This window comes from Talpa europaea, assembly GCF_964194135.1.
Source record: "Talpa europaea genome assembly, chromosome: 7".
Taxonomy (NCBI): Eukaryota; Metazoa; Chordata; class Mammalia; order Eulipotyphla; family Talpidae; genus Talpa; species Talpa europaea.
Genome location: NC_140074.1, coordinates 4498294 through 4552343, shown reverse-complemented (window position 1 = coordinate 4552343; position 54050 = coordinate 4498294). Strand labels below are relative to the sequence as shown.

The window sequence follows — 54050 nt, the reverse complement described above, 5'->3', positions numbered from 1 at the left end:
TGCGTTTACACACAGGCAGTTGCTGGCAGTTGGCACTGTAAGGTGTGGCCCAGGCAGCAGTGGGCTCTCAGCCAGAAGTCCGGATTGGTGGTAGTAAACTCAGGAGTACTTTCGTCTCAAAGTACCAGCTATTTAGCATCCAGCTCTCATTGAGACCCATCTCTGTGAATCTGGGTGAGGTGGACTCTGCTCTGTCCGCTAAATGATAACGTTTTGAGAAGCTACCTAATGCATATAGGCTTTTTAATGCTGTAAAATAAAGTAGCTGAAATTAAATGCCACTTAACTTTTTCAGAGATTAATTAATGGACAGCCTGGTCAAATTCAAAGCTTTTTGATGTATAAAACTTTATAAATGGAACTATCCCATCAGTAGGCAAAGTGTATCGAAAACCTGTCTGGATGGATAGTATGTAATTTCTGCACAGGTCTCTGTTTAGTAAATACATCACTGTATTACGGTCAGGAATCTTGCTCCAATAAAGGAACATAAAGTTTTTTTTGACTGGGGTCATTCTCCTTGTTTTGTAGAGAAATGTTACTTTGGGGGTTAGATAAGCTAGTTTTTTGTCTGGTTATGTGACTGGGGGAGGGAGCGGGGAGCTTTAAACAAACGCCCCATAGGTGCGTCTCCACAAAGGTACGTGCAGTCCTGGACAAGTCTGTCACTTGGGATACAGTACGGTGAAGAGCTTCAGTTCATTTATGTTAAAGTGACTTGATTCACAAAGAGTTTACCAAAACTTGAGGTGTGGGAAAGCTCAGCACTGGCAGGTTACAGGTCACAAGTTTTATAATGCTTATCTTGGGGCATGTCAGAGGGTAGGCGGCTCCTAAGGTAATCTTAGATCCCAACAAGAGTTACCCCTAGATCCCCTGTGCCTGTAAATTCAAATGGGAAATTACTCCCTGAGCAGCTAGAGGAGCTTCCTGCGGATTGCCAGGGGGGCAGTTCTTGAACTGGGCTGTGCTGGGAAGGGCAGATGAGTGAACCTTTAGTAAGGGCATTTTAAAAATGCAAATAGTGATGTTTTGGTAGTTTTTCTGGGGAAAGGGGACAACCTTTACCAAAGCTAACTCAGCTGATGACCCAGAGAAGAGTAGGTTTATGTGTGTCTTTACATTCAACTTCCAGAGCTTCATACTCTATTTTAGGCCACCCTTGCTGAGGTGGGCTCTCCCATGTTCTGATTTCACTAAGACAGATGGATTCACTGACCTGTGGCCAATGTTTCACCCCTGTCTGGCTGTAAAACACAAGCTGTCAGGCTCCTGAAACATGGGCTGGTTTGTACTCAGGGTAGTTGGTACTCAGGGTGAACTTTTGGGCTAGAGTTCCTGGATTGTTTCTGGATTGATTGGGCAATTTATCGCTTTTTTTAAAAAGGGTTTTATTTTTGCATAGAAGAACGGGTGTCGGCCACAGGTAGGGAGGGAAGTGAGGATTCACCAGAGACGAGTGGGGAGCAGAACAGCCGGATCTACTGAAATACGCTGCTGAGGGGAGCAGGAGGTGAGACAGGAAAAGGTCTGTGCCATGTGGGTCAGCTCCTTGGCCGGGATTGAAATTGGGCCATTGGTGCTGTTGTTGCAGTTGTAGCACTGAGACTTGACACCTAGGCCACCAGGGAGGCCAATCACGAACCTGTGCTGTAGTGGCTGCAGATAGCTTCGGAGGTTGCGTCTTAACCCCTTGCACCACCAGGGAGGCCATTACTGCTTTATAACAATTGCTTTCAGGGTTCCATTTATTTGGCCCCAGAAACATGACTTTTCTGCCTTTTTTGTTTTTGTTATGAATTCATTTTGGCCAATGATGAATGATAAGCTTTTGTAAAGAGAGACTTGTGCATGCTTTCCTGAAGACAGACCAATCCTTTAGAAGGCAATGAGCAATTATTCCTTTTTTTTTTTTATAAGGATTTATTTATTTATACAAGCACTGGGGTACAGGCCAGAGGCTCAGGAGGGTAAGAAAATCCACCAGAGACAGCAGGGAGCAGAACAGGCAGAAGGACCAAAATACACTGCTGAGGGGAGCAGCGGGGGAGACAGGAGAGGTCTGCCGTGCCATGTGGGAATCTCCCCAGGTCAGGCGGGAATCAAACTGGTGCTGCTGAGGCTGTGTGGACAGCCTCACAGCGCTGCACTCAACCCACTGTACCACTGGGGAGGCCCGATGTCCAACTACTACTTTTTTTTTTTTTTTTAAACATATGCTCGCTTAGACCTTCCTGGGTTTTATTTTTTTTTTAGATTTATTTGTTTGTTTATTTATTTATTTATACAAGCACTGGGTACAGTCAGAAGCGCAGGAGGGTGAGAGAATTCACCAGAGCCAAAGCGGGGAGCAGAGCAGGCAGAAGGACCGAAGGACACTGCTGAGGGGAGCAGCGGGTGGCAGGAGAGGTCTGGGCGCCAAGTGGGACCCTCCTCAGGTGGCCGGGGAGCAGCCGGGGATTGAACCAGCGCTGCAGAGGCTGCGGGCAGCTTCGCAACCCAGCGCTCAACCGCTGCGCCACCGGGGAGGCCCGCGATGTCCAACTATTTCAATGTTGAAACTGGACGTACCTTATTTTACAAAGTCCGTCTTCTACCCTTTTGCGTGTGTGTGTGTGTGTGTGTGTGTGTTTTTAAAGCTTTATGCATACAAGGGCTGGAGTACAGGCCACAGGTGTGGGGGGGTGAGAGAATTCACCAGAGACGGAGCGGGGAACAGAACAGGTGGATTGACCGAAGTACACTGCTGAGGGGAGCAGTGGGCGAGTCAGGCGAGGTCTGCTGTGCCATGTGGGTTGCTCCCTGGCTGGGGATTGAACTCATGCTGCAGAGTCTGGGGACAGCTTCATAGGTTGCGTCTTAACCCCTTGTGCCACCAGGGAGGCCCAACATGTGGCTTTTCCACATGCCTGAGTGGAAGTAATTAGAATAACAAGACTTGTAGCGGGGAAGGTATACGCCAACTTGATCAGGTGGTCTCTGTTTTCAGATACTATTGAGGAAAGCAAATTTAAATGTAGACCGGGCCTCCCCGGTGGTGCAGCGGTTGAGCGCTGGGTTGCGAAGCTGCCCGCAGCCTCTGCAGCGCCGGTTCGATCCCCGGCTGCTCCCTGGCCGCCGGGTGAGGGTCCCACATGGCGCGCAGACCTCTCCTGCTGCCCGCTGCTCCTTCTGCCTGCTCTGCTCCCCGCTCTGGCTCTGGTGAATTCTCTCACCCTCCCGCGCTTCTGACTGTACCCAGTGCTTGTATAAATAAATAAATAAATCTTTAAAAAAAAAAATTTAAATGTAGACCGACTGGCGTTTGTGCAACGTGGAGAAGGAAAAAGTACACATTTCCTTCCAGATTCCTACCGGTTGATGGTTGAAATAGTGGACTTGAACACTTTTTTTTTTTTTTTAAGATTTATTTATTTACACAAGCACTGGGTACAGTCAGAAGCACGGGAGGGCGAGAGAATTCACCAGAGCCAGAGCGGGGAGCAGAACAGGCAGACTGACGAAGTACACTGCTGAGGGGAGCAGCGGGCAGCAGGAGAGGTCTGCGCGCCATGTTCGACCCATGCCCTGTGGCTGGGAATGGAGCCGGCGCTGCAGAGGCTGCGGGCAGCTTCGCAACCCAGAGCTCAACCACTACGCCACCAGGGAGGCCCAACACTATTTTTTGTCCACTGATGTTGAAGAACTTGGACTAAAGTTTTCCTAAGCCTTGATCTCACGTGGTGCCTTCACATCAGACGTGGCCATTCATCAGTCCAGGATTTGGGTTCCCTGTAGGTTTGCCCAGCCTGGGGTTCAGCAGAAAAGATGGATTCATTCTTCTGCTTCTGAACTCTCCCTTCATGACGCTAAGGCAGTGACACTCTTCACTGCTCCCCTGAAAAACCATCATGAATTCTTCCACATATTTTGTTTTTTGGCTGTAGAAATGAATAAATAGTCCTCAAGTGGGAGATTAGACCCCTCAGAAAGAGGCAACTTGACTACTTTGATTCATTTTTTCCTCAAACCTTTGACCTACAGTTAGAAACTTTTTTGCTGTTAAATTATAGTTAAGGGCGTCCCTGGTGGCACAAGGGGTAAGCACAGCACGGGGAAGTTATCTTCAGCCTCTGCAGCATGAATTTCATCCACTGGCTGGCTAGGAAGCTACCCACATGGCGCAGCAGGCCTCTCCTGTATCCCACTGCTCCTTTCAGCAGTGTATTTCAGTAGATCTGCCTGTTCTATTCCACACTGTCTCTGGTGAATCCTCTTACCGCCCGCACCTCTGGCCTACACCCCAGTTCTTGTATGCATAAATAAATCTTGAAAAAAAAATTACGGTTAATGGGCTTCCGTGGTGGTGCAGGTGGTTGAGTGCTGCACTGTGAAGCTGTCCGCAGCCTCTGCAGCACGAGTTCCGTCCCCAGACGGACGGAGAGAATCCCACATGGCACAGCAGACCTCTCCTGTCTTGCCTGCTGCTCCCCTCGGCAGTATATTTTGTCAGTCTGCCTGGTCTGCTCCCCACTCTGTGTCTGGTGAATCCTCTCACCCTCCAGCACATCTGGCCTGTACCCTTGATTCTTATATATATAAATAAATCTTTAAAAAAAATTAAAACAGGGCCTCCCCTGGTGAATTCTCTCACCCTCCCGTGCTTCTGACTGTACCCAGTGCTTGTATAAATAAATTAATCTTAAAATAAAAAATAAAGTTTCAACCGAGCTGGTTCTCTTTAAAAAAATAAAATAAAATAAAAAAACCCACATAATTTTAAAAACTACGGTTAATGTTCAGCTTAGGACAGCTTGATAACCCCCATTGGAAAGATCCTACTGTGTGCCGGCTGCTTGTTTTTAACGTCCAGCCCTCTTTGGCCACTCTGTCACCACTCGCCTCTGATGATGAAGTCTAGGCTTATCCCCAGTGAACCAAGTTACCTCGGCAAAGACCTGTTTCTTGGTTGATTTGCTGTCACAGGACACCTCAGGACTATCCAAGGCTTGCCAGTGTGACTTTAGTCCTTGGTGAGGAACCGGTCAGAGCAGAGGGCTGTGGTTGTCCTCGGTACAGCACTGGGGGGTGCCAAGGCAGAAGTAGCCCCTCCGCCATAGCCGCTTCCAGCCCCTGGAGGAAGCACCTTCCAGGGGAGTCCTGGCTTAAAGTGCAGGATGCCAGGAAGGCTCCGGAGGCCGGGCCAGCATATCCCCCGGCACGGACGCGCCTCGTGCGGGCCGGGGGCTCTCGGTGCGTTCCTCCGGGTGTCAGTGAGCCTCCGGGTAGATGGGCTCCTCGGGGCGACGGTGGAACTCGGCTCTGGCGCGACTGGGGGCACCCGTGGGGTGACGTGATGGAAGCCTGGGGCGTCTGGTTTCCTCCCCCGTAACTTGGCATCACTTGGATGAGGCCTCGCGGTCCCCGCTGCGAACGCTCTTCCAGCCGCCGGACAGACGGGCGGGCACCCCGTGGGGCCGCGGGGTCGGGATTCGCTCGCGGCGCCCCGGCCACGCCCCCGGCGGGAGGCCCGCGGGCGGGAGCCGGGCGGCGGCGGGCTCCGAGGCCGCGGAGGCTGCCCCGGCCGCGCGACCGTCGCAGGCGGAGGCCCGCGGGCGGCAGGCGGCGCTGTCCCTCCCCGGGCGCCCTCGGGCGGGCGGCGGGCGGCGGAGACCCGGGGAAGCCCCTTCCTGTCCCGCCCCGGCGGGGCCGGGGCTGCGGCGCGGGGTCCGGCCTCCGCAGCGGGGCCCCCGCGGAGCCGCGCGTCCGGGGCGGCGCCGGGCCTCGCGCTCGGGGTCCCCGCGCCCCCCGCGCGGCCGGAGGCGGGGCTGCGCCCAGGCCCGGGAGCGCCGGCCGGCTCGGGAGGGGGCGCGCGTCCCGGGCTCCGGCGCCGCCGCCCGGGAAGTTTGGAGTTTGGAAGTCCGGGCGCGGGGCCGGGGCTTCCGGAGCCCGAGGCCGAGGGGAGGGGCCGGGCGGCCGCGGGCGCCATGGAGCAGGGGGCGCCGCGGCAGGTGGACGGCGCGCGGGGAGGCCGGGGCGCGGGCCGCGGGCGGCGGGGGGCGCCTCCCTCCCCGCCCCGGGCGCCGCCGGCCCCGGCCGCGTCCCCGGGCCCCCCCGGGGCCCCTTCCCAGGCCCGGCCCCGGGGCCCCGCGACGCGCCCCCGGGCAGACCCGAGCCGAGCGGTAAGTCGCGCTGCCCGCCTGGAAACGCCCCCGGAGAGCCCCAGAAACGGCGCGCCCCGGGCGGGCCAGCCGCGCGCGGCTCCAGCTGCAGTCGGGGCGCCGGGGAGGGTCCCAGTCGCCTGAGCTGGGCTCCCCCAGGTGGGGCGCTGGGCGGGCGGGAGCGGCCGGGAAGGCCGAGGGGCGCTTCGGGGAGGGCGGGGCCGGGCAAAAGTGCGCGCGGGAGAAGGGCCAGCCTCGCTCACCCGTGGGGGTCCTTCCCGAAGCTCGTCGTGCTGCTGCGAGAGGGAGGGCCTGGCCCCGCGCCCCGCGGGCGGGAGCCTCGGATACCCGGAGGGTTCCAGCCCCAAAGGCGGGGGGGGGGGGGGGGGGGTATAGGGGGGCGGGTTCCTGCCAGATCTGGCAGGGATGCCTCTGTGGGCGCGGGGGGCAAGGCTGCTGTGCCCCGTCACTGGGGAGGGCGAGGTGGCCCCCCAGCCTAGAGCAGTGGGTGTGGGGCTTTTGTGCACTACTTGGGGTCCCAGCAGCAGAGCAGAAAGGGAGAGGCCATGTGCTGGGCAGGTCTCCAGCCAGGAGAGGCCAGGGGGTGCTCAGGGTGAGGTGTCCCAGACCTGACACCTTCAGTGCCCCCACCTCACGGCTTAGGCACCCTGCAGGGCTGCCCCCCTTCCTGCGAGGGCCCTCCACCTCTTGCAGCAGTGACTTGTACACTTTTTCCAACTTCCTGTGAACCTCCGCCCTGGAGAGGCAGCTGGGTGACTCAGGACCCCGGTGGCCAGGCCCCCAGCTCCATGGGATCTTTGTTTGCTCAGGCCTTGGCTCTGGCCCTCTTGCCTAGGGCCGTCAGAGGATTTCCTGAGCCCCACCCCTGCCCTCTGACAAGCAGGCCAGCCAGCCCAGCCGAGGCCTGGGGGGTGGGGGTCCCTGAGGCTGGAGTGGCCACCCTTCCACTGGGCTCAGGAGATGGCGAGCAGAGAGGTAAGGCGAAGGCCCTGTAAGAGTTCCCGGCGCGGGGTGGGGGGCATCATGGGTTACCCTGAGCTGAGGTCAGCTTTGGCATCGTTTGGCTTGAAGTGTTCGCCTCTGGGAAGGCTTTCTCCTTTCCTTGCTCCAACCTGGAGTAGAGAAGCAAGAGCCTTCTGCTTTCTCCCAGGAGCCAGTGCGGAGTGACCCCACCCCCAGCGCTTCTCTGTGCCTTTGCTTTGTCCCCAGAGGCCCTGCTTCCTCCTGCTCCAGCTGCCCTGACTCTGGGACCTTGGAGATCCCTTCTCAGCCTGAGCTTCTGCCCCCGCTCTTAACCTGGATCCCAGACTTCAGGCGGCCAGGAGGAGCCTGGCTGGGCGGAGAGGCTGGGTCCAAGAGACAGTGGCCGCGCCTGTGTTGGGCAGGTTACCTAACCTCCTGCCTCAGTTTCCTCATATGTGAAATGGGGTTAATAACCCTATCCATCTCATGGGGTGGCTGCGAGGACTGACAGGTCAATGTATGCAGAGCTCCTGACTGGGCCCTGGCCCCCAGCCGCACTGCCCAAACGTGAGCAACTTCCCCAGGGCCTCTAAGGCCTGAGCCCTGGCCAGAGAACTAGCCTGGGGCCTCCGTCTGATTTGGGAACACCTGCCCTCTGGTCAGTTGTGGGTGCCGTCTATACTCCCTCCCCTCTGCCTGTGGTGAGCTGAGGCTGGTGACCCCAGAATGGGCAGAGTGACTCCTCTGCCGTTCACAGCCTGGGCCTGAGCAGCGGCCCCCAGAGGACGAGAAGGAGGCAATCCGTCGTGCCATCCAGAAGGAGCTGAAAATCAAGGAGGGTGTGGAGAACCTGCGGCGGGTGGCCACCGACCGCCGCCACCTGGGCCACGTGCAGCAGCTGCTGCGCTCCTCCAACCGCCGGCTGGAGCAGCTGCACGGCGAGCTGCGGGAGCTGCACGCCCGCGTCCTGCTGCCCAGCCCCGGGCCCGTGGCCAGGGGTGAGTGGGGGCTCTGCATCACCTGGGACAGCCCCCCGGCCCCAGCCTCAACTCTCCCCTCTGGTCGCCTCTGCCCAGGAGGGCATGGGATGAGCTAGACCATGGGAGGGCACTCTACTCAGGGTGAGGGGCTCACATCTCCACCCTCCGTGTCCACAGAACCTGTGGCTTCAGGAGCACCCCCGTCAGCAGAGCAGCCCAGGGCCCGGCAGCTGGAGGCTCTACAGAGGCAGCTGCAGGTGGAGCTTAAAGTGAAGCAGGGGGCTGAGAACATGACCCACACGTATGCCAGTGGCACCCCCAAGGTAAAGCCCCTGAGAACTAGCAGGGGGAGATGGGCTCTCAGCTTATTAGGGGAGGTGCTGCCCCAGCCCCTATCCTGATAGGGCACTGCACCCCAGCCCTTGACCCCAAGGGAGACACAGCTGTAAGCCTTCATCTGCCGGGCAAGGCACCGCCCAAATCACAGCTGCTTGGTGCTGAAGGGGTGGCTCTGACCCTTAGTCTAAGAACGGGGTCCAACATCCACCGAATGGCGGGGCCCGGTCCAGCTCTAGTTCCAACCCCCCCGCACAATGTGGGGTGCTCAACCCTGACCTAGTGAGGGGGCCTTGGCCTCGGCCTGATCTGATGGGGGAGGCTGGACCTCCGCCGGTGCTGGTGTGAGAGGGAAGGGGAGTCTCTAGTGTCTGCCCTTCCGAGGCGGGTATGGTTTCAGCCTGGGTCTGAGGGGGGGCCGGCCTGACCTGGTCTGATGGAGCGTGGGCCACTCCCCCATAGGAGAGGAAGCTCCTGGCAGCTGCCCAGCAGATGCTGCGGGACAGTCAGCTGAAGGTGGCCCTGCTGCGCATGAAGATCAGCAGCCTGGAGGCCAGTGGGTCCCCAGAGCCAGGTGAGGCCCTGGGAGGCAAGGCTGGGCCGCCTGAGCAGGACCTGGGTCTGGGGGCTGACTCCTTCCTCCTAGGTCCGGAGCTGCTGGTGGAAGAGCTGCGGCATCGACTCCACATCGAGGCTGCCGTGGCCGAGGGGGCCAAGAACGTGGTGAAGCTGCTGGGTGGCCGGCGGGCCCAGGACCGGAAGGCACTGGCCGAGGTCAGGCCCTGGCTCCCTCCCTGAAGTTCTCCTTGCTCCCACACCACCCTCTGCATGGACATGGACTAGCCATGTGGGTGGCAGGGAGGAAACGGGGCGCATTGTGTCTGGACCTCATTGTGGGGGTCTCCAGGTAGCCTGAGCTGCTGCCTACCTGGCCCATGTACCCTCTGCAGGCCCAGGCCCAGCTCCAGGAGTCCTCCCAGAAACTGGACCTCCTGCGGCTGGCCTTGGAGCAGCTGCTGGAGGGACTGCCCCCTGCCCATCCCCTGCGAGGCAGAGTGGCCCAGGAGCTTCGGACTGCGGTGTCTGGGAACCCCCAGCCTTCAGGGGCACTTGTGAAGCCCACTGCCCTGACAGGTAGCCGAGTTCTAGTCCTGGCTTCACCACCCACCGGCTTGTGACCTGGGGCAACTGACATCTCTGAACCTCAGTGTATCCATCTCTAAAATGGGGATGAAATTGGCAGTTAGTTCAGAGGGTTGCAGTGACAATTCAGTGGTCACTCGTGAAGTAAGCACAGCGTTGGCATCAATGGAGCTGCTGTTTAAATGAGTAACCATGGCAATGCTTACAGAATGAGTGTTGGGGAGCCCTGGGGGGTCTGGAGCTCTCTCCTTGCAGCAGCAGCTGAATTGCCATCAACAAATGATCTGGGAAGGCCTGAGCTCCCCTCCTGGGATACAACTAGAAAGTCTGGGACTGAGCAGGGCAGACAGCCCCTTGTGAACAAAACTGAGAAGGGGACATGCAGGGGCTGGGTGGACTTCCTCACCTGGCCTTGGGGAATCAAGGAGTTCTTCCTGGAAGAGCTGGTATCTGAGCTTGGCTTTGAGGACCTCTGGGAGTTGACCAGGTAGACAAATGGGGGAAGTCAGGAGTGACAAATTATTAAAATGCCCCAAGTCAGCAACTTGGGGCTACCCCATATTCCAGTTAAATATCCTAGTTCCTTAAGGAACATCCCAGTTGGTCTTCCTAAGATTTTCTTCCTACCCTGAGGGTTGTCATTGCTTATATGAGTGTAACTTCCAGGCCTGGACTTCCTAAATGGTGCTCATATGGCCAGCTTGTCCTCAGGAGCTGCTAGTGCTACAGCTTCCTCCATCCTTTGAAGGCCATAATTGGAGTGACTAAAAATGAATGCCCTTGATTGGCAAGACTTGCTTTGCCGCCATTGCAGGAGGGGAGCAGAGCTGGGGAGGGGAGGCCCAGGGAGGTGGTGAGACAGGATGGGCAGCCAGACTTCCTGCCCCAAGTTCTGGTTCCTGCCTTGTTGCTCCCTGTACCCCGAGCCTGGAGCAGCATGTAGTCATGTTCTGTGGCAACAGGCAGCCTGGCTGAGATCCATGTGTCCCTGTTGCCCCAAGTGCAAGGTGGAAGGCCAGTGGGTGTGTCCTGGGGGTGGCAGGTGGCTACCAAGGCCTAACATGGGTGGTGGCTGGGTTCAGCCACTGCCAGGAGCCAGGCAGGATTCCTGAGGGCCCAGGAGGACATGGGTAGCGGCAGTGGGAGGATGACACCTGACGCCATCCCCTTCCCCTCGTTCCCCCACAGGGACCCTGCAGGTCCACCTCCTAGGCTGTGAGCAGCTGCTGACAGCTGTGCCCGGACGGTCACCTGTGGCCGCGCTGGCCGGGAACCCCACCCAGGGCTGGCTTCGGGGCAGGGTCAAGCAGCAGCGGGGCCAAGGCGAGCTGGCCTGTGAGTAGGAGGTTGCTGGGGCCTTTAAGGGGGAGGGCCTCTACTCCTGGCCTGCCCTGAGTCCTGCTTTGTCCCTGCAGGTGAGGTGCTGGCCGTGCTGAAGGTGGATAATCGTGTCGTGGGCCAGACAGGTTGGGGACCGGTTGCCAAACAGTCCTGGGACCAGACTTTTATTGTCCCCTTGGAGAGGGTGAGGCTGGCCCTTGTGTGGTCCGGAGTGACCCAGGCCACCAGGTGGAAGGCTCCCCGGGCAGGGGCTGGTGCCATGGCCTGCCCCTCACCCTGCCTCCCTGATGCAGGCCCGAGAGCTGGAGATTGGGGTGCATTGGCGGGACTGGCGGCAGCTATGTGGTGTGGCCTTCCTGCGGCTGGAGGACTTCCTGGACAATGCCTGTCACCAGCTCTCCCTCAGCCTGGTGCCCCAGGGGCTGCTCTTTGCCCAGGTACCTGCTGACCCTGCCTTCTGACCTCTCAGGCTCTGGGCCCCATGGGGCTTGGAAGGGCCTTTGAAACTGTGTGACATCCTCCCAGCCCCACCCCCTCATGCAGAGGGGTAGAAACTGAGGCCCGGAGGGAAGAGGTCTCCGAGAATGAAGTATTCCCAGTCCCTCTGAGACTCAGACTGGTGACCCTGGACACACAGCTCTCCTCTGGGCCTGTTGCCTCCTGTGGTCCCAACGAGGACATTGAATCCATCTCTCTGGGCCTTTCTGGCTCTGGCATCCGTTGACACTGGGGGCTTCGGCTGGGATTCTGGAGACCTACGAGGGCCCGTGGCGATGGGTAGGAGGGATTGGTCTTCAAACCCTGCCCCCTGCCCCCACAGGTGACCTTCTGTGACCCAGTCATTGAGAGAAGGCCCCGGCTACAGAGGCAGAAACGCATTTTCTCTAAACGCAGAGGTGTGCAGGGGCGAGGGCTGCGGTGTAGGGAGCAGGCCTGGGGCCGTCTGGGGTCCCTGCACTGAGCCCTCTTTGACCCCAGGTCAGGACTTCCTGAGGGCTTCCCAGATGAACCTCAGCATGGCAGCCTGGGGGCGCTTGGTCATGAGCCTGCTACCTCCTTGCAGCTCTCCAAGCACCATCAGCCCCCCCAAAGGGTGCCCCCAGACGCCAGCCACACGCCGGGGGGCCACTGACTCTGCCTCTCCCAGGTAGGAGTGCCCTGGCTCCAGGCTGCATGCTGCTTGCCTGTGGAGACCGCCTCTGGGCAGTGCCCCCATCTCTGTTGCTCCCCCTCTGAGCTGTCTGTCTTCCATGGCTGTATGTCCATCCCCCCATCTGCCTGTATTCGGCCTTGTGTTTTTTCCTCACCACAGTAACCTCCAGCCCAAGAAGACCCCCTTAGGAGAAGGGGCGAGACCCCCACCCAAGCCCCCACGACTCTACCTGCCTCCAGAGCCAACCCCTGAGGAGATACCGGTGTGGGGGGAGCCTCCTGGGTTGGTCGGGGATGTGGTGGGGCCCTGAGGTGCCTGTGTGGGGGTGGCAGGGCTGTAGGGAAAGAGGGAGGGGATTCCTGCTGCGTCCTGAGCCCCCTGCCCTTGCAGCGCACCAAACGCCCCCACATGGAGCCAAGGACTCGCCTTGGGCCGTCTCCACCAGCCGCAGCCACCAGGTATCCAATCAACCTCACCCTGGTGTTTGTACATCTGTCACACACCACCCTGGGGCTCCAGTGGCACAGTCCCTGACTCGCGTAGGGCTTGGCTCCTGAGCCCCTGTTCCTGAGCTCCAGCCGTGATGCCGACACCAGGCTCTCCAGCCCCTTTCACCATCAGCAGGGTGGCAGGACTGGGCCTGGAGGGTCGGAGCGGCTCTTGGTAGAGGCCCAGCCCTTGTCCCGGGTGCTTGCTCACCCTCTCTCTCTTGCAGGAAAGCCCCTCGGCTCCAGGACTTCCGTTGCTTGGCTGTGCTGGGTCGAGGGCACTTTGGGAAGGTAGTGGCTAAGGAGGGGGTGCTGGAGGGAGTGGGCAGGCCCCGGCACCTTAGCTAGGAGGACACTGACCCACTCACCTGTGGGCTAGTGGGTGGGGGAAGTGAAGGCTCCCCTGTAATGCCCACCTACAGCCCAGCCTCTCTGGTCCCCAGGTCCTCCTGGTCCAGTTCAAGGGCACAGGGAAATACTATGCCATCAAAGCACTGAAGAAGCAAGAGGTGCTGAGCCGGGATGAGATAGAGAGGTGTGTGCTGGGTCCACTGGGGGGCTCTGGGCACCCGATGCTGCCTGGACTGTGGGCGATGGAGGGCACCTGAATACTCTTGGGGCTTTGAGGAGGTGCCCCCATGGGGCCAGCCAGTCCTGGGTTCTTTTTTTAGCCCCTGCAGTTAATTACGGTGTTCTGGGCAGGTTACTTCTCTGCACGTGTTTCCTCATGTGTAAAATGGGGATGAGAGGCCTCCCTGGTGGCGCAAGGGGTTAAGTCTCAGCACTATGAAGCTATCTGCAGCCACTGCAGCAGCACAAGTTCAATTCCCGGCCAGGGAGCTACCCATATGGCACAGCCCACCTCTCCTGTCTCCCTGCTGCTCCCCTCAGCAGTGTATTTCAGTCGATCCGCCTGTTCTGCTCCCCACTCTGTCTCTGGTGAATCCTCTCACTCCCCGCACCTCTGGCCTGCACCCCAGCACTTGTATGCATACATAAATACATCTTTTTTTTTTTTTTTAATAGAGGCATGCTTTATTTATTTGTTTGCTGGTTTGTTTGCTTGTTTTGTTTATACATGCACTGGGTACAGTCAGAAGTGCGGGAGGGAGGGTGAGAGAATTCACCAGAGCCAGAGCGGGGAGCAGAGCAGGCAGAAGGACCGAAGGACACTGCTGAGGGGAGCAGCGGGCGGCAGGAGAGGTCTGCGCGCCATGTGGGACCCTCCTCCGTTGGCCGGGGAGCAGCCGGGGATTGAACCGGCGCCGCAGAGGCCGCGCGCAGTTTCGCAACCCAGCGCTCAACCGCTGCGCCACCGGGGAGGCCCCATACATAAATACATCTTTTAAAAAATTGGGACAAGGGTCATGGTCAGGTTCACTGACCCTTGAGAACCCCGGACACATCAAAACCATGGCTCTCCCTGCCTGGCACTTGGCCTGCGGGACCAGTGAACCAGGAGTGCTTTCCTGGTTTCCTTGCTTTCCCCTGCAGCCTGTACTGTGAGAAGCGGATCCTGGAAGCTGTGGGCTGCACTGGGCACCCCTTCCTGCTGTCCCTCTTGGCCTGTTTCCAGACCTCCAGCCACGCCTGCTTTGTGACTGAGTTCGCGCCCGGCGGTGACCTCATGATGCATATCCATGAGGACGTCTTCCCAGAGCCTCAGGCCCGGTGGGTTCCCACCTGCCTGTCCTCCTCCTGCCCATCACAAAGGGTGTGGAGTCAGGGGGCCTTGATTCAGATCCTGGGTATCAGTGCTCACAGCATTTGCCCCCTTGGGCCTCAGTTTATGTAGCTGCAATTTGGGCTAATAATAGCCATTTCATAGACTTGACGCCTAGATGAGCAAAACATTTATAAATTGCCAGGCACAGGGACCTGTGAACATGAGCGGCCTGCAGCTGGAGTTGCTGTTTCCAGAGTATGGGCTCCGGAGTCTGGGTTCACGTATCAGCTTGGCCACTAGCGGTGTGACCCTGACACGGGGTCACTTCCTTGGAGTCTCAAATCCTCATTTGAAAAATAGGCACGATGAGTATCAGCAGCAGGCTGCTGAGAATGAGGTGGAGTACACTGGCCATCATCTAGAAAGGACTGGCAGTAACCTTGGATGACCTTGGGGCTGGAGGACTTTACCCCACCCAGACAGGGGTCTCGTCCCCGTCTCTGGTCCACATCTGACTCTGACTCTGGCCAGGATATCCAGGGTTCCCCAGGCCATGGCCATCCTTGTCTCCTGCCCTGTCCCTGCTGTCCTGGGCCTGAACCCCACCCCCATGCACCCCTCCAGGTTCTACCTGTCCTGTGTGGTCTTGGGGCTGCAGTTCTTACATGAAAAGAAGATCATTTACAGGTAACTTGCCTCGAGTTGCTGGGGGAGTGGGGCAGGGGCTGCTTGGGGCAGGGCCTGCTGTCTGCTGGGCCTAGGTCTTCCTCAGTCGCCTGGACCTTCCCTCCCCCCACTACCCCTTCCCTCTCCCGCCCAGGGACCTTAAACTGGATAATCTCCTGCTGGATGCCCAGGGCTTCCTGAAGATCGCAGACTTTGGGCTTTGTAAGGAAGGTGGGTCCTCCTTCCCCGGAGCTGGTGTCCGCCTTACTCAACCAGGCTAGGCCAGCTGGGAGGTGGCACCTCCTAGGGGATATTCCTGTCCCAGCCTTCACCCCAGGGGAACACAGCGGCTATTCCTTCCCTGCCTTAGAAGCTCTTATTCAAGAGCCCCAGTTTGCCCTTGACCAGAGGCCGGGCCTATGCTCGGGCTGCTTTCTGCGTGACCTTGACATGTGAGCCTGGCTGAGACTCAGCTTCCTCTCCAGTCAGATGGCATGAAATCCTTCCCAGCAGTGAGGGTACAGGCAGGTCTTGGCACGGGCTTCCGTCCAAGGGGTGAGAAGGATTGGCCGTTGATTCTTCCCACCGCAGAGGTTTTTGTGGACAAGACACTGAGCCAGCTTGGGTGGGGATGTTGGTTTGCAGGGATCGGCTTTGGGGACCGGACAAGCACCTTCTGCGGCACCCCGGAGTTTCTGGCCCCGGAGGTGCTGACCCAGGAGGCCTACACGAGGGCAGTGGACTGGTGGGGGCTGGGCGTGCTGCTCTATGAGATGCTGGTGGGCGAGGTGAGTGCTGGACTGGCGCTGTTGGGCTTCGAGGTGGGGTGGGTGGCCTGGGCCCCAGACTGAGGCCCCCCTCCCACAGTGCCCATTCCCAGGGGACACAGAGGAGGAGGTGTTTGACTGCATCGTCAACGCAGACGCACCGTACCCCCACTTTCTGTCGCTGCAAGGGCTCGAGCTGATCCAGAAGGTGCTTACTGCAGGGTCCAGGGCTGGGCTGGAGTTGCCGATAGCTCATGGGCCCCTGCCACCGCCCATGGGGTGCCGGGGAGGCGGACATGCCTGGGACCAAGCACCCTAAGGGAGCACCTGTCCTCCTGCCAGCTCCTCCAGAAGTGCCCGGAGAAGCGCTTGGGGGCGGGCGAGCGGGATGCCGAGGAGATCAAGACACAGCCCTTCTTCAGGGTGAGCGCCGGGGCACGGCGGCTGGAGCCGGCCTGGGGGAGGTGTGCAGTGACTGGGTGGGCTGGAGCCGGCCTGGGGGAGGTGTGCAGTGACTGGGTGGGCTGGAGCCGACCTGGGGGAGGTGTGCAGTGACTGGGGGGCTGGAGCTGGCCTGGGGGAGGTGTGTAGTGTCTGTGTGGGCTGGAGCCGGCCTGAGGGAGGTGTGCGGTGACCAGCTGGGCTCCCTTCTGTCGTCTCTGGCACCTCTGCTCTCGCCCCCAGGCCACCGACTGGCAGGCCCTGCTGGCCCGCGCCGTCCAGCCGCCCTTCGTGCCCACTGTCTGCGGCCCTACAGACCTGCGCTACTTCGAGGGCGAGTTCACCGGGCTGCCGCCCACCCTGACGCCGCCCGAGCCCCGCAGCCACCTCACGGCCCGCCAACAGGCCGCCTTCCGGGACTTCGACTTCGTGTCAGAGCGATTCCTGGAGCCCTGAGAACCCTCCCAGCCTCTGCCCCCTGCTCCCGGGACAGAGAGAGGCACCGTTTGCCTGCCCCAGCACCCTGCCCTGGAGGCCCAGGTCTTGCCTGGTATTTATGAGCCTGTGGAGGCAGCTGTGGGGCACTGGTCATGGACTTCTCTCAGCCCTTGGGCAGTCTCCCCCACATGCCCCAAAGAGACCCGGACCAGAAAGGGGGGCACAGCAAGGAGTGGTTTGGTTGTGTTTTTTAATACTTGACTTGCTTTGTGGGTTATTAAATTTATAAAACCGCACTGGAGGCAGCCTGGCTTGAGAGCGGGGGGCTGTCTCAGAAGCCCGGCTGGTTTATGTCCAAGACCCCTACACATCTTCCTCCTCCCCTTCTTTCTTTGGAGGGTGGTCCCACCCACTGAGGCAGGGGCCTCTCTCACTGCTCTGCTCCTAGGCCCAGTAGAGCGGGCCCGAAGTGGGGAGCTCCAGGCTGGGCGCACCCTCTGGTTTTCAGGCACAAGGTGGCAGCGCCACCTCCAGCGCCCCTAAGCTGCCTGGGTGCTGCCTTCCTCTTCCTCCTCGGCCCAGAGGGTCTCCCAGGACCCTGAAGGCCACCCGCAGAAGAAGTGGGCGAGGTTTCGGATCAGGCCACGGTCAAAGGGGTTGCCGGGGCGCTGGCGGAGGTAGGCAATGCGGTGTGAGGAGATGAACTCCCAGGTGGTGGTGTTGCTGGCCACCAGGTAGAGATGCGAGGCCAGGAGCAGGCCGGCCACCAACGAGAAGAGCAACAGCAGCAGGAAGGTGGCGAACAGGAGCCCGACAGACCGCAGCCACAGCCCCCAGGGCTGGAAGAACCGGAGGCCAGACCTACAGGACACGACAGGGGTGGGAACCCAGACAGGGCAGGGGCCGCAGGGAAGGGCATTGGGGAAAAGGGGTTAAAGCCCTGGCTCTGCTGCACCTGTGGGTGCAGGCTGCCCACCCTCCACCCCCACAGAGGGGTGAGACCCACCATGCCAGGTACAGCCCCCACAGGAGCACCACCAGCTGCAGCGCCAGGTAGGCCATGAAGAGCGGGTGGTTGCGCTCCCCCACGCAGTTCTCCATCCAGGGGCAGTGGTGGTCATAGCGGCGGACGCAGCGGCGGCATTCACGGCAGTGCCGGGCCCGCAGGGGCTGCTGTGGGCACAGAGCGGGTCGGGGCTCACACTGGTTCCCAGTGGATCCGACAGTGGGGGCGGGGAGGAGGGCACGCGGTCAAGGCCTGAATCTGGGAGGCCTTCCTGGAGCAGGGGTGAGGCCAAGGCACCAGGGCAGGAGGAACCCAGGAAGTGTCAACCTTGCCCCAACCCCTCCCATGGGGGTCCTGGCATCACCCACCAGCACCAGGCAGTGTCTGCAGCGCCGAAGAGGGATGGCCTGAGGAACCATGGCCGTCTGCTCCTCCTTGACCTCCTCCTGAAAATTGGAGAGCAGGGTCTAAGATGGGGTCCCCTAGAGAGGCAGATGGCACTGGTGTGCCTATTTTGGGGGCCCAGATTATCCTGGCTGTGGGTGTCTTGCGGTCCATGCCATCTCTTCATTGGAGGATCAAGTTCTAGGGCTGCAAGAGAATTCACTGGGCTGCCCCGGGAAATTCCTCAGCACAGAGCCTGGCATGACACCCTTATTGTGGCTTGGGTCCCCCACTGGTGAGAGGCAGTGCAGGCACCCAGGAGCCCTCTGGTTACCTGGGGCTGGGGCTGGATGTTCACATAGCCTGGGTCCATGAGCGACACGGCCAGGTAGAGCAGCAGGGAGCCCAGCACGAGCAGCAGGAAGGTGAGGGGCGGGAGCAGCTCCCCTTGTTCTTCCCACTGCCGCAGTGCTGTAGGGGCCGAGAAGAGGACAGTGAGGCCAGGGCCAGAGCCCAACGGGGGTGCGGGTGTGGGTGCAGCTACGATGGCTGAGCGAAGGCCTGGAGATGGAGTCTGATGAGTGGCCACTGTTCAGGGTGCAACAGTATCAGGAAAAGTAGTTCACCTGCGCTCTTATCCACAGGGTGATAGAGCCCAGAAGGTTACAGGGTCAGATCTGTTTCTGAAAGTCCCCCCACCCCGCCCCCCGCTGGACAGCTCTCTGCCAGCACCAGGAGCTCGGGCCACAGGTTCCAATGATGCAGTGGAATAATGAGGGGAGCCAGGGCTGGGGGGTCCAGCCCTCCACTGAGGTGACTAAGGCTTTTGGGGAGAGGAGAGTCTGAGGAGGGCGGGGTAGGGGGGGTGGGAAGCAGAGCTGTCTTAAAGGGTGAAGGCAGTGGAGGAAGCTTGAGGGCTGGGGAGGAAAATGAGATGGGCCGCCCAGGGGCAGAGGAGGAGCAGGGAGTTAGGGGCTTCGTGGGTGGTAGTGAGGGAGGGTGAGAGCCTGACTGAGGCAGCCCGTGGCAGGTGAGGAGGGTAAGGGCCGAGGGGCGCAGGGGCTGGGCAGGTGCAGGGTGCTAACAGGCAAGAAGCAAGGATGGGAAGGCAGGGGTCAGGTGGCTCCCCTACAGGGTGTTCTCCAGCCTGAGGGTGGGGAGCCTGGAGGTGGGCAGCTAGGAGCCCAGGTTGATCTAGTTGATCCCTGAAATCCTAAGGAGGGGAGACTGGGATCAGGGGAGATGGGGCTCCGCTGGTCGCTGGGTTTAGTGGGCATGGGATGGACGGAGTATTGGGGTGCAGGGAGATGTCATTAACTCGGGATCAGCTGGGTCTTAGGCGGAAAGCAGGTGGCTCTTGGAATGGCGGGTGGGAGGCGCCTGGGGGGCGGCAGGGATCCTTCGGCGCTCGGGATCCCTGGGGCTCCGCAGGGGACCAGTGAACCCCAAAGGTCCGGGAGCCCCGTGGGGTCGGGGGGCCCGGGGTCGCGCGGGGTGCGGCTCACCGGTATCGTGCAGGAAGAGCACCAGCGTGATCCCCCAGGTCAGCACGGTGTGCCCGGAGCGCACGAGGACCCCCGGGCTGAGGAGCGCCCAGGGCGCCATCGCCTCGGCCCCGGGCCCCACCCGGAAGCAGCGCCGGGGGGCGGGCCCTCCGAGGGAGCGGGGCCGCGGCCGCGCGGGGATTGGCGGGCCCGGCTGTGGGCGGGGCCAGCGTGGGCCAGCGAGGCTGCCTATTGGATGGCAGCGGCGGCCGAGTAGGCCCTCGAGCCAACAGGTGCCTGAAAAGGCTGAGGGCGGGGCCGACGCGCGCGCGGCCGGCACCTGCCCCCGCCCCCGCCGGGTCCCCACCCGCCAGGTAAGTTTGGAAAGCGGGCGCTGTCGTCACCCCGCCCTGCTGAGCTCCCGCGGCCCCCCAAGCCCGCGTCCCGAACCCCCAGCGTCGCGCATGCGTGCGGTTCCCGGGGCGTTTGGAAGGCCCAGGTGGATGTTGTTTGGGCCTGATTGCGAGTCTCGGGAGGTGGCAGGATTCGAGGCTGTGCGGACGGAGGGGCAGGCGCGCCCGAGGCGGCTCCGTGGTGCCTCCCCTCCCTCCTTGCCGTCCGTGCTCAGCTGTTGCGAAGGGGAGGCGTGGAGGTCTGGGTGCAGATGCTGGTTAAGGGGGCCCAGCTGGGGTGGGAGAAGGACCCGCATTACCGGTGTGAGCTTGGGCAGGCCACCCACGCACGCCGAGCTCTGGCTTCTGTCTGTGCAGTGGAGAGATGCTAACACTCCCCACCGTAAGGAGGGTAAGGAGGATTCAATGAAAGAAATAGAGTATCCAGCGCGGGGCTGCTGGTCTCCTGGCTCTAAGCAAACACCTACCCCTGCACACTGACTTCCCTGGCCAGGCTTCCTGCTATTTTCAGGCAAAACCTCATCTTTTTTCTTAAATTCACTTTTCTTTCTCCATGTGTCCAGGGCGTGAACCAGGCATGGGTACTGACCAAAAGTCGGGCTGGGGTTAAACATGGAGTTGCTTTGTGTCTGGCCAGACCGCATCTTCCTGAGTCCCAGGGCCTTCCCCACTCAGTCCTGCCTTCCACCTGTACCTCCCGCGGATACAACTTCTACCTTCCTCCTCCATCACATGGGCCCTCCCAACTCTGCAGTGGACTCTTCAGACTTCTGCTGTTTTTGTCAGCTCACCATCCTTTTTCTAGTGGGGAACTGACTGTGCCACCCCACAAGGTTCTGGAGGAACTGTCTCTCCCCTCAGAGCATGGTGAGAGGCAAGTTGTGGGCTTGTGACTCTAAAAGCACCGCCCCCCCACCTTGGTTTCCCATGTTGTACCCACTGATTGGTCGTTGGTGGGCGTGTGATTCAACAGGGCCAATCACAATCCATGAGATTTCTGCATATAGGCTCAGAGAGAAAGGGGCATTTTTTTGGATCTCAAGCCTCTAATTGCTATTGGCAGCTGTATACACTATGCAGAGAGAAAGGGTGGCAGGGCCAATTACAAAGAGACAGAGAAGCAGTATTGCAAGAGGGAGTGAGAAAGTTGTAACAACATTGTCTGGGCCCCTAGATCCAGCTATGCCTGAAGCTAATGTTAACTCTAAGCTCCCAGTTGCATTGGTCAGTGAATTTCCCCCCATGTTTGACTAACCTGGAATAACTAGTCTGTCACTTGGAACTCTGTCTTTACTGCAGTGTTTGCATGACTTTGTGTGCTGAATTGGGATCTCCAGTGCACTGGCCACCTAATAAATAATTCTGACGTTTCCATGAGTCGATCTCTGTGCTGGTGTCAAAGGTAAACAGTCGGACACTAAAGTGGTAAGGACAGATTTCAATCAGTAATATACTAATTCAGAAACTGGGAAGAGGATCCAGTGTGTGAACCAAATGCAACTTCAGTTTATACAGAGGTGACTGGGAGTTTCAAAGGGAATATGAGGTTGTTGAGGAGAAACGAGGGGGCTTGAAAAGACTTTGGGAGGCCTCTTTGGTGGCACAAGGGGTTAAGATGCAACCTATGAAGCTATCCGCAGCCACTGTAGCATGAGTTTGATCGCAGCAGACCTCTCCTGACTCGCCCATTGCTCCCCCCAGCAGTGGATTTCAGTCAATTCTCCTGTTCTGTTCCCCACTCTGTCTCTGGTGAACCCTCTCCCCCCCCCCGCATTTCTGGCCTGTACCCCAGTTCTTGTATGCATAAATAAAAAAAAAAAGACTCTGGGTAGAGAAAAATGACAGGCAGTCTGTAAAGGCTGATTTGGCCAGCTGTGTGCTTGCCTGCAATAACTGAAGTTAGTCCTTTTTTTTTCTTTTCTTTTTAAGTTAGTCCTTTCTGATGATTCTATTTTAGAGGATTTGTTCAGGTCCTTGAGAAAGACCTGCATCGTTGAAGGTACAAATACATGTCAGAGCAAGAGGGGAAGGGCTCACGATTTTAAGTCTTTGTAGTAAATGCTCTGCGGGATGGCAAGGGGCCTAGCGCCCGGTGTTGGCAAGCACAAAGAACAAATTATTTTGGCAGGATTGCGCTTTCTTGGGGGGCAATTAAGGAGGGCTAGGATCATTCTAGAGGTAAGACTTTGAGCTGATGGAAACTATGTCAGTGTTTTAATGTGATGAGAAGGAAGTGGATGACATTGCTTGTGCTGAGTGTCTATAGTTTCCAAAGGCCAAGGTTGAAGCTTAGTGGGCAAGAGGTTTCAGAGAAGCCTGGTTGTGGATGGTCAAGGAGGGACTGGCACACCCACCTGGCATGTGTGGCAGTGGTTCCCCTTGATCTGGTACTAGCACCCAAGCTGTTCTTTTTTTTTTTTTTTTAAAGATTTATTTATTTATTTATATAAGCACTGGGTACAGTCAGAAGTGCGGGAGAGTGAGAGAATTCACCAGAGCCAGAGTGGGGAGCAGAACAGGCAGAAGGACCAAAGTACACTGCTGAGGGGAGCAGCAGGTGGCAGGAGAGGTCTGCGCACCATGTGGGACCCTCCTCTGGTGGCTGGGGAGCAGCCGGGGATCGAACCGGCGCTGCAGAGGCTGTGCGCAGCTTCGCAACCCAGCGCTAAACCGCTGCGCCACCGGGGAGGCCCCCAAGCTGTTCTTTAAGGATCCCAATTGGGTGGTGCCTTGGTGGCACCCCAGGGGCACTGAGGGCACTGTTGATAGTTACACTGGGACAACAGGTGTAAGCCAGGACGGTCCTGGGCAAGGCTGGGATCTGGTCACGGTGACTGGATCCCAGCGACTTCGTCCCCTGTGCCTTCCACAGGCTGCAGCCACAGTGACTTCCTCGTGCTTCTCCCTGCAAGCCATCTGTCCACAGGCTTTTCCCCTGTGCACCCATTAATGGGCAGCCTCCTCTTACTGCCTCCTCTTGTGAGAAGCCTCCCACCTGCATGGGACGTGCAGGTGCTGTCTCCCCTCCTGAGCACTGCGGCCTATCCCATGCACCTTCCCTGACCCCCATGCGCTCCCCAGCCACGCGGTGCTGTCTCTGAGCTTGCGTCCCTGGGCTGCTGGGAGGGGCAAGCGTCCCTACAGGGCATGTGCGATTTCGGGGGAAGTCCAACTTGGCATTTGTCTCCACTGTGCTGGGCTCCTGGGCGGGAGCCCTGCCGGTCCAGTCACCAGCTGTACCCTCAGTGTCTGGGCACAGCAGTGTGGAGAGCACAGGGAGGAAGCAGGTGCCCCAGCCCGCGTCTGCCGCTGGTCCCCACGCTGCTGTCAAGAGGCGCTTGGGGCTGGACACACGAGACCACTGAAAAGGCCCCCGCCTGCCGCAGATACCCACACTCAAGGCCCGCTCCTGACACCCCCGTCCACAAAAAAGACACCACACTCTTCTTCACTTTGCACAAAAATGTATTTCTGTGACATCGCCAAGTACAGACATTTCCCCCGGCCCCCGGCGGTAAAGCGATGTGATGTGAGCTCTGCCTGGGGTCTGGCTCAGCCTCGTGAGCAGGGAAGGGGGGCAAAGGCGGCCCACCACCATGCGGGGGGAGCACAGGGCGACTGCCCCTCCTGGGGCCTGTAGGGAAGACACCCGTAGGAGAAAAGCCTAGCGCCTCTCCCCTGCCTGTTCCCCCAACCTGTTTTGCCTGGGGGAAGAAATGCTAGGAGAACCCCAAAACAGGCCCAGGGAAGGAGGAAGAAAAAGTCATCCCCCAGAGTTGCCTGCAGTCGGCTCTGCTCCCCAGGCCTTGTTCCGGAGGGGCCTCCTCACCCCTGCCCCAGGAGGAAGGAGCAATTCAGAGTTACATCAAGGGAGGCCACAGGAGAGTTCCAGATATAGTTACGTCTCACTTCTCTGAACACAGCACAGGTTTCCAAGGGAAAGCCGCGGGGCAGGGCAGGAGGGCCTCGGGAGGGGCTGTGGGGCTGTGGGGCTGCTGGTCTGGAAGTATCTGCCTGTTGCCCCGGGGAAGGCTGGAGTAGGGACCTCCTGCCTGGGAGAGGTGTGGGGGTCCTCTGGGCAGCAGGGCAGGCAGGGTGAATGAGGCAGGCTCAGTTCTGCTGGTGGGGTGCCTGGGCACCGTGGGTGCTGCGGGAAGATGAAGGGCTGGGGAGGAAGAGAGCAGGCCCTGACCCCGGAAGTGCTAGCTTCTGGGCTGGGGGCAGCTTATGGATATGTTTGGCAGAAAGGGCAGTGGAATCTGCCCAAGTTCTGACCAGCCCTGGGCTGGGCCTTCCACAGCCTGGGACCTGGGGAGACTAGGCGGCAGCCTCCATAGCAGCATGGCCTCAGGCGGGCCTGGCCCGAGAGCCACAGGGCGCAGTGAACCCTGCTCCTTGGGGGTCCTCTGGGGCTGAGGCCGCCTAGATGGAGGCTTGGCTCTTTTCCTTGCCCCAGAGGACCCACAGCCGGAAGCACCAAGGCATTCTGAACAGCCAGTGGGGTTAGTTTTAATCCCCAAATGCCATCAGCCGCACACAGGAACCCAGTTTGGGTCCCCAGGCTTTGGCGGGGGTGGGGAAGTGGGTTAGGGCGCTGGGGGGTTACTAACAGCCTGCGACCTCTCTTAAAGGAAGCGAGGCCAGGGTCTGAGGCTGCTGGGCTAGGACCGGACACTCACGTGAGAGGCATTTCACCTGGCGGGGAAGGAGTGAGTGTGGCAGCGATGACGGCTCTGAGATGGGGCTTGAGAATGGCCAAGAAAGCTGCAAGGACTCAGGGAGTGTTTCTTTTGTTTTTGTACGGAAATCATACACACAAAACTTCACACTTCCTAACCAAAAAAAAAAAAATAATATATATGTATATATATATATAATATATATATATCTCACTAACGTTAAGGAAAAGCTTCGCTTGTGCAAAAGTCCCCGTGTCCCTTCATCCTGTGGGAGCCCCCGCTGGGGTCTGCCAGCTGGGCTGCTTGCGAGCGCTTCCCTGGCCTCGAGGTCTAGAGTGGCGGTAGCCTGGCGCGGGCCTCTATCTGGACATGTCCATGTTCTCCTCTTTAAAGTTGCTGCAGTGCTCGATCACCTTGCTGGGGACAACACGGGACAGAGCTGGAGGGCGGTCGGCCCCTCTGGGGCCAGGTCACTGGGTTTGTTAGCTGAGGTGCTGACTGAGATGGCATTACAGGTGGCCGCGGTGCGGGGTACCCAGGAAGGGGTACCATCAGGACCCAATCTCCCCTTCTTCCTCCTACCCCACCCGTCAGCCCCGCAGTGTCTGGGCTCCCCAGAACCAGTTCCAGATCCTCAGCCCTTTCTTCAGCTGCATCTTACCCTCCATGCACACACCAGCCCTTTTTCTTCCTCACAGTCTGATATTAGTGATCCCCAAACTGGGGCACATCAGTCACCAAGAGACCCAGATCCAACGTTTGGGAACCACCACTCAGATCTCTGGGTGACTCTGATGTGCCGTTTGGGAACAGCTGACCTGCTGCTGACAGGTATCCCCAGGCCCTGAGCCTCTGGGCTGGGTTGGGGTTCACTGTTACCTCTGGGGCTATCAAGTGTCCCTGGGCCTTGTGGGAAGTAAGGGACGCCTGCAGGGGACAGGAGCCGTGACGGGCAGTGTGACCTCTCCGAATGCCCTCTCATGCCACTCCTGCTGCTGTCAGGCGCTCGGAGACGCTGCTCAGGCATTACAGGGCGGCTCCCGGGTTACGGGTGGGTCTTACCCAGAACATCTCAAGTTGGCCGGGATCCCCAATTGTCTGTGCGAGGGCCCAACTCCTGGGACCCCTGGAGGCGGAAAGCGGGCGCAGGCCCTCCACATCTCAGCAATCCCTCCAGGTGGCCCTTTCCCAGGGCGCATCTGAGAACTGCTCATTGCCCCCTCTCAAGTGCAGGGAAGTCCGTGAATGAATGTTTCGGTCCTTCTGTCAGGCCGAGGTGCTGCTCCTGCTCAGCGAGTCACCCTTGGGAGCCTTTGGGCTCCAGTTTAGAACTTAACTCCGCGCCCTTCTAGAACAAATCCTAACCCTGGAGCCAACAGGGCCACTACTGCCCACAGTGAGAGGGAGCACCCAACAGCCTCTGCAGGGAGGGGCAGAGCCAAGCTGGGTTAGACATGTTGTGTCCGCAGCAAGGGCCTCGGCGGCCCCCTCTCGCCCACCTCCACCCCCCGCCCCGGCTCTGCCCGTCTCCTCCTACAGTGCATTGCACCACCCGACCTCTCTTTGGGTGCAGTGACTTGACCAAAATTATAAAAAATCCTGAACTGCTGTGCTTAACGCCCAGTGATGAGAGGATGGAATTTACTGAGAATAAAAGAAAATTAAGCAGCGATGATGCTCTGTTCGGAACAGGTCTTTCTGGCCACATTGTGGCCCAAATGACACCACTCTCCAGCTGCGCCCTGGCATTTCAGCATCCTTGTCCACCAGAGGGACCTCGTGTCCCTCACTCCCCCAAATCGACTCCAAAGAGAAATCCTGCTGGGCTTACCGGGCCATTTCCTTGGTCTCCGGCCGTGCAGTGGCCATCGTGATCACGTCCCGCAGAAGGGGCATCCCTCCCTCCTTGATCAGCAGGGGGCAGTACTTGTCAGCTGTGTGGGGGGGGGTGCAACAGCAGGTGATCAGGTGGGCCTTCCATCAGCCTGCAGCCCAGGAACCCACCTTGGCTGCCAGGACTGCCTTTCCAGAGGGGCGGGATGAAGACGCAGACTTGGGTGGGGGCACTGATGTGCGGGTGAGCCGCGGGCCCAGGCCGAGCCCCTGGAGAAGGAGGGGCGGCTCCTTGGGGCATGCTCTTCCCTATTTGGCTATGCAGTCACTGCATTTTTGGCCGGAGCTCACCCTATGGAAAATATCACCCTAACCAGTGGTCTTTACACATGACAATTCTGAGAAATCTTTGTCACAGTCTTGCTCTTGGCCATCCTGATTCCACAGACACGGGACTGATCCCTATTTGTATTTCTAACAAAATACCACCAGGGGGTTCTGGTGATCAGTCAGGCTAGAACCACCATTGCCTTCCTGTTGGTTTCATGTTTGCGCTCTGTCAAAGAACGTTCTAGTGCCTGGTACAGGAATTTATGCTCCCTGGGGAACATGGGCATTTCCATGGGCCTCTGGCAGCTGTGTGGCAGGAGCTGTTCTTTTTTTGTTGTTGCTAAAAAGATTTATTTATTTATGCATACAAGAACTGGGGTAAAAGCCAGAGATGCAGGGGGGTGAGAGGATTCACCAGAGATAGAGTGGGGAGCTGAACAGGCAGACTGACTGTAATACACTGCTGAGGGGAGTAGTGGGTGAGACAGGAGAGGTCTCCTGTGCCATGTGGGTAGCTCCCTGGCCAGCTGGGGATCAAACTCGTGCTGCAGAGGCTGCAGACAGCTTCACAGCGCTGTGCTTAGCCCCTTGCACCACCAGGGGGGCCCAAGAGCTGTTCTTACAATCTCTACTTCATAGATAAAAGAACTGAGGTACAGAGAAGTGAAGTGACCTGCCCACGGTCACTCCAAGGCTTGGCTCGGGGAGTGCCAGCTCAGGGCTTTCCTTGGGGCCACGCCATCTCTTGGAGATACAGTGCTACACCGCAGCGAGTAATAGCCACAAAGGTGGATGCTTGCTGGACAGCGGGCAGGTGCCGGCTACCGAGCTAGGCCCTTGTCTGATTTCACTGCAATCCTCTGAGGCAAGTGCTGTTGTCATCCCATTTTCAAGGTGAGGAAAACGCGACAAAGAAGTTGAGAAACTTGCTCAAAGTAACAGCAAGTTGGAGAGCAGGCCTGCCTCTGGCGACGAGTGGGGCTGGCTCGTGGAATGCCTGAGCTGCAGTGCACTCGGAGCTCTGCGCATGCTCCGTCCCACTGTACCCTCCCCGAGCACGAGTTAGCCCCCAGCTGGATGAGTGGTTCGTGACTGAACAACGGGCATGCGGGTACTCACAGTAGACAGACACAAGGTTGTACAGGGCCCAGGTGGCCCAATGCTGGCTGACAGGAGAGATGCCCTGGGGAAGGAGGCGGAGGATTGGCTCAAACGACCTGTAGGAAGAGAAATTAAGGTCATGTGTGATGCCAGGGGTGGCATTAGACCCTCTCTGAAGAGTCCTGTGGACAAACCATGTGCAGGCCAGGGGGCAAGGGACCAAGGGGCATCTGTCCCTTCACCCCTAGGCCAGCGCACAAAGGGACCTCCTTTGTGAGAAAGGTCACGGACACGTGAGGAGGGAGTGAAGAAGCTGGAGAGACCCAGCTGGGCAGGGAGGGCGCGGGCGCCCTTGAAGCCGAGGACGGGGTGGCTGTCCTCTGGTGCCCTTTGACTGCCCATTGGGAGCCATGGTTCCAAAGTCTGAAAAATGGACATGCAGACCTGAGGGTCATGGATTGACAGCAGCTGTTTAGCAGGGTGCTCTCCAGGAGCGAGGTTAGCAACGCTTGTGTTTTGGGCATGATTGTGTTTTCTCCTTTTCTGCCCCACAAACACACATCAGATGTTTCTAAGCAGCAGGCTTTGGGGACATGTGCTGATGTGCTTGGATTGTGTGCTGCACCACGCAGGGGAGGTATGTGCTGTGTGTGGGCCTCGCCAGGGGGCTGGAAGGAAGGCCAGAGTCTCTGCCCAGGCCAGTACTGCCCCACCCCCCACTCCGCACCTGTAATTGATATTTCTCCGTGAGTTGATATCCCAGCTCTGGATGGCGGCCCACATGCGCTCCTCCACCTCCTCCCGCTGGGGTTCACAGATGCCCCAAGCTTCAGGCCCGTCAAACATGATGTGGGAGAGGACACCGCAGGCGTTGTAGGAAACCTCGATGCCGTCCGCCTTGCTCTCCAGCAGGTTGCTGCCAAGAAGAGAGAATTGTGGTCCTAGCCCCCAAACCCCTCTCAGACACCAACTGCTGAATTCCCACTGACAAACCAGATGCCAGAGGTCCTCTTTATTTCTTTATCATGTGTTATCCATGCCCAAACAATTTCTAAAAGGAATTTGAGGTCCTGTAACAGGACCATTATGGAGAACTGAAAGAATAAGAAACAACATTATGGGAAGGAGATGACATTTATAACCTACGTGCTCAGAAACCCAGGTTCTGAGCATCCTGGCAGTCAAGGTAAAAAGGGAAAGGAGAGTGGTACCAACCTGAAGACACTGATGAATTGTGACGTCATTAGCTGGGGCCGGAGCTCCTTCACCTCTGCCACGTTTCCCAAGAGTCCCAGCATATTCCGATGCAGTTCCTGTTTCTCTGGAAATTCCTGGCAAAAGGAGAGCCACAGAGCCATATCAATTTGTTCTGATTACTACCTTTCTAGTATTGTTAACCTAAAAGCTTTATGGGATTTCATCTTGTCATTCTCACCGGACAAAGAGAGGGTGTCACATGCCACCCTCCTCCCTTCTAGTGCACCTTTCACAGTACTGGGTACACACGCTAAGTGACTGAAAAGATGTGTCTCCTTGCCACAGAATCAAAGGCTGAGCAGAGACCTGCCCTGATAACTGAGCGGGACACACGTGATCCTAGTCACCAAAGCTCAGATTATTTAAGGGACTAGTTCTCAGAAACCAGAGTGAGAAAATAATGGGTGGGCTTTAGAACAAAACTGGACAGAACTCTGCCCAGTGGACGTCCCAGTGGGTACCTGTCAGACCAGGGGTCTGAGCCATCCCTGCTGAGAGGCCCAGGCTGGGATTCCCTGGGAGGGGTTCTGGGAGGGTCCAGCTAGGCCAGCTGGGTCAGCGAAGATCCCTACAGCAATGTGGGCAGCAAATCCTGGGTTGGGGGGAGTAGAAAGGGGTGGGTGAGAGGCTGGCTGGGGGTGGGGGTGGGGCGGCAGCTGTGGTACCTTCAGGCAGTCCAGGAATAGCTTCATGCCATTGAAGTTGAGAAACATCTCGCAGTTGTCGGGCGTCTCGTCTGTGATGTTCCACAGGGCGCTCCAGGAGAACTCCATCACCTGGTCACACTAGAGGGTGAAGGGTGGGCTCAGCAGGGGCTCGCCTGCACAGGCCCTATAGGCTCCCGGCACCCAGTGGGGGCCACCCCAACCAAACAGGGACACCCTTGGGGCAATCCAGACCCTGCTCAGGTTGGGCCAAGGGCAGGTGGCTCCATGAAGACCCAACTTACTATTTTGTCCAGCAGCTTCTTTTGAATCAGCTTCAGCATGGTCTGTGGGTAGAGAAGAGAACTGGCTGGGGCCCATGTTCCCCAAAAACCAAGGTAGAAAGAGGAGAGTCAGTGATTTGATTCCTGGTAATACATCCTGACGAGACCAACAGGCCAGTCTATTTGGGAGGCTGTTTGTAGAAGTGCAATCCACAGACCCTTGGCATTTGGCATCAGGAGACTCCAATGCCAGTCCCAGCCAGTTCCCAGTCCTGTGTGGCTGTGGGTCCACCTTTCTCTCTGAGAGCCTCACCGCCCCCAAGACAAAAAGAGGAGGAGACTGGATGCACTCTAGTTCCTTCCCCATTCTTTGCTTCCTGTCTTCAGCAAACATTACCTCCACACAGTGCCCCCAGCCCCGTGCAAGGAGGTGCTGGGGACATGAGTACCGAAGAAACAAGCATGGCATCTTTCCCTCAGAGCTCACAGCCCAGTAGGGAGGCTGATGCTAACTGGATACTCCCTCAGATACTTATTTAATCCCCGCTGGGACGCTGTCTGGAGAGGCAGGAGTGACTTGGAGGGGCTGGAGGGGATGTGGGAGGATGACAGTGTTCTGGGGAAGCAACATGTGCTGTCAGGAAGTTCATCCTTTGGTCTAGCCTAAATCCTTTGTGCTTCAGTACACCCTCTCCCTCCCCTCCCACACCTGGCCCAGGTCCTCCTGGAAGATCCTCATGAGAAAGGACGGGGGAGGGGCAGCCCGCCTGCACGCACCACAACAAAGCCCATCTTGCCCACGGCCTCCTTGTGATCATTGTCCACCTGGCAGACCAGGGCATTGCACAAGTGCACAGCGATGCGCTGGATTGACTCATCCTGCCGCGTGGGGTTGAGGATGCTGAGCAGGAGCTCGTTGACCCGGCGGTACTGAAACTCCAGCTCCTCGGGGATGCTGAAGTTGCAGAGGGTGAGGCAGCAGTTCCGCTGGACCTGGATCAGGATAGGACACAAGTGGAGCAAGGTCAAGGGCAAACTCAGGAGCTGGACTCAGGTTCTCTAGAACTGTGATATCTTCCAGAACTGTGGCTGTCCAGGAAGATTTTCTGGAAGAGGAGACTGCAAGGCTTTTTAACAAAAACATTTAAAAGAACATGGAATGTAATAGTCATATAGGAGTACAAAACCCATAAATGTACAGCTTTATACTAATCATAAAGCAAACAAGCTAACAACCATGTGACCACCACCTGGTGCAAGAAATTGAACATTGCCACCACCCAGAAATTCCCACGTGCCCCTTCCTAATCATAAACTCCTCTCCCTGTTTTCTATTTGAGTGATTTTCCAGCATCTTATTTTTTTCATTCAATAAAGGTTTGCAAGGTTAACCATTATTATATACAGGTGTCTGAAATGCATTCGTTTTTCATTGCAGTATAGTATTCCAAATCCATTCATCTGCTCAATTGTCAGTAGGTGTTTGGGTGGACGTCAGTGTTTGGCCACTTAGAACAATGTCTTGTATATGTTTCCTGCTTTTTACATGTGGGATTCTCTAGGGAAGACACACTTGGGTGGAGCATTGAGGTCACAAGGTGTACATGTCTCCAACTTCCCCAAGTAACATCAGACTCTTCCAATGTGTCAGTCCCAGTATACACTCCCACCAGCAGTAAGAGGTCTAGTTGATCCACATCCTCATTTTTTTCTTTGCGTCATCTGTGGACTTATTTCCTTTTACAGTATTCTCAGTGCATTTCCTATAATTTAATTTCCTCTTTTTTATTGTTAGCTTTTGCCAGCTCATTATACTCCATTAATTATATAGAGGATATCCTTGATTATCTTTTTGTCCCTAATATACCTAGTTTTTTGAGAAAAAAATTTATTTTCAATGATAAAAGCAATTGCTTCATGTAAAACGTGCAAATAAAACTATCTGAGCAGAACCTTCAAGTCCCCCTTTTAGTTCCCAGAAGTAGTGACTGTTAAAAGTTTGGTGGACATCTTTCCAGAGTTTTCACCAGGCAAATATAAACATGAATTTGGAGTAGAGAGGATGGGGAGAAGGGATGTTATACATCTTGGTCCCAAATACCTTCTCTCGCAGCAGCAAGCAGTGGACACCTTAGGAGGTACAGCTCGACCAAGATATCCCACCGTGGGGGGCCACATTGAACTTGCCCAGATCTTTTATTGTTAAAATTCTAGTTCCTTCTGATTTCTATTTAATCAAGCAAGGGTGGTGTACGTGTATATTTTTCCTTTAAGAATATTTCTAACTGTGGAACAGCTAGGTCAAATCAACAATGCACTGAGAGTGTTGGCAGGTTCTGCCTCCCGAAAGGTGGAATCATTCCTAGCTCACCAGTGGGGGTGCACAAGAGGGGTCTTCTCTCCCACCTTTATCACTGCGCGGTGTCATCCATCTCTTGAGTTGAAATGTGCTATCTTGTTATTTTCATTTCCATTTCTTTGACTGGTTTTATTAATTTGCTTACTAATTTTCAAATAACTTTCTTCCTTAAAAAAGCACCCTTTTTACTTGATTATAAAATTGATCTCAATGGAGAAAAAACAGTTGCTCTGAGGTCTGGATGGAGTTGTAGGCTGTGGGGCAGTGACCGCCTCATCCACGCAGAGGCTATGTCTCCACCACAGCCTTTCTAAAGGATAATTCGAGAATATATACCAAATGCTTTAAAAAAACACGTATATACCCACTGCCCCAGCAATTCTACTTGTAGACACACGCTGTAAAGATGATTAATTCAGTACAGTTAGCAAAGCCTTATTTGAAATAGCAAACAATAAAAAACAACCTAAGTATTCAACCATGGGCTGATTCACTAACAATAGCCCCTGTATCCAGGGGAGTGCTGTCCTGCTCTCCAGTGAGGGGGAGCTTGATCTCTGAGCCCCAGGAGAGTTGGCACCAGAGTGGCCTCCCCTGAAGAGGAGCCTGACTATTATGCTGACATCAGCAATCACGCTGCTGATCCACTACAACCAGCTGTTTGGGAAGGAACACTGGATGGGGAATTTCCACTTTTTTTTTTTATTATTTTTTAAAGATTTATTTATTTATGCATACAAGAACTGGGGTACAGGCCAGAGGTGCAGGAGGGTGAGAGAATTCACCAGAGACAGAGTGGGGATCAGAACAGGCAGACTGACTGAAATACACTGCTGAGGGGAGCAGCGGGCGAGACAGGAGAGGTAGGTCTGCTGCGCCATGTGGGTCAGCTCTCTGGTCGGCCAGGGATCAAACTGGTGCTGCAGAGGCTGTAGATAGCTTCACAGTGATGTGCTTAACCCCTGTGCCACCAGGGACGCCTCGGAATTTCCACTTTCTAGTGAATTTCTGTATTGCTGAATGTGCTTGTTTTCTAAGCCTTAGGTATTTATGTTTGTAGTCAGAAGAGAAACACTCAACAATTTTATTGTAAAAATGTTTGTTGAGATGGGAGACGTTCACATTATGAGACACTGGGAAATCATGACCCATAATGCACAGACAGTGCACACAGTATGCGCCCACTGACTACACAGACATGCCTGACTCAAATCCAGAAAGGCGGCTACCCAAAATACTGGTAGAGCCTAACTGGGTGGCGTGGTTATGGGTGATTTTTATTTTCTTTATAGAAATTGTTACTACCTTTATCATAAAAGTGGCTCTTGAAAATAACCCCCCGGCAGGTGTTACTAGGCAGAAGGGCTGAGGAGTTGGCAGGAGCAAAGTCCAGAGGCAGGAGGACAGGGTCCCGGGTGGAGGGAAGCCAAGGGCGATAGGCTGGGTATGGGGCCCCGAGTCTGGGGGTGAAACAGCCAGGGGTGGGAATAGGGGACAGGACTGAATCAGGCCAGAAAGGGTGAGAGCAAGCATGGCACCCTAGGGACCGTGAGGAAAGGCTGGGACACAGGGCAAGTGAGCAGGAGGGCTGTATCGGCCAGAGCATGCGGGCCCTAGCGGGCAGGGGCTCACCGTCACCTCCTGGTAGGACTCCATGCCATTCAGCACCACCTGGATGACCTGCCGGCGCAGCTTGACGCTCTGCTCAGAACGGTACTCGGAATTGGTCAGGTAGAAGAGGGCAGCGCTGCCTGTCACCTGAATGTTCTTGTCATACTTGTGGCACTTGAGGGCCGTGATGACCAGCTGTACGGAGACAGGCAGGGCCCAGTTGGAGAGCGTGGCCCCAGGGACATGCCTGGGGCTCCGCAAGTCCTAGGGGCAGGGCCTACCCTGTGGCTGCCTCTGAGGGCAGAAGTAGAGGAGGAGCAGAAACTGGGGCAAGGCCATGCCTGGGGGGTGAGGGGGGGTTCCAGAGGCTGGCCGGCTAGTGCTCTGGGGATGAAGAAGGGACAGGGTCCCACCCTCCAGGTGGGGATGGACAGGAGCCAGGTGGCTAGGTGGGGCTGACCTTCAGGGCCCGCAGGAGCTGGTTGCAGCGCTCGATGCGTGCGATGTCAAAAAGCAGGTTGATGGCCCTTGAGGTGATCTCAGGCCGATGCTCTGTGTAGGCCTCGATGGCGTTCAGCACCTGCTCCTCGTTTTTGTCACCACTTACCTGAGGATGGAGCATGCTCAGAACAACCCACAAGTGGCCAGGGTGGGACCCCCCAGATCCCACAGCAGATAGCTTGGTGCTCTAACCCAAACCCCTCCCATTCTCCCTGGGTCCCGAGTGGTCCCTTCCTCCACAGCCCCTCACTTTGTAGGCCGGAATGTGAGTGAGGCGGCACAGGGAGGTCTCAAAGAGTCCAAGGAACTGCAGGGGCCTCTTCAGAGCCCGGAAAGGCATGATGCTGCTCTTAGACGGTTCAATGCTGAGGAAAGAGGGGATTGAGGTCAGAAGCATGGGCCTGGGCTGCCCCAGTTCCACACACAGGAGCGCCTCTCCCTGGAGGTGCCTAGGTGTGTACTTGGGGTCCACTTCTAAGCCCTCCAGCCTCATCTTCTTTTTTCTTTTTAAGGTTCAGGGCCATCAACCTCGCCTCTTCACGGAAGGGCAGCAAAGGCACATTCTAAAACATGCAGTTTGGGAAGTGTGGTAGCCAACTTCGGAATATACCACCTGCCATTATGGTGAGGATGTGTCACCTTTAGGTCCTGCTGACCACCATGCTCATCTACCAAACCCTGTTCAGTGTGGAGGCGCCATGGCTGATTCGAGCAGACCTCTCAACCCACCCACCCAGGAAGCAACCAGCCCCAGTGACACCTACACATGGTGGGCCCTTGACATGATGCTCTGGGCTCCAGCCAGTCTAGGCCTCCCAAATTCCCGCCTCTTCCAGCCTTTGCACATGCTATTCCCTCTGCGAGAACACCTTTCCCCAAGAAAGCTCAGAATGAGCTACCAGGACACCTTGATGCCAGTCTCCTTCCCTCCTCCTTCCTGATCCTCACGGCAGCCCGAGAGCCCTGTGCTTCCCCACCATGGCCCTTATCTGTCCCTGCAAGCTCACACAGACTAAATGGGCAGGGCTGAGTGCTTTATCTCCAGCACCAGCACGGCACTTGGCACAGGTAAAGCTTGTTGATGACACCCACTGGCAACCATGGTGAGTGGGCCCCCACCTGGTCTGCCCCGCTTCCTCGTCCATCTTGGAGATGCTGCAGTTCTCCAGAATCGTGTGTCCAGAGATGTCCAGAGACATCAGGTTCCCCAGCTTCTGCACAAAGAGGCTCAGCACCTTGCGAGTCAACTTGAACTTGTAGTAGCTAGACAGGCGGTCTCGGGAGATGTCCAGGTGTCTGGAGACAGGGTATGGGTATGGGTCAGGAGCTGGACATGGCTGGAGCTCCATGTAGGCCCCTGCACCTTCAGCCCATGGCAGGGGAGGGCCTACTTCGGCCCCAAATGCTGCAGGGCATTCTGGGGAAAATCCTCTGTACCCTGATCAGCCTTGGTCCAGCTGAAACATTGGGTTTCAGGAACGGGACAGTGTCCTCCATTCCCAGCTTCTGCCTGGCCAGGGGTTCAGGGACCTTCTGGGACTGCCGGCACCCACCTCCCCACTCCCGCCCCGGCGAGCTCTGGGCCAGCAGCTCACCGCAGCTTGTGCAGCTGGACGATGACGCGGATGTGGTCATCCGACAGGTCCATGTTGTAGAGCACAAGGGACACCAGACTGTCCTTCCACTGGGTCAGGAAGGCCGCGTCGCTTGTCTGAATGCCTGAAAGGTCCAAGGCAGCCAGCGAGCTGAGCGGCCGTAGCAGGGACTCCACAGGGACCCCGTCGATCATGCGGCCCAAGTTGAGGAAGCGCAGGCGGCTAAAGCCTTCAAAGGTGAAGTCCTTGACCAGCACCTGGCAGGTGGGGTTGACGAGGCACTCGTCTTCACAGCCCCCCGGGTTCTCCTCCTCGTAGAAAATGTTTGCGCAGCCGAAGAGGCTCAGGGACACCAGGGTGTGGCTGAAGCTCCGCAGCGTCTGCAGGCTCTTGGCCGACAGCTTCTCGCAGTTGGTCAGGTACAGCTCCACCAGGTCCTGGGAACAGTCGCACACTGGCCTCACCTCTGCCACCCCCAGGCCTGGTCCAGGTTATGGGGGCCCTCAGCCTGGCCTGGGGCGGGATGGGCACACGGGTGGAAGAGCAGGGAGAGGCCTGGGGTCCCGCGCTGGAGGCCCGTGGCCCTGCCTTGACTCACTGCCCGGCCCTCCCGGCGCCTGGTGGTCCGGGCTCACCTGCTTGCGGATGGCTTCCAGGTCCTGGTCCTGCACCAGGTCCTCACGGAGGTGGATGCGGGTGAGGCGGGTGCTGCGGGGGTCTGAGAAGAGGCTGAAGAAGCTCTCGTGAGGCTCAAAGTTGCAGGCCGCATTGACCAGCTCCACGTACCTGGGGAGCAGAGAGCCCTGCTCAGGAGGCGCCCTACCCTCCCGAAGCTCCCGCTGATCCCCAGCAGCAACCTCCGTCTCTCCGCCTCCCGGTCGGATGCTGACTACCCTGCAGGTGAGATTCAGGGCAGCCCCGGATTCCAAAGGCCACTCCCTGGGTGACCTCCTGGTGAGGAAGGGGCCTCTTTCAATAGCAAATCCCAAGGCCCCCCCGACACACACACCCCACCACAGGTGCTTCCACAACAAGCGTCCATGTGAGCCTCCTCTCCAGGTGCACAGTTGGCCCACACCCCCCAGGCCTGCCCACCACATCCACAAGCCTCTCCTTCTTTAAGCTGGGGCTTCGTCCTTGATCCTGGTTTCTTTTTTTTTTTTTTGGTGGTTCCCTCGCCGGTGGCCAGGGAACGAACCGGCACTGCAGAGGCTGCGGGCAGCCTCACAGCCCAGCGCTCAACTGCTGCGCCACCAGGGGAGACCCTGATCCTGGTTTCTTGACCAGCCCCTTCCAACTCCCTCCCACCCCAGGAAAATGAAGCCAAGGGTTTGGAGTTCCCAGCTAGGCTGAAACACTGGAACACTGGAAACACTGGGGGCTCAGACCGATACTCTGGGATGTAATCCTGACAGGCCGCTTACTCCCTGGGCAACTCCACACGAGTAACCCATTGTTCCCGGCCTCAGCTTCTTTGTCCGTGAGATGGACTTAACTCTGGTCTGTGAAGTGTCCAGCGAGGGCCTGACCGCGCTCAACACGCAGAACCCTGGGACAAGTCGGGCGCTGTCCTCCAGTCACACACAGGTTCCCACACACACACGCAACTGTCTGGTCTAACCATTTCCCTCTGCACATCTAGACCAAGCTCCCAGACATCAGCGATCACACCCCTGCTCTTCCAGGAGGGGGACCCCTTGCAAGGGGTGCAGGTTTCTCGAACTAGTCATGGGTCCATGGCTGGGCACTTGGTGTGTAGACCCACAGGTGTCTGAGGACACGTGCTGGGAGGCACGCACATCCTGTGCACATGGGGTGGCACGTGACTCCCATTTACATGCAGGCTGCTCGGCCCTCTCCTAAGTGTGAAGCACATCTGCAGTTTCACACTTACACACTCTGGGCTGCAGAAGTTCACCCCCGCTCCTCCCTGTGCACGCCCCTCCACAAAGACCAATGCAGTACGCATGCCCTTTCGACTACAGACACACTAGTATCTCCCCATGGACACCCCTTGCACATCTGTATCCATGGCCACTCCCATGTGGGACACGCACAGTGGCCCCGATCTCTCCCTGCATCCCCTAGCTGCTCACTCATTGACAAGCCGGTCACAGATCTCGCTGGGCAGGAAGATGTCTGGGTGCAGCCGCCGGGTCTCCTTGTCCAGCAGGTAGCCCAGGGTGCCGTCCAGGTTGCGCAGACAGAAGTCAGTGCAGAGCGACATCAGCGACTCGGGAGTGTCGGACGCCATGCTGGGCAGGTAGAAGGCCACTCCAGGACAGAGTCCCGGGGGGCAACGGTCCGTACCCGGCACTCACAGGGTCATTGGCAGCACCACAACCTGTGGGGTGGGAAAGCAGCCGGGTGAGCCAGGCCTCTGGGCCAGAACCACCAGCTGCCCGAGGTCCATGTTCTGTGTGGGGAAACTGAAGCCTGTGGTGCCACACTAAAAGGAAGCCTTGCAGAGCCAGGTGCTAGGACTCCCAGCTCCTCCCTGCCCTTCTCTGCTGTGCCGCTCTCTCCGATTTACCTGAAAAGAGTGTGGAGGTCACATCCACGCATTTCTGTGCCTTCACAATGGGGGCAGATGTGTATGCGGTGACCCAAGACTGGGGTGGGGAGAACAGGAGCTTTACAATCCACTCCTCACAATTGCAACAGCTATGGTGGGGTGTCCCCTGCTGTGCAGCACAACCTGTAGCTGCTGCCCCTGTGTGAGCACTCCCCAGGGCCCAGGGCTTCACAGACGCGTTACCACCAAATCTTATACCGTGTGTGGTTAAGAACTGAGGCGCCTCCCCAAGAGAAATAAAAATCTAGGTCCATGTGAAAAGCCGCATGTCGGGATCCACATCAGTACTATTCCAAACAGCCCCGGGGTGGAACAACACAAACACCCATCGACCCATGAACGGGTGAGTCGAAACGGTCTAGACACCCAAGGGAGCATCGCTCAGCCATAAAGGAAAGACGCCCTGACCCACGCGGCCACATGGGACGTTGCAAACGCAATGCTAAGAGGGAAAGAAAATTGTCCAAGTGGCCCAGACCGTGAGTCCAGGATGCAAATGTCCCAAGAGAACAAGCAGATCCCTAGAGACCAGAGCACACTGGTGGCTGCCGAGTGCCGGGAGGCAGATTGCTGGTGGGGCTGGGGGCTCTCTAGGGGTGTGGAAGTGTCCTGGGGGGGCTGTGGTGGGCAGAGCTCTGGGGCCAGATCAAAGTCACAGGATTAGCTTCTCTGGGCAGGTGAGCTGGGTGGGAGTTTAAAGAAAGTGCAGGCACCTGCCATCTGCATGACCCGACAGTGGGGAGAGATTTCAACAGGACTCAAAAGGTGCAAACTCTGACAGGGAAGTGGCAAGCCTCTCTGCATGGGAGTCAAAAACTTCTGTGCACACAAAGACAAAAATTAATGTGAGGTGGACACAGCCCTCTGTGTGTGGGTAACGCAACTCAGCTTCTTGAACAAAACTCAGACTATTGCTTTGTGACTTCAGAGCGGGCAGGACTCGCTGAACTAGGTCACACAAGAGCCACAGACTGTAAAGAGGACTTGGATGCCTCAACATGCCACTTGTTCATCAACGAAAATGTGAGGGGCCTCCCCGGTGGCGCAGTGGTTAAGTGCTGGGCTACAAAGCTGCCCACAGCCTCTGCAGCGCCGGTTCGATCCCAGCCACCAGTGAGGGTCCCACATGGCGCGCAGACCTCTCCTGCCGCCCGCTGCTCCCCTCAGCAGTGCACTTCGGTCCCTCTGCCTGCTCTGCTCCCCGCTCTGGCTCTGGTGGATTCTCTCACCCTCCCGCGCTTCTGAATGTACCCAGTGATGTATAAATAAATAGATAAATAATTTAAAAAATCTTAAAAAAAAAAAAAAAAAGAAATTGTGAGGACAGCGCGGCTGCAGGCCAGGAGCCGTTTCCAGTAACAGCGCCAGCACACAACTTGTACCCAGAATATCTCGACACCTTCTGCAGATCAGTTTTTCAAAGAAAGACAGAGCATCCAGTTAAAAAATGGACAATGGCCATGAACAGGCACTTCACAAAGGCCAGCAAGAGGCACCAGGGGCTCGTATCACCAGTGACACAGGCAGAGGCGCTGTTTCCCACCCAGGAGCAGGAGAGTGGGACGCGGCTTGAGGACACCGAACGATGGTGGCCTCCACATGCCTGGCGGGAGAGTGAACGCAGGTGAACTGCGAGTGTGACTGGGGTATTGTGTGACACTCTCCATCCAGCGACTCCACCCTCAGAGCCAACCTAGCAGAACTGCCTGGATAAATGCTCACCCTAAGGCACAGACCAGAACGTTCACAGCACTATTCCTCACCACCCCCGACAGACAAGAACCGTCACATCCCCTGACGTTAGAAACGACAGACTGGTGTCCCCTGCTATCTGAAAGGTGCGCTCTGTGCCAAATCTCCACCCCCTCCCCACCCCACCCCCACCTCCGCTGGCACACGATTCCAGGTTCTGGCACTGCCACTGGCTGGTGATCGAGCTGTAAGAGGCCAGCAGACAGACAGACCCCGCACTACGTCTTAGCCTGCTGCTTAGGAGCAGGTGAGCTGGGCAAGTGTCTTCACCTCTCTGTGCCTCAGATTCTTTCTAGAGAGTGCTATGTGAAAATAACATGGAATGATGAGGAGCGGGCTTAGTATGGTGGCTGGCATGTAGTAACTGCTCAATAAAAGGCAGTCGCTATCATCATCGTCATTACCCCCTTCTCCGACCTCACCTGCCCTGGTCCCCAAACAGAACAAAGTCTGTTTCTGCTCAGCTCCAGGCCTGGGCCCACAGGCCAGGGTCTCCTGCCATGAGCCCCCTATACCAGCTGTACCTCGAGGGTGCCTGGGCCCTGGGCGTGACCCTCCCCAGGCTTCATTCACTTTCAGATCTTGAAGAGCCCAGCAGTTGGTATTGTCTGGGAAACCAGAGCCAGAGGGGGAATCACTGGCAACGGGGAGAAGTGCCCTGCACCCCTAGGCACCCACAAGTCCCATCTCTCCCAGCAATCATGCAAGGCCTCCAGATTCTGAACCATTTTTCTAGCCTACTTTGTTGGTACCCACTGACCCCAACTCCAGCCTCGGCCATCTGCACAAGGTCACCTTTGGACCTTTGCTTAGTCTGCTCTCTTTCAATGAATCATTCTACTTTGTACTCTAAACACTGCTCCCGCCCCAGGTACACACATCGCCCCAAGTACACACGTCACGCCCCTCCTCGAGGGAGCCGCCCTGGGCCACCGCAGCCCCCACTCTGCACTCTCCTCCACTTAGCTGATGCCTTGTCCCCTCACTGCCTGGCTTCCTCTGCAAAGCCTTCCCTGGGTTCTCTGCACCCCCAGAACCTCCCAACAACTAGCTCTTTGTGCTGATGCTGCTTTAATTGCCCGGCCTCCTGGCTAGACGGCCTGCCCCCTGAGGACAGGAACCAGGCTGTCGTGTCTGGCACTGCTCTTGGGCTTAGCCCAGCCCCTCACTATTCCCTCCGTAGCTGGTGACTCAGGGGTCAGTGGAAAGCAAAACCAGACAAGGCCTCTGTCCTGATGGAGCACCAGAGGGAGAGGCACGCAAACCCAGGTCAGGAAACTGGGAGCAGCGTTCGGAAGGAAAGGGGCCACTGGGGGCGCTGGGCGCCTGTGCCGGGGGCCTGCCCTGGACGGGGGAGTCAAGGCCAGCTTCCTTGGAAGTGACATTTCAGCAGACACCCCAAGAGGAGTCCCAGTTAACTCTGGGAGGAGGAGGCGAGGGAAAGGCACCCCGAGAGGGAAAAGATGTGCGTGGGCTGCAAGGAGTGGGGGGAATGTCGGCACCCGACTCCATGACTATTTGCTGAACACCCAGTGGGCCCGACACAGCGAGCTTCACCATATGCCTGGGGAAAGGGTGAGTGGAACGTGCGGGCTGAGCCCTTCGTGGAGCCGAGAGGCAGGGAGGCGGCCGCATCCTCCCTGCCCGCTGGGCCCAGAGCAGCGCTAGGCACCAGTGGCCACAGAGGAAGCTTCAGGCATCTGAACAGAGACAGCCAGCGGGGGCTTTGCTCGGCTGCAGGCCTGAGCCCCATCACCCAGACAGCTGTTCCACTCCCAGGGTGGCAGAAACATTACCCTGTCAGCCGCCAAGGTCACCCAAAGCACCCGAGACAAGCTAGGCAGGTGGCACCATCGGCTGGCCTTCCTGTGGCAGTGGTGACCCTACTGCTTGGGGCTGGGGTGAGGCTGGAGGAGTCTTTTCCTCTTGGCGCTGAGGCTGAGAGGCCTGAGGGCTGGAGCGCCCTGCCACCTGTGCCCCATCCCGCAGCAGGCCTGGCACCTGCAGAAGGCAGCCATCTCCACCCACCCCACCACCTGGGGCTCTGCATCCCCCTGGCAGGCAGCAGCCGTTTGGGATTCTGGAACTGGGGACCGAGGGAGCACTGACTAGGACAGAGCACCAGGTGGGAAGAGCCCTGTCTTCTCCACGCCTTCTCTTGCAGCCTCTCTAGAACGGGCTCCATTGCGAGCACTGACATCCTGGGGGGAGTCGGGGGAGAAGGGAGAACAGCAGCAGCAGCGCAGCCACCACCACACAATGTCCAAGTGGGAGCTTCTAGATGCGGCTGAGCTTCTCGTGGAGTTAATGCACACGGTCCCTATGGAACCTCGGGACATTCCTGAGGATCTTGCACTTGTAGCTGCTTCACTGATCATCACCAGACAATGTGTCTAAGACCCTTTCTTCCCAGCCGCCAGCTCTGGAAGGAAGGAGCCCTGGCCTCCTGCATATGCCTGGATTCCTAATGCCTGGCCACGCTGGCACTAACAGAATACACCGAGTTCGTTTCCAGAGCACCACCTGGCAGGGATTGCTGCCTCGTCTTCTCATGGAGACGCTGAGGTCTGCCTGAGATCACACACCTGCGAATCCGTTTCTCACCAAGCACTGTTCTGTCCAGCCAATGGATGGGAGAGAGAGAAACTGAGGTCCAGAAAGAAAATATGGGACCCCACCAGCGTCCACACCACCAGCCAACATTGATGCCGGGAGCCAAAAGCCCTGAACCTTGGAGCAGCGCCCACCTGCGAAATTTTAACCCAGGAGCTGGGGGAGACCCAAACAAATGCGCTATTGACGGACGCTGGACGGCCTCCAGGAGGAAGCGGATCACAGGCCAGTCCCTGGGGGTGGGAGGCTGCTGTGTGAGGACTCAGGGGTCTCCTGGGGGAAAGGATGATGGGGAGGGTCAGAGGGCACCCCAAGAGCTCCCCTGCCTAAAGAGCCAGCAGTCTAAATCTGCAGGAGGGGTTATGTTAGGCAGATGCGGGAAACAGCATCACTGTCAGCACTCGCTGGTGCCACCTGAGGAACAGGAGCCCTGGGCTAGCTGGGTCCTATGCTTGCAATCAAACTTAATGATCACACCTATACTGAGCACAAGAATGTTCCAGAACCCTGCTAAGTACTCAATATGCACTACTCCCACATTCTCTTACAGCCACACAAGCAGAGTCATAATCTGCAACTTGCAGTTGAGGTCGCCGAGGCTGAATCACCAAGCAAGTTGGCATGGACAGAGCACGGGTCTACACGTACTTCTCCACAGGCAGACAGGGCTTCTGGCTTTCCATGCATGTTCTCATCAAGGCCACAAAAGCACTAATAACAAGGGACATAGTACATTTTGGCTCCTACATGGAGAAACTATGGTTTGAAGATGTGCAACGACTTGCCCAAGGTTGCCCAGTCAGCCTGGCTCGGCTGTCATTAAGCCAAAGGCAGGAGCCACTTCTCTAAGCCTCAGCCGCTCTGCTTCCTCGCTACCTGAGGGCACTGAGCTCAGATGCATCACTCTGAGGCCACAGGCCTGGGAGCTTCTAAGGACACAAGGAGGGAACCTGTGTGACCCTAGAGTCTCCACCACACAGTGTGCGTGTGCCCGGCTGAGGGTGAAGGAGCCCCTGCTCCAGGGGTCCCCAGGCAACACTCACCAGCCTCAGTGCCCACCAGGGTCCTGACCTGCCACGGTGGTACACCGGGCACTGACCTCATGGGGTTGTTGAGATGACATGGAACAGTGGCAAGAGGGTGGTAACCAATAATTACAGAGGGGCTGCTAAGAATAATGCTTGGAGAGACCCTTCTGCTCATTTCTGAAGCTGGGAAATCAAAGCTTCAGCGACTGAACCAGACATAGGTCGTTGGTCCCAAAACAGGTGACCCAACTGGGGTCTCTGAATGCACATCTCAGGAGTCAAGAACAGAAAAGATATGGAAGCCCCCTGCTCCCAAGATTTGTCTGCAGGATTCTGGTGGTGCCAATGAGAGCAAAGACTGTTGTTTACCTGGGTGGGGAGACAGAGTGCACTGAATTCACACACAACCTGGCTCTTCATCCTCCCAATCGCCTTCAGAGTTGGTATAGAGTTCGCTGAGATGGGACTTGCCCAAGTTGATACCTCGGGCCAGCAGCAGAGCCAGGGCTTGAAACAGGTCCCCAGATGGCTTGTCCGAGGTTCTAGACACAATAGCCTGCGCTAACAGGCTGGCTCTCAGCAGCTAAATCCTCTGGCCCAACTGGGCTCAGTTTCCCTGCTCAGCTTATAACCCAGGCTGGATGACACAGTCCAGGCTTGGGGGTGAGGAAGGAGACCAACCACTGTTCCGCTCCCTATAAGGCAGCTGTAAAATCTCAGCCTCTGCTGGACACTCCTAGAATCAACAGTCTCCATGAGCCGATGAGCTACGCACACCCCAACCACACGTCCAGGGCTGACACAGCTTGCCCTTCCTGACAGGTCTCCATGTCATATTTATTTCATTCAAAACTATCATTTCGCCAAAATTGTAGCAGAATGGGGAATTGCTGGGCTCTTTTCAAAAGGCCCCCATCACTCTCCACCGGTGTGAAAAAAGTCACAAGCAAGTTGCCATCCTCCAGTAGGTTAAGCAACCACTATTTCCGCCGAGGGCCGGCAGGAAGTTTCCCCCTCATCTCCTCCACCGTCCCTCAAAATCCCGTAGCCAGAGCCGGTGACCCCACCAGCTCGTGCCAAAAGAGAGATCTTGAAGAAGACACGCGCACACAGCTCCTCATCGTCACTGTCATCGTCATCCCCCACGCCTGCTCCGCACTGAGCACTGGAGGCGTGCGGACGTGCCCTCAGCACTCCAGTGTGGGGCCCCTCGACACCCCCACTGCACACAGAGGGAAACAGGTGGGAAAAGGGGCCTTGCCCAAGTTCTCCCAACCAGGGAACAGCGGCATGACTTGACTTAACCGCTGTGCTCTACGGCCATCCTTTCTGTATTTATTGCATCGACGGTCACTACAGAGAAGGGAAAAGAGTACTGACAACAAGGCCAAGCACAGTGGCTGTTTGTCATCTACAACAATTCTGCAAGAATGCCCCGTTAGCACGTCATGGCCCTGCATCACGTGGACAGCCCCTGAGGTCCCCCCACCATTATCCGGTCTCTGTTCTCCTCTGCCATCCCCACCCACCGTTCCGCCCATAATTCCCTGTGCCCTCTTGCAGTTTCTTAAAAACCATTCTCAGGACCTTTGCACTTGCTGTTGAATGCTCTGCCTCCAGAGCCCCGCGTGGAGGGGGGTTCCCTCGCTCCCTTCAGACTGCTCTGACCACCCTCTACCAAAAGGTGATCCCACTCTCTGGGCCTTTCCATGGCCCTTCCTGCTTTATTTTTCTCCATGTCGCTTATTATCACCCCACATATCATATGCTTATTGTTTGCCAAATGAATGAACAAATGCAGAGAAACAGAGAGTCCTCTTGTCCCTGACACCACCTCCTGCTGTAAATGTGACTCTTTTCGAGGCTGCCTTCAATGTTCATTCTAATCATTCTGAGCCCTGAAGAAAAAAAAAACATTCTGTGGGAAATACCATGGGGTGATTTTCCCCCTGAGTCAGCCAGGGTCTCCCCTTTAAAGTCCAAAGGTCCTGACCCGCTCAGGTAAAGGGCGGGAATCTTGAGCTCCTTGGGCAAAAGAGCAAGCAGGTCAAGTTCCACCCACGGAGACAGAGGGGCCAGCACAGTCGGTTTCACTTTCACCTCACCTATGGGGCTCCCTTGTCCCTCAGGGTCGCCACCCCGCCCCGTCCCTCTCCCACCTGGCCGTCCCTTCTGGGAGTGGATCCAGACTCCACGCCGGCCCTGGGCGCTGAAGCCCTGCGCTGGGGGAACTTAAGCTCCCCCAACAGGTAGGAGGGGCAGCGGCTGCCCCTTCAGCCCCACAGGGATCCCCCATTTTGAAGGGGCCTCCAGCAGGGTCATTTTCTCCCCGCGGGAAGGCGCTGCTTCGGGCCGGCTCCCCGGCCGGGCGGCGGGCTGAGGCGGGCGCGCGCCCACCCGCGGCCGGGGCGACCTGTGGCCGCGGCGCGATGCTGGCGCACCTGGAGGCGCGAGGCGCGGGGCCGGCCGCGGACGCTCGCTGTGGCCCCGCGGCGCGCGGGCGGCGTCTCGGCCCGGGCGGGGGCCGCGGCGGGCCCGGGGCGGCCGCGCGTGGGGCGGGGGGTCTCGCCGGCCGGCCGGGGTCTGCGGGCGGCGGGGGCGGCGGGGCGCGGCGTGGGGTCCCGGGAACCGGCGCCGCGGGCCGCCAGGGGTCGCGCCGGGGGCCCGGGGGCCGTTACCTTCCCTGAGGGCCGCGGGCGGGGCCGAGGCCGCCGGTGCTGGCTCCCGGGCCCGCCCCTCCCCCGATCCAGCTCCTGCGGCTCGGAGCCTGCAGCCGCCGCCGCCTCCGCTGTCAACAAACCCGGGCGCGTCACTTCCGGGGCCGACCCTTAGCAACCGCGGCGGGTCCCCCACACCGGTCCTCGGCGAACGCGCGCGGCGAGTGGAAGGTTCCGGGGCTCCGCGGCCGCCGCCTCCCGCCCCGCCGGGGCCGCCGCCGGGCGCGCAGGTCCGGGCCTCAGGGCGCCGCTGCCGGCCTCCGCGCGGCCTCCGGGCGCCCGCTCAGGTGACTCGGGGTGCGGGCCCCCGGCGCCCAGGTGCAGGCGAAGGGCGGGACTGACGCCGCCACCCCCGAGCCGAAGTCCTCGCGGGCCAGCCCCACGCCGGCGCCCAGTGGGCCGGGCCCTGGCCCGCCCGCCCCGCCGCCCGCCCGTCGAAGGGGACACTGGGAGGCGCGTGGGCCCCGGCGTTCTCCTCAGGCCAATCGACAGGCCCCAAGGACCCCCCCTAAGCAGCCCCTGCTCCCCGCGTGGTGCCCGACTGGACCCCCCATCTTTTTTTTCTGTTTCTGCAATGGCCTCCGAGGGGACACCTGCGCCTTCCCCTCCTTCTCTGCAGATTTCCGGAGAGCTTGTTCCGACATATGCGTGACCAGAGCCCTCCCCTGCTTACAACCCTTCTTTTTTCTTTTAAATGTATTTATTTATGCATACAAGAACCAGGGTACAGGTGTGGCGAGGTGAGAGGATTCACCAGAGACAGAGTGGGGAGCAGAACAGGCAGATCTACTGAAATACACTGCTGAGGGGAGCAGTGGGTGAGTCAGGAGAGGTCTGCTGCGCCATGTGTGTTGTTCCCTGGCTGGGGATCGAACTCGTGCTGCAGTGGCTGCGGATTGCTTCCGCTTAACCCCTTGCGCCACCAGGGAAGCCCTCTTGCTTACAAGCCTCAACAGAGAGGACAAGGCTGATCTGCCCCACCTCCCAGCTTTTTGTCTACCCCCTCGCCTTACTCGACACCCCCTTCCTTTCTCCATTTGAGATAGCGAAAGCTGTTTGCTTCTTGTCATGACCTCTTTTCCTCCCATAGTCTCCAATAACTCTTCTTGCTCCCACCTACATTTGCGACGCTCCTCCTTCACCCTCTGACCTCAGTGTAGATGCTACTCTCTTGAGGAACTCTTTCTTGGCAAAACCTTCCGGCAATTCTGATAGCTAGATTTGTGGTCTTTGACCATGTGCAATTGTGCTTGTTCAGTTTTTAATCCCTTAAAAAGTTTACTGATTTTAAGTTACCAGAGTAAGACATGTCTGTATAAAGAGAAAAAAAAAAAAAAACCCACAGAAATATATGACAGAAAAAATGAAGATTCCCATCCCAACCCCAATTTCATTCCCTCACCCAGAGATGACTGCCCTTTGCAGTTGGGTAAGTATCCCCTTCGTTCTTATCCAAAAAAATGCAAGTCTCTGTAAGAGCTAAAACTATAAAATTAAAGAACTATAAAAATAAGAAAATAGAGGTGTAAGGCTTTGACTTTGGGTTAGACAATGGTTTCTTAGATATCGTGCCAAAAGCATTAGTAGCAGAACATATAGAAAAACTGGATTTCATTCAAATGAAAAACTATTTACTTCAAAGAGGTATATCTAAAATCTGAAAACAGAGTTTCTGGAGAAGATATCCATTGACAGATGGATGAATAAACAAAAAGCAATATATTTATATAATAGAATATTCCTCAGCCTTAAAAAGGAAGGAAATTCTGACTCATGCTACCACATGGATGAACCTGGAGGGCATTATGCTGAATGAAGTAAGTCCATCACAAGAAGAAAAATATTTAATTATTGGACTTATCTGAGATACCTAGAGTAGTCAGATTTCCAGAGACAAGAAAGTGGAACGGTGGCCCCTAGGGGCTTGGGGAAAGGGAAAAATGAGGAGTTGTTGTTTATGGGTGTAAAGTTTCTGTTTTGCAAGATGAAAACAGTTGCAGAGCCTTTATGCACAGCAGTGAGGATACCCTTAACCTTACTGAACTGTACACTTAAAAATGGTGAAGATGTTATGTTTATTTTATCACAATTAAAAATTAAAATAGAATCGAAGTGTCTAGAAAATCTAAAGATTTCTCAAAATTCAATTTCAGTAAGAAAACAAGTAATTCAATAACAATAATAAAAAAGGCCAATAGATTTAAGCAGGTAACTTTCCCAAAGGAGACATGAATGGAAAACATAAAGAACATAATTGGTCATTAAGGAAATGAGCGTGAAAACCACAAGAAATGCATGAATAGAAGTAGAGTGTAGACTAAATACCATAGAAAACATTTTCTTATCAAAGTGGAAGGGAATAATACAAGTAAAAATAGAATAATTCAGTGTTGATGGGACAATATGTTTGTAGTTTATCTGGCATTAGCTCCAACAACAGCTTTGATATCTCGGGACAGGATGGAACATACGCAGGGACTTCCCCTGAATTGTGGCTCAGGAACCCATTCTTAAATGCCTTCTGGTATGTGTGTGTGTGTGTGTGTGTGTGTGTATATATATATATATATTTTTTTTTTAAAGATTTATTTTTATGCATACAAGAACTGGGGTACAGGCCAGAGGTATGGTGGGGGGGGGTGATAGGATTCACCAGAGATAGAGCAGGGAGCAGAATAGGCAGAGTGAGTGAAATACACTGCTGAGGGGAGCAGCAGGTGAATCAGGAGAGGTCTGCTGCGCCATGTGGGTAGCTCCCTGGCCGAGGATCAAACTCGTGCTGCAGTGGCTGCAGATAGCTTGATAGGTTGCATTTTAACCCCCTGTGCCACCAGGGAGGCCCCCTTCTGGTTTATGTTACAATCTGATTCTTGGTCAACACATTTTGAAAGTGGTTTGGAAGGATTATTTATTAGTAGTATCCCTATTTCTGGACATTGTAAGTGATGAGCCTTTGTAATTTCACTTTTTAATTTTTTTTTTGCATAGAAAACTGGGGTGTAGGCCAGAGGTATGGGAGTTGAGAGGACTCACCAGAGACAGTGGGGAGCAGAACAGGTGGATCTACTGAAATACATTGGTGAGGGGAGCAGCGGGGAGACAGGAGAGGTCTGCTAAGCCATGTGGGTAGCTCCCTGGCTGGGGATTGAACTCAGGTCGCAGTGTTGATAGGGCTGAGACTTAACTAGGGAGGCCCTGTAATTTCACTTTAAAGGCATAAAAAGGAAATTTAGGAGTCAAGATGAATTGGTTTTGGAGAACTGCCATCGCAACCCTTTTGGCCGCATCAGACTTTCCTTCAGCTAGGTCAGCAGCAGTCACCATCCTTTTCCTATTTCCCCCCAGCTCAGCGGCCCTCTTCTCATAAGGCTGCTCGTCACCTGAGCAGTGTTTGTCCACATGTCCCCCAGTTTCTTTGCAACCAATGGAGAGGCCAGGGCGTTCTTTGATTTTTGGGCAATACTTAGAACAAAACAAGAAAAATGCCCAAGGTGCCCTCTTGGGTGCTTTGGAATCCTTGAACTGCGTTGTTTCCCCATTAGGAGGCCATACATTTTCATGTCTCTTTCATTACAGGCTTGTCTGCTTTCGCCATGTCTTCAAACTTTCCTTTCTCTTTGCAGACACCATCTTCCACCTCTCTGAGCGCTTCTTAAAAAACTCTAACCCACAGGGCGCAGCAGACCTCTCCTGTCTCCCTGCTGCTCCCCTCAGCAGTGTATTTCAGTAGATCCACCTGTCCTGCTCCCCACTCCATCTCTGGTGAATCCTCTCAACCCCCCCCCCACACCTCTGGCCTACACCCCGGTTCTTATATGCATAAGTAAATAAAATAAATCTTAAAGAAAACTCCAGAGACTGACCGAAGCATCTGGGTGCTGCTGCTTATGCTCCTCCTGGCAAGATTGCACACAAAAAAGCATATGGTGACATGTTACCTCTGCTTCTTGGGAGCTCCTTGGCCTGGGTTTAATTATTTTTCCTCAGTGAGGCAGAATCTCCCAGTGCTCATCTGGCTCTCACTTGCCTGGTGCTGTCTCTGTGGAGCCCAATGTCCTGTCTGCATCTGTTCTGCTATTTAAAATTACAGCATCGGCCTCCCGGGCGGTGCAGCGGGTTGAGCGCAGCGCTGTGAAGCTGTCCGCAGCCACTGCAGCGCAGGTTTGATCCTGGCCAGCCGGCGAGGATCCCACATGGTGCGGCAGACCTCTCCTGTCGCGCCCGCTGCTCCCCTCAGCAGTATATTTCGGTCGTCTGCCTGTTCTGTTCCCCGCTCTGTCTCTGGTGGATCCTCTCACCCTCCCCCGCCTCTGGCCTTACCCCAGCTCTTGTATAAAAATAAATCAATCTTAAAAAATAAAATGAAATAAAATAAAATTACAGCATCACTCCTCTACCCATTTCTCCCTCATCTCTTCTCTGGGACTTATCACCGTCTAACACACCAGTCAGCTTACTTATCTTACCTAACTAAAGTAAGATAAGTCTCCCGCACTGAAACATCAATGCTCCAGGGCAGGAGTTTTTGTCTCATTTGTTCACTGATAAATTCCCAGACTTGGAACATATCTGCTACATCACAGGCACTCAGATGTCTTTTTTTTTTTTTAAGATTTATTTATTTAGGGCCTCCTGGTGGCGCAAGGAGTTAAGCACTATGAAGCAATCTGCAGCCAGGGAGCTGACCCACATGGCACAGACCTCTCCTGTCTCACCCATTATTCCCCTCAGCAATGTATTTTAGTCAACCCACCTGTTCTGCTCCCCACTCTGTCTCTGATGTGTCCTCTCCCCCCTAAACTCTGGCCTGCACCCCAGTTCTTTTATTCATAAATATCTTTAAAGCAGAACAGGTGGATTGACTGAAAGAGAGCAGTGGGCGAGAAAGGAGAGGTCTGCTGTGCCATGTGGGTCAGTTCCCTGCCTGGGGATCAAACTCGTTGATAGTTTCATAGTGCTAAGTTGATAGTTTCCTAGTGCACCACCAGGGAGGCCCCACTCAAATGTCCTGAAGGAATGAATGAGTCTCCCTTTTTCTTCTTGGAGTGTGTGTTATCTTCTTGTTGACTGAGGAACTCTGCACATTTTGGGGTGTGAATATTTTATCATGAAGAATGCATATATACTCCCCTCCATGTTTGCCTTTTTACCATAGAGATTTTTTATTTTATGTAGTTACATATGTCTTACCTTTCATGGCTACTGGGCCATGAAATCTCCCGGATTATAAACATTTCCTATGTATCTTCCTTCCAATTCCATAGAATTTTCCCTTGTAGAGCTTTAATTCATCTAGAATTAATTTTTCTGCCAGATGTGAGGTATGAATAGAGCTTAATTTTTCCCCAGATGATTGCCGATATTCTTTTTAAAATTAAAAAATATTTATTTATTTATTTATACAAGAACTGGTGTATAGGCCAGATGTGTGGGAGGGTGAGAGGATTCACCAGAGACAGAGCAGGGAACAGAACAGGCAGACTGACTGAAATGCAGTGCAGAGGGGAGCAGCGGGTGAGACAGGAGAGGTCTGCCGCGCCATGTAGGTATCTCCCCAGCCAGAGGGGATCGAACTCTAGCTGCAGAGGCTGTGGACAGCTTCACAGTGCTGCAATCAACCGCCTGTGCCACCAGGGAGGCCCTCCTTTTTTTTTTTTTTTAACGCATTATTTGTGTTTTCCTCAGCCTTCCAAACCAGCGTTTGAAAGGGTAGACTACTATTCCTTTTAGCTGAAAAAAATATTCCTTTTCTGGGATATTAACCCCCTGGTGGCACAGGGATTAAGCCTCAGTGCTATCAAGCTATAGCAATCCACTGAGGCCTGAGTTAGATCCCCAGCCAGGGAATTGACCCACATGGCTCAGTGGACCTCTTCTGTCTCACCGGCTGCTCCACCCAGCAGTGTATTTCAGTATATCTGCCTGTTCTGTTTCCCACTCTCTCTGGTGAATCTTTTCACTTCCCACCCCACCCCGCCCCGTTCTTGTATGCATTAATAAATCAAATCTTTTTTTTTTTTTAAAAGAATACTAACCTTAACTTAAAAAAAAAAATTTGGGCCTTCCTGGTGGTGCAGGGGTTAAAGACAGCACTATCAAGCTATCACCAGCCACTGCAGCACAAGTTCAATCCCCAGCCGGCCAGGAAGAAACCCGCATGGCACAGCAGACTCTCCTGCCTAGCCCCACTGCTCCCCTCAGCAGTGTATTTCAGTAGATCTGCCTATTCTGCTCCCTACTCTGTCTGGCGAATCCTCTCACCTCCCCTGTACCTTTGGTTTACACCCCAATTCTTGCATGCATAAAAAATAAATCTTAAAAAAAAATTCCTTTCCTGTTGTGCAGTGAAGTCATGTTTATGTTGCACGAAAAGGAACTTGATCTTCCCATTATGCAGAACCATTTAGCGCAGTACCTAGCACACAGAGGGGGCAGAAATGGTGGTTGAGAGGATAAACAACAGGTACCTGTGGGCCTTTTCCACTGGGCAGTGATGTCCCTGTGGGCAGGCACCTGACCGCTGTGGGGGTATGGAAGGATATTGTTCAGCTACAAAGTTTTTACTGATCTGTGGAGATATTAAAAAATAAACAGGGCCTCCCCAGTGGTGCAGCGGGCTGAGCGCAGTGCTGTGAAGCTGTCTGTGGTCTCTGCAGCATGGGTTCAATTCCCGGCCAGCCAGGGAGATTCCCACATGGCGCCGCAGACATCTCCTGTCGCACCGGCTGCTCCCCTCAGCAGTGCTTTCAGTCTCTCTGCCTGTTCTGTTCCCCACTCAGTCTCTGGTGAATCCTCTCACCCTCCTATGCCTCTGACCTGTACCCCCCAGCTATTGTATAAATAAAAAATGAATCTTTAAAAAAATAAATAGTCACAGGCCTCCCTACTAGCGCAGCGGGTTAAGTGCCGCACTGTGAAGCTGCGGGCAGCCTCTGCAGCGTGGGTTTGATTCCCGGCCAGCCAAGGAGATACCCACATGGCCAGGCACACCTCTCCTGTCTCACCCGCTGCTTCCCTTAGCAATGCATTTCAGTCAGCCTGATCTGTTCCCCACTCTGTCTCTGGTGAATCCTCTCACTCCCCGGGCCTCTGACCTGTACCCCAGCTCTTGTATAAATAAATCTTTAAAAATAAATAAATAAATAAACAGTCACGTACATACACCCAGAGGAAATGGCTGTGGAGGAGTCCCCTCTCTTTCCTTGGGAAGGATTCTGAAATCTTGACTCTCCTTCTCTATTGCCTGAAATGACAGCAGAAGTAGGGAAACTGCAGTTGGTGATCGCCAAAGGTCAAGAGGACACCGAATTGTAATCCTGCTGTTCCATCTAATAGTTACTG

The 54050-nt window shown here is 56.3% G+C and overlaps 3 protein-coding genes across 7 annotated transcripts; 1 reads left to right on the top strand and 2 right to left on the bottom strand.

Moving 5' to 3' along the window:
- Window positions 1–5966: 5966 nt before the first annotated feature.
- Window positions 5967–16758, top strand: PKN3 (protein kinase N3; the record flags this gene model as incomplete). Of its 2 annotated transcripts, none has more annotated exons than XM_084238273.1 (21): window positions 5967–5990; window positions 7882–8112; window positions 8245–8427; window positions 8903–9214; window positions 9391–9574; window positions 10772–10918; window positions 10999–11108; window positions 11218–11361; window positions 11745–11820; window positions 11903–12071; window positions 12237–12339; window positions 12468–12535; window positions 12793–12856; window positions 13009–13100; window positions 14060–14236; window positions 14856–14918; window positions 15052–15128; window positions 15543–15685; window positions 15765–15872; window positions 16007–16087; window positions 16349–16758. In XM_084238273.1, 21 exons carry the CDS (start codon window positions 5967–5969, stop codon window positions 16559–16561), a joined length of 2769 nt encoding a protein of 922 aa, XP_084094399.1. In that variant the 3' UTR covers window positions 16562–16758. The 2 variants fall into 2 exon arrangements, with proteins under 2 accessions (XP_084094399.1, XP_084094400.1); XM_084238274.1 differs by having other exon boundaries at window positions 7882–8122; window positions 8282–8427.
- A 324-nt stretch (window positions 16759–17082) lies between these two features.
- On the bottom strand, window positions 17083–19701 carry ZDHHC12 (zDHHC palmitoyltransferase 12; the record flags this gene model as incomplete). Of its 2 annotated transcripts, none has more annotated exons than XM_084238554.1 (5): window positions 19439–19701; window positions 18268–18404; window positions 17918–17995; window positions 17550–17716; window positions 17083–17404 (listed from the first exon to the last, which is right to left on the bottom strand). In XM_084238554.1, exons 1-5 carry the CDS (start codon window positions 19536–19538, stop codon window positions 17083–17085), a joined length of 804 nt encoding a protein of 267 aa, XP_084094680.1. In that variant the 5' UTR covers window positions 19539–19701. The 2 variants fall into 2 exon arrangements, with proteins under 2 accessions (XP_084094680.1, XP_084094681.1); XM_084238555.1 differs by having other exon boundaries at window positions 17181–17382.
- Window positions 19702–24609: 4908 nt separating this feature from the next.
- ZER1 (zyg-11 related cell cycle regulator) lies at window positions 24610–38293 on the bottom strand (the record flags this gene model as incomplete). 3 transcript variants are annotated; one of them, XM_084237456.1, is made up of 15 exons in its annotated part: window positions 24610–24926; window positions 26341–26443; window positions 27792–27889; window positions 28501–28689; window positions 28989–29104; window positions 29696–29815; window positions 29980–30021; window positions 30736–30951; window positions 33950–34123; window positions 34389–34535; window positions 34680–34794; window positions 35549–35725; window positions 36025–36461; window positions 36660–36810; window positions 38121–38293. In XM_084237456.1, 15 exons carry the CDS (start codon window positions 38276–38278, stop codon window positions 24869–24871), a joined length of 2301 nt encoding a protein of 766 aa, XP_084093582.1. In that variant the 3' UTR covers window positions 24610–24868. The 3 variants fall into 3 exon arrangements, with proteins under 3 accessions (XP_084093582.1, XP_084093580.1, XP_084093581.1); XM_084237454.1 differs by having other exon boundaries at window positions 33956–34123; window positions 38121–38278; XM_084237455.1 differs by lacking the exon at window positions 28501–28689 and having other exon boundaries at window positions 38121–38278.
- Between the last annotated feature and the right edge of the window lie 15757 nt (window positions 38294–54050).